Genomic DNA, 53150 nt, shown 5'->3' on the forward strand with positions numbered 1-53150 from the left:
AATGGATTTCTTTGGAAAGAACTACTGTGTATGAAGAATTCTACCCTCCTCACTAAGGGTGATTGAGGAGGAGAAGGGATATCCGCTCCTTACCTCAAACCAAAGGACAGGACTTTGAGGGAACCATCTGCGGAGCATAATGTGTGTCTCCTACAGTTGGAGGGACACAGGTCTGCTGACTGGATCACACTGGAGAAATCAAAATGTCGAGGGCTGAGGTGTGGGGAGGTAGCTACACTCCCAGAGTCTGTCTGGGTGAATGGTGTTTCCTATGGACCAAATGAGATCCCTGAGGGAAAGGGAATTGACATGGTTATGCTTAGACCCTGGTCGAAATGGCCTCCTGTGGGGATGAAAGCTGGAAATGAACTGCTGCTGGACGTGTAGATGCTGCAGAAGTGGGGAAAGGGAAGGTCTCTGAGGAACCCATGAAAAGTCCCTCAAGAGGGAAACTGGCTTCAAACATCTGCAAGGTCCAGAGAGCACCAGCTAGATCACTTCCACAGCATCGATCAACCAAGAATTCTATGAATCCACGAATTCCCCTCCCCAGGCTCCAGACCCTGAAAGGGCCAAAAACAAGTTTGTACGATGGGAGAAGAGAAGAAGGAGCATGAGAGGAGGAAAGAGAGAAGCCAAGAGTCCCTCTCCCCCCGATCTTCAAATTTCAGACTTCTAGCCTGCGGCCAGCTGAAGCTGGAGGAGAGGACACACTTCAACTGTAAATTGAAGTTACAACAATTCTCATCTCGGACTCCCATTTAAATGCCTGGTTGACATTTTGTGCCCTAAAAAGTGACAGCACTGTTATTACCTCTGAGGGACAACCTTTGTCTTTTCTAAATGTAAGAGAGAAATAGCCCCTCGGTGCAGACTTAAAAAGGTAGTGGGAGACAAAAATGAATTTGCTTTAAGATTCCATTCTACCAGTTGTGCTCGTCCCATGTAACCTTTATAGGTAAAAATTGAAGAAGGGGCCTCCAGCAAAGGAATAGAGGTGACTGGATCCAAGCTCTACTTGGAAAAGGAAACACAGATAAACATACCCATGCCCGGGATTCGGATGCAGGAGGGCGGCTGGGACTGTAGACAAGGGGCTGACAGGAAGGGCCTCCAGCACCAAGCTAAACAGTCATTTAAATACTGGATAAAATTTCAGGAGGTTTTGGTACTTATTTCACATATTAAGTACCCGAGATCAGGAAAACTAAGTATTTATTACATTTCAAATATAAAAATTCATGAGCATAAATGCAAATATACTGAAATATATTAACCATATCACTTTAATATAAAAATAAAATATTGCTTAAAGGAAATTCTACATAAAATAGTTTAATTAGGGTTTAAAATGAAGTAAAATTACAATTGTTTTTAAAGTGATATTAGTCTATCAACAATATCATCAAGCTGTGAAAAACTTTCCAGTTGGTAAAAAATTCTGAATGTATGCTGGTTAAGGGAACGATAAGGAGATAGTTATAAGACGTTCTTAAATATCAGTATTTTCTCTAGTTCCTTATCTTCAAACAACCCTATCTCTTGGTTAATAAGTTTGAGGAGATTTTTTTGGGGGGGGCAATATTTTCTTTCTTTGCAGGGACAATATTTGTTTGTAACAAGCTGTTTTTGTCTGTTTGCTTCAAAGAAAGTATTTCTCACTTGTCTTCATCTTCCTGTCTCATCTTACATAAATGGAGATTCTAATGTGGACACCATATTAATACCAATAGTGTTCTGTTCCTATTCCATTTGTTGGAAATCTTTGTGATAGATAAGAACTATTCTTGCATTAGAAGCTTTGCTTTGGTGGTTGTTATTTTCTTCTTTTGCTTAACGATTATGAAAGTATAGAAGATGGCTTTCTAAACAAGCGCACTTATATCTGATTCAAGATTTTAATGAAGCATGTCTCTGTGTATCAAGACATAAATGATTCAGACTTTTTAAACTCCAAAATAACCGTATCACACCAATAGAAATGCCAGTATTCCAGGACTTTAAAACAGCATGGAAGACCAGAGTGGTGGACCATCAAACACTGATATTGTAAATCATTCTTCCGTGGGCAATGTGGAGCCAATAGAGACATTTAAACAAGGAAATGATAAAGATGTATAGACACAGATGTGACCGGTAAGAGTTGTATAGAGTATTAAGCCCACCTTCTTCTGCCAAAAGGTCAGCAACTTCAGCTTGAGTCACTGACATCACATAGGAAGGTGATTAATGAGGGGAAAAAAGCTGGGAGAGAGGCATGCAAACATCTGTTGTTTCCCCCTCATCATCCAGTCACACTTTTCTGGTAAAAACAATTCCGAGTCTCCTTTGAAGAACTACCTGTACCCTTTTTGCTCATGTGGGTGGGTTTGACTTCCTCTTCAACTCCAGAGATGGTTGGAAATGATTTCTTATAACTTAAAAAACACGTCTCATCTTGCAAATGACCGAGGCCCAGGACTTGTTTATATGGGGGGAAATCTTTGTTTCTAGATATACTGAGTGGTAAAGAGATAGAACTGCTATAGCCATTGTGTGACCCAGGGAGGAGCTAGGAGGCACCAGATAAAGTTTCACGGAAAAGGCAAAAGAGTGAGAGATGGAGCTGGAGGCTTCAAAAGAACCAGAAACCATTATTATCTGAGCTTCTACCCAGCTAAGCCTTCTGACGTTTTCAATTACATGGGCTAATTAATTCTTTTTCTTTTTTCATATTAAGCCAGCTTGAGTCAGTTTTCTGCCATTTGCAACAAAGTTCTAAATGATATTCAGGAAAAAAAAAAGCCATCAATCAGGACTGAGGTGATGGTAGGAAGAAAGACTTACGGGTGAGAAGTCATGAAGGAAAAACAGTTTCAATCTCCCATGCTACCATGTTGCATGGTATCATCCATGCAAAATGTCACACAAATTACTACCCTTCCCCAATGAGTTGAGCAGTATAATATCTGTGGCTCATAGTGTAGGCTCAGATGTCAGACAGGCATGGGTCCACATTCAGACTACCTAGACTCTGCCCTTAAGATCTGTGCATTCTTGGACAAGTTACTTAACTTCTGTTCTCTAACCTCAGTTTCTTTCTCTATGAAATGGTGATAGGACCTTCCACTTAAGTTACTAGAAGGATTAAATGACACACTGCATGAGAAAGATTTAGCATAATGCTAGGTATAATGTTATTGATAGTTTCTCTTTTCCAAGCTTGCTGGAGATTATCACTTATAATGTTATTGATAGTTTCTCTTTTCCAAGCTTGCTGGAGATTATCACCAGGGAAAAATTTTGTTGGAAGTGAAACTACCAATGTTACCTGCCTCCATGTTTATCTTACCTCCTTTCCCATCTTAATGGAAAGAGGTGACCCTTAATGAAAGAGGATTTCAGGCTCTCTCTGCCTAAGGCTGATCTTAGTTGGAGAGGTGACACATCTCCTGTCCAAGACTGATCCTTCCTCCTTTCTTCTTTATCACAACTCCCATTTCTTTAGCGATTTTGTCCCATCAATGATACCTTTTTGTGTTAATTGTCCCCCCCGCCCTCGCAGCTGGCAATTTTCTCCCATTTTGTAAAAAACTCTCCCAGAATAAAATAATCCCCTCCTATCAGTAGTTCTCGAAGTGTGATCTGAAGAACTCCTATATCAGAATCACCTGGGGACCAGCTAAGCCTCTGGTTACCTCGCCATCACCCTCTCTCCCACGTATGCTGTGGCTATTTCACTTTCCCATGTTCCTCAAATCTTCAAGAAGTACCAAACCTAACCCCCCACCCCACTGATTCTGCAGAAAAAAAGAAACTATCCCCCCGCAAACCCCTCTAATTCCCACACTATAAATGTAACTCCACTTATGCCTGTTCTTTCTTCTTTCCCACCTGTCAACATTGACAATATGTACCTTCTCCTTCTGAGGCTAATGACTTTTACATTTATTTCTTATCTTTTCCTACCCTCTTGAGCACTTCACTCGATTATCCTGTCTCTTGTATTTTCAGCCTCTCCCTATCTATAGCCTTCTTTCTATCAACATTTAAACATACATAGAAACTTATCCCATCTTCAAAAGACAGTTCTCCCTTAACTTCCTGAATCAAACACCTCCCGATACTGTATTTGTTCACCTCCTCTTCTCAGCTAAACTTCTTGAAGATGTCTACACTTACTTCCCACTCACCACCTACTTCTATTTAATTTTCACCCCACTATTTCATTGAAACCGCTCTCACTTTAGTGACCAAAGAATATTTTGTCAAATCCAGGAGACACTTGGTCCGTCCATCACTTGACTTCTCAGTTCCATTTGACACTGCTGTCCATTCCCTTCTTCTTCGAACCTTTCTTCCCTTGGCTTCCTTGATACCTAAGTCTTTTCTATCTCTGCCACTCCTTATCATTCTCCTTCTCAGGTCTCTCTTTCTCTGCCCTTCCCTTAAATGGTGGTGTCCCTACATTACTGAGCAAGGGCTCGCTGCCTGATGTGCACAGAAGCCAGTACTATGGCACTGATTTTTGAGAAAAGAAAGAGCTTTATCACGAGGTCGACTGACAAAGAGACAGGAGGCAAGGTTTTCAAACCCGTCTCCTCAAGCCGGAGTCTGGGGTGAAATTTAAGGGGTTAGTGGAATTTGAAACCTGGATGGTGATTGGTTTGTTTTGAATTAGTCCATATGAGCTACTCATGCTGCTGGAAGTCAGCTTTTCCTTATTGAAGGACTTCTCACTTTGTAAAGGGCTCTGGTGGCAAGATTTCTATTCTTTGAGTTCTGTAGACTGAAGATTCTTGGTTCCAAGGTCATCCTGGAGACACAGGTTCCTGTCTTGCACAGGCACAGTGCTATCTCTGTAAAATAACTCCAGCTTTGATTAATCAACAACCTGTTTTAAGGAAGTTAAACCAGTTTAAGCCGGTGCGATTTCAGTTTGATTAATCAACAACCTATTTAAAGAGACAAAAACAGTTGAAGCTGGTCGCTGTTTTACGTACTATTTAAATTCCCCCCTTTTTCTTTGTACATTCCTCAGTCTTTTTTTTTTTTGGTACACGGGCCTCTCACTGTTGTGGCCTCTCCCGTAGTGGAGCACAGGCTCCAGACGCACAGGCTCAGCGGCCATGGCTCACGGGCCCAGCCGCTCCGCAGCATGTGGGATCTTCCCGGACCGGGGCACGAACCTGTGTCCCCTGCATCGGCAGGCGGACTCTCAACCACTGTGCCACCAGGGAAGCCCCATTCCTCAGTCCTGAGGCAAACAGAGCAATGACCATTCTAGCTGTTCCTGCTGATTGGAGGGTGTGAAATTTTTATAACAGGAAGGAAATTCTTTTGCATTTAATTATAAATATTTGCAAATTCTAGCTTGAACTCTTGTCTTCAGCAATCATCATGTGAGTGGGGGAGGCCTTTTTAAATATACATGATAGACAGTAAGTACAAAATCTGATGAGTGAAAGGATTAACCCTAAGATACACAGAACTATGACTCCTAACTTTAACAGTCCTTCAAAAACAGACCTTACTCCTTTGGGAATCCATGTTATGGTACCTAATTCTTCTACAATATGAGCTACTCATGCTACATGATCATTTTCAAAACTGCAATAATACTTTGTCTTAAGGAAGGGTTTCCCACATAACATTTCATAACGGCTCATTTGGAGCTTCCCTCTAGGGGTTACTTTTACCCTAAGCAGGGCAGCTGGTAAGACCTTATCCCAAGTTAAGTTGGTTTCTTGACATATTTTGGTGATTGTCTCTTTTAAGGTAGGATTCCTCTTTTCAGTCTTTCCCGTAGACTGAGATCTCCATGAAGCATGTAACTTTCACTATATTCCGAGGGTCTGAGACACCCCTTGAGTTATCTTGGCTATGAAATCTCCTCCACTGCCACTTTGAATAGAAAGAGGCAACCCAAAAGGAGGGATGATTTCTCTTAGTAGGCCTCTGTTACCTCAGAAGCTTTCTCTGTTCAGCATAGAAATGCTTCAACCCATCCTGTGAAGGTGTCCACAAATACGAGCAGGTGTCTATTATTTCCCATGGTTCTTGGCGTAACCGTAACGTCTACTTACCAATCATCTCCTACTTTTGTCCCTCAGGTTTGCACCCCTTTCATTATCGGGCGTGGCCTGGTTTTAGGATTGTTTCTGATGCAGATCAGGCAATCTTTTATTACTTTTTGGATGGTCCTTTGAATTTGCGAACCAACAATAAACCTTTGTAGCCAATGATAGGTTGCATCCCTCCCATAATGGGCTCCTTGATGTAGATGAGTAATAATTCTTTCCATTAAATGCTCAGGTGTAAGCACTAGTCCCTATTCATTATAAATCCAGCCTTATTTGGTTGTTTGGTACCGAATACCATCTAAGTCTTCCGAGAGTCATCGTGAAATCCCCATTAGTCTGCTCTCTCTAGATCCATTTCCATTTCTGACTGCCTGTTTTAGAGCCCGATCAGCCAAATTATTTCCTTTAGCTATATAACTATCAGTCTTTTGGTGGCCCGGGCAATGTGCTATGGCTACTTCTTTCAGCATTATAACAGAGTCTAATATGGCCAGTATCTCCTCTCCGTGTTTCTTTTCTTCCTGATATTAGTAGACCTCTCTTTCCATATGGCCCCATGGGCATGCACTACAGAGGAGGCATACTTAGAATCAGTATAAATGGTAACCTGGGGGACTTCCCTTATGTTCCAATGGTTAAGACTCTGTGCTTCCACTGCAGGGGGCATGGGTTCAATCCCTGGTCAGGGAACTAAGATCCCACATGCAACATGGCATGGCCAAAAAAAAAAAAAAAAAAGCAAAAACACTATTAAAAATAAATAAATAAATGGTTACCTTTTCCTTAGCTCCAAGGTGCAGGGCTCTCATGAGGGCTATGAGCTCTGCCTTTTGGGCAGATGTACCTGGAGGAGGGCTTCTGCTTCTAGGACTTCCTGATGAGTTACTATTGCATACCCAGCCTTTCGAAGTCCCCAGTCCATGAAGTTGCTCCCATCCATAAACATTTCCACGTCTGGCTTTTCTAAAGGCTGATCAGTCAGTTCAGGTCTGCTAGAATAGACTTCTTCAATTTTTTTATGGTATGGAATACCTTATGGCATTCCGGAGTGCAGCCTAATGGTTCATCGTCATTTCCTCTAAGTGCCTCATATAGGAGTTTGGCCATGTGTCCAAAGTTAGGAATCCAAATATGACAAAACCCAGCCATTCCTAAGAATCCTTGCAATTGCCTTCCGGTGGTGGGTACAACCACCCTAGCTAATGCTTCCCTTCGATCCGGCAGTCAGTTTCTTTGTCCTTTTGATAACTCAAATCCTAGATATTTTACAGTTGGTTAAGAAATTTGCACTTTTCCCTTGGACTTTATATCCCTGGTCTGCCAAAAATTTTAAGTGAGGATTGTATTTTGGTCTGAAGCTTCCTTAGTTTTACTAGCATCCACATATTGAAGGAACATTCCCTCATTTAATTGGAGGTCCCTTAAATCCTTGGCTAAGGTGGGAGCGTTCTTAAATCCTTGCGGGAGTGCCATCCAACAATATTGTTGTCTTCTATTAGTCTCTGGATCATCCCATGCAGAGGCAAACAGTTCCTGGGACTCGGGACTTAGGGATATGCAATAAAAGGCATCTTTTACATCCAGAATTGTAAACCAGCAAAGGTCTCCAGATAAAGCTGCCTAAGGATTTGGCACACTGAATGTATCCTCTACAATTTGGTTAATGGCTCCCAAATCCTGCACAAAATGATAATCTTTTGTCCCGGGTTTTCATACCGGCAGGATTGAAGTGTTATATGGGGAATGACAAGGTCAGATTAATTGGGATTTAAGACAGGTGGTTAGCAGAGGCTTTATACCTCCTTTCGCATACCTCTTTAAAGGACACTGCTTTAAATTTAGAGCCTTGGTGTCTCGACAGAGTTCTGCTACTATTGGGTCAGCCCAAATGTATGCTCTTACCTTTTGTAGAATTTCTTCAGGGACTTCTGGTTGAGGCTCAGTCTCCCAGTTGTAATAGTGCAGCTTGGAGGGCGCAGGCTTGCTTTTTCTGCTGAGAAAGTCATTTAATTTTGTTAGTAGACCTTGCCTCAACAAGGGAGTAGGGCATTCAGGCACATATGGAAAGCTGTGCTTTAAATATGCTTTTTTCCAATTATACAGATCAGAGATAGAAAAGGAGGAGGGCACATATACAGATCCCCTGGGTTGACCTTGGTCATTTAGACCTGTGGGAACTTGTCTCCGTGGATATTGCCCTGCCTGAAGCAGAGTACCCCCTGGGTCAAACTGAGTACCCTCGCGGGTATGGGGAGGGGAGACCCTGTTGACTATCTGGTAAGGAAGGGTTGGGGCCAGACCTGGGGCTCTAGGAGGATTGCTGGGGCCAGACCTGGGGCTCTAGGAGGATTGCTGATGGAAGCCTTGGCACCACTCGGAGGGATTTCCCCCTTCATAAGGCGGGGGAATGGCGGGAGGCACCAAAGGAGACAAATGTAGTTAAGTTGAGATCATCACTGGCTCTGACTCAGGGAAAACAGGTTTTTTCTGAGGGCCTTCCTCTGAACCATAACTTTACATATCTTCTGCAAATTCTTATTCTGATATAGAGACTCAGGTTTCCCTGCTGAGAACTGTTCAGCAGTTTTAACTGCTGAACAAAATAACTTAGAAAAAGCAGTCGAGGTCAAACGTCGTGAGCCCACTACCTGTGCTTGCCTACTCCTGAAGAAAGTTGATAACCACAGTGCAAGGCAAAACTGATGGTAGGACAGCCAAGGGTTCTCCATCTGGGAGTTCCTTCTCTGAAGAAAAACAAGCCCTTCATGAAGTCTGAGTTTTGTAGCTGGCTGACCAGATTTCCTTCACTATATTGCTCAAAATAGTATGTGTGTGTGTGTGTGTGTGTGAGACACACACACACACACACACACACACACACACACTTAAAAGCAGTTCAATGCTAGCTCCTTGATAGCTTGGCTCATACAAAAGAGGGTTAAAATTCTCAATGAAGACAAACTAAAATGTGTCTAATTGTAAAAGACTCCTCCCTTGTAAGAAACAGGGATAAAGTTGATTTTGTCCCATTTCTCCTCTCTTTTGCAAACCAAGTCTAATTGTAAAATAGTCCTACAATTAGAAGACCCATTCTTGGGCCATTTTCCCCTGACCCCAGTTGATACTGGGCCAGGCAGTGGTACAAAAGAAAATCATATACAGTAGGAAGTCAAATAGAACACCAAGAACATAATACATTAAATACATAATACATAATACATTAAATACATTAAAAATTACAGAATAAAAGCACATCACTAAAAGAACCATATTGTTATCAGAAAGGACAGGTACAAACAGAACAAAGCACAAACTTACTGATAGAGATCTATACCCAGATGACTCTAGTTATTATCTGCATTAGAAACATTATCTCCATCTTCAAAATACTTCAATCTTCTCAGGCCATTCTCTAGATGTATTTAAGAGCTATTTTCTCAAAAATGTTCTTGTCAAGTTTTGCTTGTGTTTTGGAAGATTTTTTGCTTTATTTTACAGTTGGCTAAATGTAGGCCAAGTTTGACTACTGTATTTCTTATTTAAACTGCAAGTAATTATATATTGTAAAATCACTGTTTGTCCTGTTACTACCTTAACAATCTCAACCTTCCTAAAATATCTATTTGTCTAATAATGTTGCCCCACCTGTTTTGTTTCTCTTTAATCTGTCTTTCGTCAAATCACTCTAAAGACACAAAGCTTTGCTTTTTAATCCATGCTGACCTCCCATTTGGAAATTGATGATTTCTCCTAGCTCCCATTTCACTGATTTTACTCCTTATATTTCCTAATTACTTTTACTGTGCTTACTCTATTCCTTAGACTGATTGATATTATCATGTTTTTTTTTTTTCTTTTTTCCCCCCTTCCTGTTAAATTAGCAGGGATACTGTTAACATTCCCCATTTTGGAAGTGTTTTCTCCTCAGGATAACCAGAGCAAAATGACAGGAAGCAGATTCAGCAAAGCTTTGCTGCAGTCATCCAATAGTTAACCCTATTGGCCAATTCCTCACAAATAAAACAGTCACGAACAAACACAGACAAGCAGAGAAATCCAAAGACCGCAGGCTCTAACCCAGGGTTTGGGACTCTAATCCTTTGAGTACGTCAGCAGCTGTAACCTTTTATATGGGCTCCCTTAGGGTGGGGCTTGAACCCACAAACCTGACTTGCCTCCGGAAATGTTGCCACCAGAGCCCTTTGCAAAGTGAGAAGTCCTTCAATAAGAAAAACCTGGCTTCCAGCAGCATGAGTAGCTCATATGGACTAATTCAAGACTAACCAATCACCATCCAGGTTTGAAATTTCTCTAACCCCTTAAACTTTGCCCCGACGATAGATCAAGGACACAGGTTTGAGAGCCTTGCCTCCCGCCTCTTTATCAGTCGACCTCAAGATAAAGCTCTTTTCTCAAAAGCCAGTGCCATAGTATTGGCCTCTATGCGCGTGGCACAGCGAGCCCTTGCTCTGTAACACTCAAGAGTCCTGTCCTAGCCCCCTGTTTCTCTCCTACTCGACTCACTCACCCTGGGCATCTTAACCGCTCCTAATGTTTCAATTAATAACTATGCGTGGAGGAGTTTCACCTATATATTCCTACTCCAGATTTAGCCTGAGTTCCAGATCCATAAAATCTAGAGGGCATTTGTATTTAAATGCCTCACAGGTAACCTTATAATGTACATATTCAAAATTAACTTGCTAATTTCTGCTCAACCTCCTTCCGGTAAAAGGCATCCTCTGCAAGTTGCCCGACCCAGGAACTAAGAAGTCATCCTTGACGCCTTCCTCCCTCTCACTCTCTATCGTTAACTCTGCCTCCTAAAGGTTTCACACCTGGAAGCCTGCAACAGCCTGACCTTTCTCCAGTTTTGCCCCCTTCCAATCCAGGGTGATATCCTGGAGGAAAAGATCACAGTTACACTAGCTATTAGGTTCTAAATATTTGCTGTGGTTAAGGTTAAAATTAAGCTCCAAGCTTCCTATCAGCCGAGGCAAAAATGAAGGAAAAGTAATCTTCATACGTTTTAATGTTTGTTCTAATGCTAACACTAAAACAAATTTCTCAAGGGAGCAATAAGTGATGTAATGAACAATGTCCTCAACAACATTCCTACGATATATTCTATAATTTCATTCCGCAAGTATTTACGGAGTACTTATGACTCAGGCACTGTGTTCACTACTGGAGATAAAACGGTGAATGTGGTTGTTTCTTATCTCATAATTCAAAACAAGTTTTGGCATAATATTAAAGCCAACCCTCTGAGGACAATTTGGTGGGAAGAGGGCTTATTTCCCAAGCCAAACCTGCCTGATGGTAAAGCCAAGGTCACAATATCAGTTGCTCAGTCCCCCACGGCCTACCACCCCCCACCCTTGCCACTCTGCAGCCCCAGAGCATGATTTCAGGATTTCTACCTTTTCTTTTAAATTGCAATTTACTAACACTACCAGCACCACCATACATAACACACCAAATATTTACAGGGCTTCCCAAGTGTTGTCTCCCATGTGCTGACAAACAGTGCCACATGGAATCTGTCATTTTCCAACCTCACTTGCTCTGGCTTCCTGCAGAGATCTGTTGCTAAGACAGTCACAGCACTGCTCCTCAACTACACACGGGCACCCCGGCAGCACAGGCTCATCCAGGTCAAAGGTGCTGCTCGTGATGCCTGACAAGTCTGTGCTGAGGCTGCCAGGGTAAGGGTGTGGACTAGGGTGGCCTGTCCATTATGCAGAAGGGAATGGCATCCAGAGGCCAACATTACATTGCCTTGAAGCTGCTCTGATGTGCTAGCACAACCAGGACTGCTGAAGCTGCTCAAACACCAGGGCCCTTCTGCTCTAAAGTTACACCATGTTTTCACTCAACTGCTGAGAACAGCTTTCCCCACTGAGGTTACATTTCATTACACAGGTTCCGAAGCTGAGTTGTCTGGTGCTCCTGATACCTTACTTCAGCTAGAGAAACAGCTTTCAGTTTTTAATAGCATCAGGACACACAGTAAGACTCTGAGAAGTAAGTCCATGGGCTAGGCCAGGGGGAAAACTGTGACAATGTGCAGTGTTCCAAACTGACCCTTCCCGACAGTAGGACATTCAGAATTTTCTAGGTTAGTGAACTAGTTTAGACTCAGGTCAGGAGCCATACTCCATAAGTATGTTGCCCTCACATCTTGCCCAGTTTGATTCAATGACAGAATCTAGAATGATAAAAGAATTGGTTGGATGGTGTTAAAAAGAAAACCACAGGCCCAAAGTGGCATCACTAGTGCTAAAGCCCATGATACCAAACCTAGATTTATTATCTAGGTTTAGTACCCATGTCTAATTGCAGTTTCTGCCTCCCCCAGAAATGTAATGTTAAGGGACCAGTATGGAATTTTCTGGTGAAGCACCAGTAAGGTAACCTGTCACGTGGTCCCGCTCCATCAACCCCCATTCCCACCCCCAGAAGAGGCAATCTGCATGATAAAACCCTTGCGGGGGGCGGGGGCCCTTCCCATAAAGGGAACCCATGTTTTCTTTTTTTAATACCTTCTTGCCCCACCCTCCTGCCTATTAAAAGCCTTCCATTTTGTACAACCACTCCCAGCATTCTTCTAGTTGCTAGATGGGATGCTGCCCAATTCATGAATAGTTGAATAAAGTCAATTAAATCTTCAAATTGACTGAATTTGTTTTTTTTTTAATGTAACATATTCAGACTCTCCTCACAACTTGACCTTTGCCTTGAGATAGGCACAGATGGTTTCATTGTGCCCTGTTGCAAAGATCTGGAATAGTGGTTTGGGCCGCTGTATATTCATGAGAAACCAGACCAGCACGTGGTTGAGGCTTAGCTAAGGTGCTTAGTCACTGGGACATCTGCACGCAGAGCCTGGATTTTTCCACAGGAAATATTCTGGATGTAAATAAACACATCAATGAGCTTGAAGTTCTATACGTTTGCAACGATTTAAGCCTCTAAACATAGAAGGGAGACAGCAAATGAAGATTAAATATAAAGCGCCTAGTGCCGCCCTTCGCAAACGGTACTTGGCTCTTAATTCAGGAACCCCAACTTCCAGGACTTCAAGGAAGTCTTCTATACTCAGTAGACTCAAAATAAATCGGCTCCACTACCCAATTCTATCTCCCCCTGCCTTCATGTCGCCTACCCAATCAGCTTGGCAAACTCGCGGACTCACTCCTACACACGCTGAACGCCAGCTCCTGGAGACTTCCAACCTGCGCCTGAGGGGCTAGGCCCACTGCCGGGGGCGGGGTAATACCTCCCGGGGAGGGCCAGCGGCGCGCAGCATTGTGGGAGTTGTAGTTCTCGCAACTCAGAACCTCCGGATAGGAGTCACCGCGGGACTCGTTTTCCCGTGCTCCTCTGCGCGGGTCCGCTTGGGGCAGGTCCCCGGGTGGGTGAGAAAGTGGGTGGGAGCTTGCTTATAAAAAAGTGGAGTCGAGTGATCTGTGTTAATGGAGTCACTGTCGCCCAGGAACTCTGGGCAGGTTCCTGTCCCGTCAAGAGTGCTGGAGGCCGAACTTGGAATCCAAGTTTAAGGTTCCCTAGAGGACGAAGGATAAGGAGCTGAGCTCCCCGCTCCCCCTCTCAGTCTGCGCCGGGAGAGGCCACCCCCGACCCTGGTTAAAACTCCCGGGCAGTCATCGCTGCTCCCACCTCTGCTTCTTCCCCCACGCTCCCACTCGGGGTCCCCTTCACAGCTGGGAGTCGCAGCGGTCGCAGCTTGGGCGGGTGGATGTGCTCGCCCACCGGTTCCCGGGAACTTGGGGGCGGCTGCTGAGCCCCGTCGATCGCGGAGGACTTGTATTCGCTTTCTGCACCGTCACCCCGGAGAGGAGCCGAGGGGTTTCCCCCATGATCTCCCGGATCTTCAGGGTGCGCATGTGGGCCCCTGTCGGCGTCCTGACCTCGCTGGCGTACTGCCTCCACGAGCGGCGGGGGGCTGACGACCAGAATTCCGTCGACCGAAGCCTGCTGGAGCTGAAAATGGTGCAAGTCGTGTTTCGACACGGGGCGCGGAGCCCTCTCAAGGCGCTTCCGCGGGAGGAACAGGTGAGAGTTCGGCGGGGCTGGTGGGGCGAGGACTGTGTGGCCAACCAGTGGCGGGCCGGGCTCTTCGCCCCAACACACACCACCTTTGGAATTTTACGCTCACGGAGCGGGGGTTCGGGCTGGGTCCAGACAAAGGGAAAACAGTTTGAGCAAAGGTGCTGGCCTGGTGCCCGCCCCTGACCCCCCAAGACCCCTCGGACTCTCGGATTGTAGGACAGCCTGGAAACTTCCAGTTACGCCCCCCGATGGCTGTGACGAAGCACAGCTAGAAGTAGTAGTGTGCTTCCCATGGTGCGTATAAATCTCCTAGGATCTTGTTAAAATGCAGATTATGATTCCGCCGACGTGGGGTAGGGCCTGAGATTCTGCATTTCTAATAAATATTTGTGGGAACTTGAGTACAAGGGTGTAGTGCATTTATGTGTGACCATTTTGGCGGTTGTCAAAGAGTTGCAGGGACCTTTGTGCCAGGAACCACCCTAACTGGGATCGCAGTGGATAACAGGTTAATACCTTTGGGAACAGAATTTACTGCAGCTTTCTCTCAGGGTTTGCTGGATACCATTTGAGATCCTGAAGATTTTTTTGGTAATAAGTGCTGTATCTTGGAGCTCTCCCTTTTTATTTTGGGTTCCTAAACCTATTGTGGAAGGAATCTGAGGTAGGAAAAATAATTTTTAATTGTTCAGTCTTGTGGCTTATGTCTTAAAATCTAGCTGGTTTTGGTCAGGATAATTATGATTAAAGTACAAGTAGTCAGTTTTGAAAATGATTACCCTTTCTGGATTTGATTCTTGGGGAGAGCCAGTAAAGATCTCTGGCCTTTCATAGCAGGCAGGCCTGTGATTAAAGAACTGTCTTCCTAGTGAAGATAAATAGGAAACCTGAAATCCCCAGGCATCCAGGTGTCAAACTTAACCTGTGGGGTGCTTTTGCACTGTTGGTTCTCCAGGTTGATGTTGGAGCAGGTTCAACAGGATGTCCAAATCTGATACTAGACATACTCATGGTGATAGCTGCTTTTAAGAAACCCTCAAGGTTGTACAACTCACATTGTACAACTGAAAACCCAGTTTTTAAAGCTGGCCACACATGAAATCAAACCTCTAAAGCACTTCCCACAGAAATGAATAAATTTTGTCAGGCATTTAATTCTATTATCAGATTTCTAGTTAGCCTTTCTATACGGCTATACCACATTCTATCTGGTGCCTGAATTCCATTCCTTTCCTTCTCTTTCTTTCTTTCCTTTTTTTGTATACTTTGACCTTTTTTTCAGTCTCTTACTTTGCCTTTTTATATTAGGTCACTAAATTTTCCTTATAGTTTTGTACATAGCCCATCTCTTGTGTACTCTCCTTTCTTCGCCATTTATTCTCGGTACAGAAAGGCTGTATGGAAAATAACATACAAGAATAGAAGACAAAGTTATCAGTGGTGGCAGTGAATAAAAGTCTGAATGTCTAGGCCTGGACCTCCTACAGACAGTATATGTGCTCCCTAAAGGACCCAGGAAAAGATTTAGATTCTCCTGAGCCAGTGGATGTGCGATGGGTATCTTCTGCCTTTATGCTGGAAGCGGCAGTTGTAGCTCAGGTAGACTGCCGGCTTCATTCAATTTCTGTCTTTGTAGCCACAAAATATAGAGAATCTGAGTCCTCGGTGTTATTTTGCAATTAGATAAGGCACATTACCTCTTTTGCCTGCTCACATTCTCTAGACTTTAGGCAGATGCACTGAACGTCTTTGGTTATCTTATATAAAGTCTTGTGCATAAAAGCGAGAGGTAGAACCAGCTCTTGTTCAACTTAGGCTATGAGCAAGTATCATCAACCTCCTGTAACTTGTTTCTGGATATTCTCTCTCAGGTTTTTTTTTTTTCAAGCTCCAATTTAATAGAGGTTGTTATTGGGATTTTCTAATCTTTGTGGTTCTGCTATTAATTATAGTCAGAAAGGACTTTGACAACATTCTAAAACTAAAATTGCCTTTGGTAGATATTTCCAGACTTCTGACTAGTTTATAGATAAACTTATGTGACAAGTCAATCCATTCAGTTATCTCACAAATCCTCAGAAAATATCATTGTTTAAAACTAGTTGTTTTATTGAGTTGTTTTCTTATGGCTTGAATGGCTGATGAATTAACCTATCTTCCTAAAAGTTGTATCTGTGCTCTGGAAATAAAACTCTGGAACTTGATTGTCCATTTCTTCTGGTTGTTAGATTAGATCCAGGTACGCTTTCAAAAGATAAATTTGGCCCTACTTTTGGATTTCCCTCAGCGCCTCTCTCTATGATGGCAAAATAGCCCCCAACCCAGGAAGATTCCTCAGTTTTTATAAAATAAAGTCCGACCCATTCCAGCTCCACCGTTCATGAAGACATTTGGGTCCATATTTATTTGATAGTGTAGATGAGCTAGGAAGGATAATGTCAGTATCAGTGTTGATTAATACTTATTCAAAACTCAACTAAGAGCAGCCGTTTTCAGGAAGCATTACACAAAGGATGTCCCAGTCAATCCATCCATTCCTGTGCAGTGGTGGTTCTTAACCTTGGTGGGACTTTGGACTGGGGAGCTTTAGAAAATACTGATGCCTAGGTCTGTCTCCCAGAGATTCTGATTTCATTGACCCAGAGCATCCAGATATGGTAAAAGGTCCTCTGGTGAAGCCTTAGAGTCATCTGGACTGGGTAGCATTTAAAAAACGGAGGCCCCATCCCCAGGAGATCTGGATGTCATTAGCCCAGGAGGGGGCTCAGGCATCAGTAACTTTAAAACAACTTCCCAGTGATACTACTGTGCAGTGTGCAAGGTTTCAAATCATTAGTTTATTCTAAAATCTACACCTGCAAGTTCTTGTTTACTTTTACGTAGATTGTTTTTCTTTTACCTGAATGTAGCATATCGATCCCAGTGTAGTACCGTCTTCACGGAAATGTGCTTTGGTGAGATGCTATCATTCTGTGTCGAGGGAACAATGAGAAGCAATCCCACAAAACTCATTGCTGCGACTACTGAAAAGATGTTCATTATATCCTCTTTATGAGGACCCTTGGGAGGAATTTGTCTGTTAGCATGAGAAATGATGTGCTTCTCCTGAACAGTTGCCTTGCTTTTATCTTTAAGCTTGTCTAGCTGATCAAGTTTCTCCTTGTACATAAAAGCCAGAAAGCTTAGTGCTGACTCTTTCGGCCCACCTACAGTAAGTATATGGATCTTCATGGCATGTATTTTTTTTGAGAAACTTTATTACTCTATCCATATTTTTGGGCCCTATATACTCATTTGCTTTTGTCTTTCTTGTCTACCTTGAATTGCTTATCTTACTATATTTTAGGTATTGCTACCACTTACTTTAAGTTAATTCTTGAAAATGGAGTGTAAATAAATAAAATTATAAAGTTAGTCTTTGCCACTAACTCCGAAGCTGAGAAGCAGGCACGAGAATGAGAGTGTGTATGTGGGATGGACGCCGTGTATGGAGCTCATGTACCATCCATCCGTGAAAATTTGAAAATGTGTACTCTAGGCTTGACATCACCTAGACCTCAGGAGTCATCTCCTAGGAAAGCCACAGATCCTCTCTTGGTGAATGCACCTAACAGGAGGAGGTTTCGTAGTGTGGCCGAACGGGCCCTGTGGACCTGGTACCAGGACCTGTGCTTCGACACTGGGCTTACAAGGATGAATAATTCAATCTCAGCTGTAAAAGAGAGAAGAGTTTACAATGGGATGAAGGAGAGAGACAAAACAGATTCCAATTATAGGACTATGCGGGGAGTGCTGGGAACTCAGAGGAGGTGTCTGAAACTTAAATCGTACAAACCTGAACTCAGTTTGTCAGCTGTTCTTCTGTCTTGGCCTTAGTTTTAGTCAAGGAGTTCCTCCATTACCCTTTACCACCTTAGGCACCCAGACTCAAAATCAAAGTCGTTTTCTCTTTATTCTTTCTTGTTTACCTACCAGTATAGCCTCCAAATAAAGCTTTTATCTACTCACTTGCCAGGTTTGACTCAAAAGTCTTGAATCCACCCCTTCTATTCCTGCTGCCTTAGATGAGGCCTTAGGCTCTCACCAGCTCTATGGCAGACGTCTTGAAATTGGCTTTTCTGCGTTGAGTCTTTCCATTTCAATTGTGATCTATACTGATGGCTTTCAAACTATTCTATGGAGCCTGCTGGCGAAGGGGATGCTGAGTGGCTAGGGTTCTGAGTTCCCACTCCCACTTAAACTAGAGGAACTCCAGTTTTTGCCTTTAAATATACAAATCTAACTCAACCTGATACTTGCTAATTTACAAGTTTGAAAACCACTCCCACGTTCAGGCAAACTAAGCCACTTCTTTCCTCTATATATTCTTCCCCATCTCTGCTTTGCTCAAGCTTCCTACCTATTCTTAGAATTCTGAATACCACGCTCTCTTCTTACCTACCTCTTACTCTCACGTCCTGGTCTCTGCTTGTCTAAATCCTATTCATTTCAAATACCATTCCTTCCATGAAACTTTTCCTGAATCCCCAGCCAGAAGAGAAGGTCTGTCTTGCCTTTGAACTACTATGGCCTTCCTCTGGTTTCTTGTAGCACATAGTTTCTATTTTAGTTCTGCTATCATTTACATACATAGCTTGCTGTCTCTACTAACTGGAAAATCCAAAAAAGGCAGGGTCATGTTATCTCAATCTTGGTATGTTCCACAGGATCTAGCAAATCATTGAAGCTATTTTCCCCCCCCTTGGCCGCGCAGCTTGTGGGATCTTAGTTCCCCGGGGATGGAACCTGTGCCCCCTGCAACGGAAGTGCAGAGTCCTAACCACTGGACTGCCAGGGAATTCCCTGTTGGAGCTGTTAATTATGCCTACTGTGTGCCAGGCCCTTTGTTGGACATCCAAAATGCAGAGGTCCATAGATGACACAGGCTCTGCTCTCAGGAGCTAAGTCTACTGAGCAGGACAGACTAGTAAAGGGACTTGTCTAATACAGTTTGGTAAAGGCTACCGAAAAGATCCACTGAGGCTGCTGTGAGAGCACAGGGCCAAGGTCACAGCTTCTGGGAACATTTAAGCTGTTTTGTGGAATGAACAGAAGTCTTTCCAGACGAAAGGGAAAAGAAAATTCCAGGTAGAAGGAACATGAGGTTGAAAGGCCAGGAGGTGTGGGGATGGTGTTCTAGGAAACAGAGTTGTGCGGCTAGAGAAGAAGTGTGTAGGGCAGGGAAGAATTGGTGAAGAGACAGAGGCAGGGGCCATCATGCAGCCACGAGCCCTTGAAGGGTTTTATGAAGGGAAGTTATAGTATTAGAACTTTGAAAGGAGGAGCAGTGATTAAAAGATTGTAGGAAGAAGGTCTCGGCTCTGAACACCCAGTCTTCTGATATCAGTTGCTGTAGCACCAGCAGGGGAAGAAGCTCAGGTGTTTGGAGACCGGGTGCAGGTGAGGCTGAGACAATGCCTTTTGGAAGAATGGACCTGGGACTCCCAGTAGCCGTCTCCTGGGATATTTCTGGGAGGCACCAAGATAAATACAATGCTGTGTGACATCGTAGGTTTTCAAAAGTTAGTCTTAAAACAAAATGAAGCAGTAAGAAATTGAGTTATATATTGTAAGTGCTGTAGGAATTCAGATAAGAAGACAACCACTGAAAGCTGACGCAGTCACAGCTGGGGAGGTAAGGCTTGAGCTGTCTTTGAACCTTGGAGAGAAGCTGGATGGACAGAGACGGACAGGAGTCCCTCCGGGCAAGGGAAGCAAAGCTGAAAGCAGATGTAGAGGAAGCAGTGGGTATGGTCTGGCCTGGGTAGGGGAAGAGAGAGGCGTAGTGGCAGTATAGCTGGGGACAGAGGCTGGGCCAAAAGTCCTGAAAGGCAGACGCTTCTCTCTTGGAACATTGGGAAAAAGCTATTGATATGATGAGAGTGGCCTAGCGAGATGAATCGGGTGGTTATGTATATATGGTTTGGGGGGTGGGAGGGAGAGAGCCTGTCACAGGACTTTGCCTGAGGCAATAAGGTTTTATACTCTAATAATAAGATAAAAGAAGGACCAGTGGGAGTAACATTTTTTCTAGCCAGTGATCCACGGGGTTTGGGGTGGGGATGGGGGAGCAGTGGGGTGAGTCAGAGGTTTGAGTCTTTTCACCTGGGAGGATTGGGGTAGCCTTGAGAATCATAGTCAGTTGGGAAGAGGGGCTGGTATATGGGATTAGAAGAAAAGACTTGTTTTTAAAATTGAAGGCATCACATCAGACTCAGTGCGTGTAAGAATTTTATGGACAGTTGGCAGTTGGAGCTGTGAGGCCTATGACTACTTGTTATGTTTCGAAAATCAGTACAGTTGGGGCAGGAGCCAGACTGCAAGGAAAAAAGGAAGATGGTGAAGAAGTGAAGGTTTCTTAGAGGGCAGCTACTTACTTGAGAAGTTGGATGAAAGGAAGGGAAATACGTAGTAGTTACAAGAGTCCTTAAGGAGGGGCCATAAAAGCCTGCAGGTTGATTTCTTAAAAATTCTTAAGTATACGGTCACTGAGATTATATCATATTCATTCACTTATTCCGTCATTAGTTCATTCATTCATTCGCCACGGCACTCTGGCTGCTTCTCCCCTTTACTTCAGTCTGGGCTTAGTGCCAGAGCAACACCTTAACAGTGAGTACTAGTGTAGCAAGAACAGGACTTGGGCTGAGGACACTTGGAATAATAAATCGCAGTCTTGTCTTCCCTTAATTGGAGCTGGAGTGAAAGTTTCTTTCCTTCCTTCCCATAGGAAGGTTGCTTGTCTAGTGTCAGTGTGATTCTAGCTATGTGCTGCTGGATATTAATGCTCTAAGTTTCAAGAAGCTTTTAAACAATGTGTTGTTTTTTGTGGTCACAACAGGTAGAGTGGAAACCCCAGCTACTAGAGGTCCCACCCCAAACTCGGTTTGATTACACAGTCACCAATCTAGCTGGTGGCCCGAAGCCACATTCTCCTTTCGACTCTCAGTACCACGAGACCACGCTGAAGGTGAGCGATGCTTCCCTGCTCTGGGAAGCCCCCTGCAGAGCTGTGATGGTTTGCTCTGGCCTGAGGTTAGCAGGCCACCAGATGTTTTCATTCTCCTCTCCTTCCTCCCCCACCTCAGGGGGGCATGTTTGCTGGACAGCTGACCAAGGTGGGCATGCAGCAGATGTTTGCCCTGGGAGAGAGGCTGAGGAAGAACTACGTGGAGGACATCCCCTTTCTTTCGCCAACCTTCAACCCACTGGAGGTCTTGTGAGTCACTTGAAAAAGGGATGTTGCACCCAGTGTAAGGTCCTGAGCATGATAAAATCTGCCCTGATGCCCCAGGTGGTTCCCACTCTCATCCAAGGTAGTCTGGGGGGCTGCGAGGGCAATCTGGCTGTGACATCTGTCATCCCATTGATCGCCAGGGTTTGATTCTGCTGATCTGGCTGGCTAGGCGGGTGTCCCCTTCCTCTCGCACCTCTCCATGTGTGTCCCTCCCGAAGCTGCACGCTCGGTCGAAGAGGACGACCTTCCCCAATAGAGGAGGACCATTCTCCGGTCAAGGGTATACGAGAAGCTGCTCTCCCCTGTTAGAACCTCCAAGGTAGTCTGGGAGGAGTTACCCTAGTACAGTAGGATTCAGTGAACAAGTGGTCACCGGAGGTCACATTCATTGGCCTTCAGGTCCCTTGGGCAGCCATCCCACAGAGAGATAAAGGATACTTCCCTGCCCTATAGCTCCCCTTATGTAGTCTTGAAAGCCTCCCAGCTGCTCTGTGGAATAAGGTGGAGTGTACATATGAATCTTCCTTTTATGAGTTAATCTACCTTTTTGGTTTTTTCCCCAGCATTCGTTCCACTAACATATATCGGAATCTGGAGTCTACCCGGTGTTTGCTGGCTGGGCTTTTCCAATGTCAGAAAGAAGGTTTGAGTTTGGGCTCTACGAGTCAGCCCCTGTCCCTGAGGAGCCTCTCCTTCTCACTTCCAAAGCCCCGCTCCCTCTTTCTTGGTATCTGTCCCCTTGGTCTCTCTCCTCCTGCTCAGGTAGCTTCCATGGTATACCTACTCCTCTGGCAGGCCCCTCCCCGTCTGGCCTGCTGCTGCCCTTGTCAGCCTGACCTGCACACCTGCAGCAATGCGTCAGCTGCTCTGATGCGCCTCTGGCTCCTGACTTCTCCTCTCAAGCGTCTACACAAGCTGCATGAGGCAGCCCCAGCCAGGTCTCGTGAACAGTCCTGGGGCCTTTTTGTTTAGTAGAGACGCTGCTGAAAAGAAAGGAGGGCAGGAGGGACCCTTTGCTGGGGCCTGGGTCTGCTGCTACTGCCCTGGTCTTGGTGGTAATCCACAGCGTGCCCCAGATGGTATTAACAGTACTCCGTACCGCCTTTCCTAGTTAAGAAAGTCTGTCGAGTTTGGGTTTTGACCTGTTCAGCCAGTGAATGAGCACAGCTAGTGATTCTCAACCTTTTCACCACCAAGAACTACATTTAGTATTTTCCTTTATGGATCTCATGTGTTGAGGCCCTTTGACTATCAAATGAAGCCATATCTTGTCATTTGTAATTGATTGAAATTTACATTGAACTGCTGGTCTGAGTTTCAGATCATCATGACCTCACCAATATTAAAATACTAAAACGATGCCATAAGGCAGAGGTTCTTGTTATTTTCTTTAGCTTCTGTAGCAGTATCTCAAATAGAGATAAAACTTCCATCAGGCTTTTAAAAAATTTGTAAAAATACAGAACCTCCAGGCCAAAGGAGGCTGGCCTTGCCCCCAGCTGGCTTGGGTACTGCTGCTAGTTCTGGCTGAAGTTGGCGGAACACAAACAGCGAGCCTAAGTAACATAAAGCAAATAGGATGGGCTGCTCCTTACCTCTTGGGAGCCCCTGAGTTTAGGAATAATCCATAGTGCCTGGCCTTCTGAAAGCTGTTCACTTGCTCAGCTTCTAAAAGGCAAATGTCCCCTCCTCAGAACCACCTAAAGTGTAACTGAGGTAGGAAAGGGGTTTCTTGGTGCAGGGAAGGAAGTGGTATCATCACCAGCCTCTGGTGTGGCTGCCTGGGTAGCCGCTCCCTGCACTGGACCCAGACATCCTCACAGTCCAGTTTGACTCCTGTCACAGCTACTTCCATGCCTTGGCCAGTATCAAGGGATTTGAATAGACCTAAGAACCCCACAAGGTGCTACCATTGGTGGAAGTGGTGCAACTTTGGGATATTGTTTCAAGAGTAAAATCCTAGAGAAGGCCCAGAGGGTTTTGAGGTAACTACAGAGAATCAGGCTGGTGGGGGGAAGCTGGAAGGTGTTGGTCTGCACCGTTTGGTCTTTCATTCATTCAATGCGTATCTGAGTGCCAACTCAAATGTGCCTTATTTATTATAAACTGTAGGTCCATTATCCAGACACTAATGTCAGGTACCAGGTAGGAATTAGCATGTGTTAATTAGAGGTTTAAATCATAGTTACTATTATTCTCACATTTAAAGGACTTACTATACATAAATATTGTTCTAAGAGCTTTGCGGATATTAACTTGTTTAATTCTTGTGATAACCCTGTGAGGCAGGTAACATTATCCCCATTTTACAGATAAGAGAACTAAGGCACAGAGAGGCTAAGTGACTCTCTGAGGAACACAAAGCTGGTAAATGGAGGAGCTGGGATTTAAACGCTGGCAGTCTGGCTTCACAATCCATACCCTTCCCTCTTGTGCTCTCCTGCTTCTCAGAAAACATGTGTATCTGGAGAGGGCCTCTGATCATTTGGTCTATTCTTTTTTACAACGTTTCCTGCGGAACCCCAGGATTCTTCAGAGGGGTCAGAAACTACAGAAAAGGAGGGGGTTGGGGCATGCAGGTAGACTATACTTTGGACCCCTACCTTGAAGCCATCAGCACCTTTTCTTTTATTACCTTATCTAATAGTGGGAGAAAGAAGCTTCCACTGCTTTAGAAACAATTGAAAATTGCTGATACTAGTCTCATCCCTTCGATTTACACATGAGCCCCAGAGAAGGGAAGTGACTTCCCAGGGCCATCCTACTGGTTAGTTATAGATTCAGGCCTAAACTCATGACTTTCAGTCTGATTTCCTTTTTCTGTCCAGACCAACATAGTGTGTCTGAATACTGGTATTCTACTCAAGTCACCATAGGCTACTGTTAAATACTGAGGTTTGGGCTATCAATAATTTGTTCGGAAATAATAGCTCTTTGGGGTTTAGATTCACCTAATCACTCCATGGATTGACCTCAGTGAATTCCAAAAAGCTTCTCTGCCATCAGAGAAGGTGAGGCTTGAGCTGGATAGAACAGGGCGCTACCACAGGCCATTGCCATCTCTGGCACAGAGCAAAGCATGGGAAGGTGCTAGAGCACTTTTCTTGGGCGTTGTTGGACGGGACAAGGGTACTCGTGAGCTCTGCACAGGAGCAGGCTGCTGCGAGGCCTGTAAGAAACACTGTAGTCTAGTCTTTGGTTCCTGGTAGTTCATCTGGAAGCCTGGGTTTTCTTTTGGGCGAGGCCATGGGGTCTGAGAGAATTTGTGACCCTGTGGCCACCCTTCTCAGATTGTCATGTCAGTCACCATATTGGCCCATAGGATCGGACTTTGGGAAGCAAGAATGTCACCTAGTTCTGATAAAGTGAGGGAGGACGCATTCTTTATTAGAATCCCCAGGTACTGGTGGTACCTCGAGGCGACGTTTTTTCGACTGGGTCATGGACGTGCCAGTCTGATCGGCACCTGTACCTGCTCTCGGCTATAGGTGGCCCAGCAGGAGAGGTTGTGCTGGACAAAGCAAGGCTGCTACTGCTTTCTCCATTGCTCAGACCGCAGCAGAGCTCCTGTTGGCAAGGCCAGGGCATGTTGAAGGCATTCACTGTCCTTAAGGGGATGATCTGCCTCTGGGAGCAGCTCCGTCTGCATAGACAGAGAGAAGAAGAAGGGGGTGGAGCTGCTGGGAAGAACAAGCTGAAGCCTCTTCCCACCTGTGCTTCCCACATTCCTTCCAGGACCCATCATCATCCACACTGATGAAGCAAGCTCTGAAGTCTTGTACCCCAACTACCAAAACTGCCAGAGGCTCCGGGAAAGAACCAGGTAACTGCCCCTGATTCTTGCTCACCAGGGGTGAACCGGCAGCGTTTTACCACCTTAGCTGGCAGGCGCTCCGTGAACTGAGGGCCTGCCCAGGCTGGCCGTGCTGGTGGATAAGGAATGAAAGAGATTGCATTAAGCTCAGGTCTGCCATCAACTGTCCAGGAAGTGAGGCAGTTCTTACTCACAGTGACAGGCTAATAGTGAAGGTACAGGATGCCTGGGGAGAGCCACACGCTGGGCTGGAAAGATGGTGTATACAGCCGTGCGTGGGGCTTTGCCGTTTGCCAAGCATTATCCTCTCTTCAATCGTTCAATGCTCTCAGATGGGGCAGATGAAGAACCTTACAGAAAAGATGATTAAATAAAGATGAGTAAGTCAGTCATCAAACTGCAAATCCAGATGGACGAGCAGAAGAAGACACAGCTTCCGCTTTTCTCACCAGCGCTCTGCCGTGTAGGATAGACTGGTTTGGGCTGATGGCACTTGGCCGTTTTCAGGTATTTCTGGTCTGCACTGAAACTATGTAGTATGTGTTCCCCCAGAAGAAGGAGAATGCTGTTTTCAAGCAGACCTGGCCATGTTTGCATTGTTTTTGATAATGCTAGAGTGGGATTTGGAAAATCCAGGTTATTATTCTAGTCCTGGTACATACTAACTTCCTTTTACAAGTCATTTGACCTCATAGAGTCTTAGTTTATTCATCTATACCATGGCAATAATACTAGCTAACCCCAGTGAGTCGTCGTTGAAGGTTAAATGAGATCCCAAATGAAGAATGAGATACACTTTGTCAACTGTTAATCACTATACAGTATGATGAAATACAAGGAGTAACTTTTTATTTTTTGGCAGAGGCCGGAGGCAGGCTGCTTCTTTGCAGCCAGGGATCTCAGAGGATTTGAAGAAGGTGAAGGAAGGGATGGGCATTGCCAGTAGCGATGGAGTGGACTTCCTCATCCTCCTGGACAACATGGCTGCTGAGCAGGTGGGCTGGCTGTCCTCCTCGGGCCGTGGGGGTGGGGGACCCTGGGGGAGGCTTGGTGGGCTGCCTCCTGAGTTAGAACTGGGTGGAGAGCTCCTGGCTTGGAGGCACCTGTGATAGGACTTGCAGACAGAATGGACGTGGGAACTGAGGGATAGGGAACAATCACGGAGGACCCCTTACTGGGTTGGGAGCCCAGACATTTAACTCTCAACCAGAGTTTCTTAAAGCACATTCACCAGAATGCTCATGATGTGAGTGTGTATTACGTGGGCAGGCAGGGGTGGGGTGGGTGATGGTAGGGAGAGATTATTGTCTAAAAATTTTGGAATCCCTCTTTAATGTATCACTTTTTGGAGTGTCTGTACACACGTCAGCATATTAAAGAATCTGAGAAACCTGTAGTAAAGAAAGTTGGTTCATCCTTAAGTCTGTTTTTCTCAAACTTGTTTAGCCATAGAATCTTTTTTATCTAATAAATACTGAAGACCGCACAATAGGAAATGCTGTCCTAGATTCAAAAGTCGGAAACCCGGGCTTTCCTGGTGGTGCAGTGGTTGAGAGTCCGCCTGCCGATGCAGGGGACACAGGTTCGTGCCCCGGTCTGGGAAGATCCCACATGCCGCGGAGCGGCTGGGCCCGTGAGCCATGGCCTCTGAGCCTGTGCGTCCGGAGCCTGTGCTCTGCAACGGGAGAGGCCGCAGCAGTGAGAGGCCCGTGTACCGCAAAAAAAAAAAAGATCGGACACCCAAAGGCAGTATAGCCTGGATCTTCCTTCCTTCTCTTGTGCAGTTGATGGTGTGCCCTGAAGGCAGAAATGCACCTTGTGCTTATGTGTAAAATAGGTTTAAGTTTAATAAGCAAGAGTTTGCATATATAACATATTTATATGGCATACTTTTTAGAAATCATCTTGGGGAAAATGAAGGCCAAGTAGAAATTTATGAATTCCTTGCCTTGTATTCTATTCAATTTTTTGTTTTTTTTTTAGCTTAAGAAAATACAAATTTTTTTTACTTTGGGGTAGATGAGGAGTATCAGAAAAAGGAAAAACAATTTTTTTTCCTGGGCCTTTAGATCTCGAGGAATAGCTTCCGACAGGCCTTGGGGACATAGATTTTTGAGCTGTTAAGGCTCTCCCCGGGAGAAGACAGGCCCCTAGGGCTCCATGGAAGCTGATTGGCTGCCAGGCTCAGTGGAAGAGAAGCATTTCTTTCAAAAACTGTACCTTGGACCTTTCAGGTGCACAGCCTCCCGAGCTGCCCCACGCTGAAGAGGTTTGCATGGATGATTGAGCAGAGAGCAGTGGACACAGCCTTGTACATCCTGCAAAGGGAAGACAGGTAAGGAGCCTCTTCAGCTGCTGGCATAAAGTCACGCTTGGTCATACCTCCCAGTGTGTGGGGAAGGGGGCTCATCAGGCCTGCTCACACTTGTTAGCTGGCGTCTCTGTGTGCAGAGGCCGAGATCACCCCATTCTCCTGGCCTTCTGAATGGACTCGGCCCTAGGTCCTTACATTTCCAGAGCTGGGACTAGTGACCTAGTGCTTCCATTCACTGTTACACAGACCCGGGAGCCACCACTCGACTGGATTTCTCTTAATCACTGACTTTTTCCTTTGCTTTAAGTTTCAAAAGATTGGGGTGGCGGGGATGCTGAAGGAAGAATCATTATTGCTACTTTATTCATCACATTACAATTTACAAAGCACCTTCCTGTTCTCGCTGTGAGGTGGGTGTCATTATCCCTGACAAGTCCAAGTCCTCGCTTTAGAGATGGAGAAACTGGACCTGAGAGATGTGGGCTACCTTGCCCAGGCTCCGCTAGCAAGTGGCAGAGGTGGGACTTGAACCCAGATCTTCTGACCGCCAGTCCTGTGTTTTCTCTATTTTACTGGTACTTAGGGCTCTGTTTTTAGAAGACATATTTCCTGACTGCCAGAATGGGGAATGCCTCTCTTACCAAATCTCAAAAAACACCTTTCTGTGATTGGTTCAAAGCATTCAGCTTGTCCTCAGAATAGGTGACTTGGTAGAGAGGGGAGATGGGAAGTAGAGGAACAGTCCTGGGGAAGATGAGTGGGAGGAAAAAGCAGCTAACATTTCAAGAATTTGCTTGGTCTTGCATAAGCATAGGAGCCTCTGCCTGCTTTTCTCCCACGCAGAGTCAGTGTGTCCACTTTGCACTTGCCTCGGGCATCTGGAAGGCTCCAGTCGCGCCACTCAGCTTGCTGCCACTCCCAGTGACTTGTCTCCTTCCCTCATCTTTTCCTGAAGTGGCCCCACTGGACCTAAATTGTCACTCACTGCCTTCCGCTCCACCAACACATACACACATATTTAGTAAATATAGCTTTGCGGCCCGTGTATTGTCCATTGCATCCGCTCATCTCAGCCCGTGTAGCGTGAAAGCAGCCATAGATCATACGCAAACAAATGGGCACAACTGTGTTCCAATAAAACTCTCTTTACAAAAACAGGCAGGTGGGTTGGATTTGGCCCATGGCCATAGTTTGCTTTCTCCTGGTGTAAAGCGTTTCACACAAGACCTGATCCATTCTCCTTTCCGTTAGCCCTGGTTTCATAAAACTGATGTTTCTTCAAGGACAAATGGTTACAACTTCACAGTGCCATCCAACTTGGCTTGGCCTGCACACATTCTTCTGGAAAGCGTATCTGCATACTCCTCAGCTATTGCTTCGACTTTCCTTGATTTATAAAGGTGGCCATTTACCCAGTCACCATGAGTAAAGATTGGTCTAAGCCAATCATGGCAACCCCGTTTCCTTGTGTCAGTGATTGGGTTCTGGGAATTCTGGGAGAGGTTTTTTTTTCCTCTTTGATAAAAAGTGTGAGGCACCCAAACCAAGCCTTTTTGCTACTTACTAGCCCCCATCTTTCAGCTTTATTTGCTACTGTGAGAAGACATGCTTTTGAGTAGAGGTACCACCTTGTGATCATGAGGTTGACAGTCCTGAGAATGAAAGTGGTGGACCCACAGCGCCAAGCCTGGGAGCACTAGTGTTGAACTTCTTGTTAAATAAACAAGAAAAGTCCTTATGGTCTAAATTCCAAAGAAGCGTAGGAAGTGTAGTTTAGGCAGTTCCTTTGGATGACTTTTCTAAGGGCCTTCTGGAATTCCTGGAATTCATTACACCGTGTCCTTCCCAGTTTTGTTCTTTTGACCGTGAAGGCCTGGTTCTCCATGACTTATCCTGTCTCAGCTGTGTTCTTACCAGGTCTATATCCTGCTGCTGTTATTGTTGGCAGTCTTTGCGCACAGAGAGCCCTCAGACTTGTGGCAGCGCTGTTTTTCTCCTTACCGCCTGTCACTGTCCCTCATGCATCCCTTGTCTTTTCTCAGCTCTCTCTCATTGGGCTCATGAGGTGCAAGGGGGCAGAACTAGCCTGCATCCCTTGTGTGCCAGGTGCCCGCTAGGTACTTAAATATTGTTTACTCGCCATAGGGAAAGCCTTCAGATGGCAGTGGGCCAATTCCTCCACATTCTGGAAAGCAACCTGCTGAAAGTCGTGGACCCTGCCACCCCGCCCGGCAAGACCAGGTACCTGGCCCAGCAGCTCAGCTAGGTGTGGCTGGGGGCAGTGGGGGTGGAGGTGGGGACGGGGTGGCGTCTGGCTGCAGGGAGAGAACCCAGGTTCTGGGAGGGCAAGAACGAGGCTGTCAGTGACTGAAAGTAGATGTTTAAGAGGCCACGTGTCCCAGAGACATTCACAACATTTCTACCTTTCTTCCTGCCACACCTGTCCTACCATGTTCGGAAATTTTATTTCAGTAAAAAAGAACCCTAAATTTATTTTTCCCTTTTTTTTTTTAACTAATTGAACATGTGTCCAATGGAGTAGCTAATTAGGACATCACACTGATTTGATATTATAATAGCCCCAAACACTGATAATTGCTTAATAGATTGTTTGAACACCTTCATTGCGTATACAGGAAGGTAGGATTTCTACTGGGCATTTAAAAATGTTGGAAGTGGCTTGTGAACGTCCACTGCCACTTTTGGAGTGCCTGGAACCCCAGGTTAGGGACCATGGATTTGGAATGTTGTGTGTCCTGGGCACTTGCTAAGCAAAGTGTGGTCTGCAGATAAACAGCTTCACTGTCACCTGGGGTTGTTAGAGTTTCTGGCCCCAGCCTGACCCACTGAATCAGAATCTGCATTTTAACAAGACACCCAGGTGGTTTGTAAGCGCCCTAATATTGGAGAAGGACTGTTGTAGACTGCCTTCTTGAGGGAAAGAATTGTACGTAGTTAGAAATGCGCGATGAGTGTGGGAAAGGTAGGGGACAGTGAGTTGAAATAGGAACATTCAGGAACTTTGGGCCTAGATTTATAATAGCAAATCATGTGAATGACCTTCCCTGTCCTTCACAGACCTGCAATGACAATATATTTCTTACTGACCTTTGCCACCTTGCCCCGCCTCAGCCTTGTGTCTGTAGAGTACTGTAGGGTCCAATGCTAGCCTTCTAGGTTGAGGGTCAACAAATAAAATCCTCAGTGTTTCCCAAGAGACAGATACAGGGTTCAGGGAGATATAGATTAAAAGGCAACTTTATTACTGATTAAAGCCCATTTAGAGAATGTATTGAGGGCCAAACAGGCATATTAATGAAATGGACTTAATTCCCCCAAACTGCAAGCTTCCCCAACAAGGAGAGCTTGCTCTGCTAAACTCATCACACAGCTGAGAGTAGGAAGAACATTTGCTGTAGGCAGGCGGGTCCCGAAGAGAAGAGAGAGGTAGAGCTGTGCCACACATGCCCAGTTTCTTCTTCAAAACTCACCGGGGGAGGAGTAGGTGGTTGGTTGGGCCCGAGGAGGCCAGGAGAGCTACTCCAGTGGGGATCCCTCCTCATGAAAACAAGGGGCATGCGGATGAGGGTCCTCCCCACGATCTACTTCAAAGGAGCTTTTTAGTAGGCTCAGCTGATTCGTAGATGTCACCGGTGTCCTCACTCGCGAAGGCAGCAGCGTCCTGGCCTCCAGAGTCCTAAGGTAAAGAATTAATTGTGAAGAACTGTTTTCTTCTTGCAGAAAGCTGTACCTCTATGCAGCTCATGACGTGACCCTCATGCCTCTCTTAATGGCCCTGGGGATTTTTGACCACAAATGGCCCCCGTTTGCTGTGGACCTGACCATGGAACTCTATCAGCACCGGGAGTCTAAGGAGTGGTTTGTGCAGCTCTATTACCGCGGGGAGGTAAGAGCTCTGGGGTGGGGTTGGGAGGTGGCTGGGCGACCCCACCCGCCCGGTTTAGCACCAAGTCTCCCTCCTCGGGCCCAGGGAGTCTCCACTGGCACCTGAGCTCTCTGAATCCTCTCAAGGCTGTGGCCCAGGGTTAAGGCAGAACTGGGCATATAGTGGCAGGCTGGGACTTGGGCCTTATCCCTTATCTTCTAAGAATAGGGCCACCCTTCTCTTCTCCTGAGTGTCTCTGCCAGGATGTAACACCCTGACTGTGAGGCCTGCTTTGAACATTAATGATGGTGTCTCTGGGAGGCGATGTTTACGGTCAGTACGCTTGGTGCCTCGGCTGCTTCAGCAGGTTGCTGTCCAGGGCAGGGGCGAGAGCACTCCCCACGGCTTAGACCTTTAGCCTTCCCAGCTCAGGAGTAAACATGAGTGTGTTTTCCCAGTCAGTTCAACCAACCGTTCTCGAGGGACTTTCACAAGCAGGGCATAGTGCTCTTCATCTGGAAGTTGACCAGTTAATGGGACCTTCCTGGCTGTTATATGTGTGTATACACACACCATTGGGTCAAAGCCTTTCAGAACCCTGGGCACAGCTGAAAACAGCCAGGCAGGGTCCTCAGTGCCCCTGCTGAGTTCTGTCTCTTCCGCAGGAGCAGGTGCCGAAAGGTTGCCCTGACCGGCTGTGTCCGCTGGACAAGTTCTTGAACACCATGTCAATTTATACCTTGAGCCCAGAAAAATACCACACCCTCTGCTCTGAAGCCCAAGTGATGGGACTTGGAAATAGAGAGTGAGTGATTTGTACAAGTAGGATGTGTTGATTTTTTGAATAAAATGCCTTTATACAATGCCTCCAGCTGTTGTGTTTGGGAAAGGCAGGAACCAAGGGTTAAGGTACTTTAACATGAGGGAAGGGTATTTCCCTCCTGTAGGTGTATTAGGGTCTCTTCTTGAAAGGAAAAGGCATGTAATGTTGAGACCAGAATGATATATCCTATTTTGTGGCTTGATTTCCATGGCCAGAAGCAGCTGCCTGTGACATAGGCTGGGGACATCATGACCCTGTAGAATTGAGTGTGGGTTTGGACTTCAGTTCTTTTTTCTTATCTTCATTTCACAAACATATATTGAGCACCTACTAAGCAGTGATCATTATAAAGTGAAAGGTTACTGCCCTCAAGTTGTTTCAGTCCAGTAGGAGAGGCAGATAAGTAAATCAGTGATGACAATACAGTATATTTCATTCTGTGATAAGGTACATCAGGGTCTACTTGGGTACAGAGAAGACAGCCCCAGCCCCAGTTGGCAGGGGCTGGGGGGAGCAGTTAGACGCTTCTTGGGAAGTTCTGTCCTGATCTGAATAGAGAAAATGAGGGAGTAGGAGTTAACCAGGTAAGCAAGAAGGAAGTGGTGTTATGTAAAAGGCAGGCTTGAAGGTCAGGGCACGTTGCTGGGCAACGAGGTGCAGCCCTGCTGTGGGGACCTGGCAGGAAGGGCACTGGCTTCTGGTGGCTGGAGCTCCAGGAGCGTGGATGAGGGCTCGCTTGGCGGGTCGGGACCACTCTCAGCATAAGTCCTCCACCTTGACCTGGGTCCCCAAGGTTACCTGGTGATCCCCCTCTTTCCTTATCAATTTTCTCGTTCTTCCCCAGAATCTATTTCAAACTTCCTCTGATCTCAAGCCACCAACCCCTTTACTTCTCAGAGAAAATAGCAAGCACAAAAGCCCCTCTGCTTCCTATCTTTATGTTGTTGACTCCCAGATCTACTGCTCTAGTTCAAGTTTTTTCTCCCGAGCTTCAGACACTTATGTCCACTTGGATGTCCCACAGGCAAAAAATTTTCCCTCTCTCCTCCTAGATCTGCTCTTCCTACAGCCTTCCCTATTTGAATGGAAGACGCCTCCACCATCCACTCAAGTTACTAAACCAGAAATCTATCCTTGTCTCCTTCCTCTCACACTTTTCTATGTCTAATCAGTTAAGTTCTATCAGTCCTACCTGTTTATTTCTTGAATATACTCCTATCTTTTTTCCTCGATCTTCAATATCCCCTCACCCCACTAATTGCTCTATTTCTTATTTCACTAAGAAAGTAAAAGCAATCAGAAGAGAACTTCCATATCCATCACGCCACCCCCAACCTGCTAACCCAGCTGCATTGGTGCCTATAAGGCCCTCCTTCCTGTTACTAAGAATGAACCATCCCTACTCCTATCCAAGCCCAACCCTCCAGCTTTGCAGTAATTCCTACAATTATTTCACTATTGTTAATTTTCTCTTCCTACCAGTTATTCCCATTAGCTTACACATATGCTCTAAAATCTGTCTTAAAAAGTTTTCCCACATCTTTGAACTACTATGCTCTTTTCTTCTTCCCTTTGTAGCAAAACTGCTCAAAAGAGTTGTTCATACTTGCCGTCTCTGATGCTTCCCTTCCCCTTCTCTCTTGAACCAACTGTGATTTGGCATTCACCCCTCCCACTCCACGGAAACAGCTTTGGCAACATCATCAGTGACCTCTGGGTGCTAAATCCGTGGCCAGTTTTCAGTCTTCGTACTCAGCTTCTCATCGGCACTCTTGGAATATTTTCTTCATTTGGCTTCCTTGACAAATACTCTCTCGGTTTTCCTCATTTCTCAAATTCTCAGTTTTTGCTGAATCCACCTTCTAAAAATCTCTAAGCGTTGGAGTATCTCGAGGCTTAGTCCTTGGACCTTTTCTCCTGCACTTACCCCCCTAGGTGATCTCAAGCAGTTCCACAATTTAAAATATTATTTACATAATGTCTCCTAAATTCATACCTTCAACCTGGACCTCTCCCCTGAATTCTGGTTCCATTTCCAGCTGTCTACTCAACATCTCTGTGTGGATATTTAAGCTATTTAATATGTACTGAACTTCCCATTGTCCATGCTAAACTCTCAGTTCTCATGCCTCTTCGACTTCTCCCACACACTTCCCCATTGAGGTAAGTGGCATCACCATTAACCCAGCCGGTTGGGCCAAGAACTTTGGAGTTACCCTTAACTCCTCTCTTTTTCTCCTGTACTACATCTAATCCGTCAGTAAATCCTACTGCACCTCTCTTCAAACTTTATCCAGAATTGACCACTTCTCGAGACGTCCATTGCTACTATTTTCATCCCAGCATCACCTCTCACTTGGATTATTGCAAAGTCTCCTGTTTCTGCCCTTTCCCTCTCTGCTAATTTATCCTCAACACAGGTGTTGCTTTTAAAATATGAGTCAGATCATGTCACTCTTCTGCTCAAAATTCTCCCCGGGCTTCCCATCTCAAAGCGAGAGCCAGTCATAATGGTCGTCAAGGCTTTTATGTGACTTCTCTCCTACCTGTCTCTTCTTACTTTACGCTGGCTGCACTAGCCGCCTTACCGTTCTCGTCTGCCAAGGACCCCCAAGTCGTGTCCTCACCTCAAGCTCTTTGCACAAGCTCTTCCCCTCTCTGCAGTGCTCTCCTAGACATGGGCATGGCTAGCGCCCTTTCTTCATTCAGATCTCAGCTCACTGTCATCTCAGGGAGGCCCTTCCCTGTTGTCCTACATAAGATATTTCAGATCCACCCCTCACTCTACCTCCGGCCTAGTTACACTCTATCACCTTGTGTTATGGGTGGAATTACGTCCCTTCAAAATTCACATTTTGGAGTCCTAGCCCCCAGTACCTCAAATGTGACTATATTTGGAATAGAGCCTTTAAAGAGGTAGTTAAGGTAAAAAGAGGTCATATGGGCTTCCCTGGTGGCACAGTGGTTAAGAATCTGCCTACCAATGCAGGGGACGTGGGTTCGAGCCCTGGTCCAGGAAGATCCCACGTGCCGTGAAGCAGCTTAGCCCATGCACCACAACTACTGAGCCTGCACTCTAGAGCCTGTGCAGCACAACTACTGAGCCCACGCATCACAACTACTGAAGCCCGTGCACCTAGAGCCCGTGCTCCGCAACAAGAGAAGCCACCGCAATGAGAAGCCCGTGTACCGCAACGAAGAGTAGCCCCCACTCACTGCAACTAGTGAAAGCCCACGCACAGCAGCAAAGACCCAACGCAGCCAAAAATAAATAAATAAAGTAATTAATTAATTAATTTTTAAAAACCATATTTCTCAACTTAAAAAGAAAAAAAGAGGTCATATGGGTGGGCCCTAATCCAATATGACTGGGTAAAGAAGAGAACATTAGGACTCTGACACAGAAGGAAGACCATGTGAAGACACAGGGAGAAGATGGGCATCTGTAAGCCAAGGAGAGAGGCCTTAGCAGAAACCAACCCTGCTGACACCGTGATCTTGGACTTCCAGCCTCCAGAACTGTGAGGAAATATTTCTGTTGTTTAAGCTACCTGATCTGTAATATTCTGTTACAGTAGCCCAAGCAAATCCAGGATCCACCTTGTCCTGTCTGTTTTCCCCTGTGGTATTTCTCAGTGCTTGATATGACACATCTGTGTATTTATTTATCTCCCTCATGAGAATGTAAACTCCATGAAGGCAGACTTTACCTTGTTCACCGATGTGTCCCCAGCACTGAGAATAATGCCTGGCCTGCACTAGTGCTCACACATTTGTTGAGTGAGCGAGCACCTCTGACACTGCTCTCCTGGGCCCATAATCATCCTCCCAGGTTACTCAGTGCCTTCCTAACAGGTCACTCCCTTTTTTGTGCTCCGTTACCCTTTGAGACGTGGCCCCTGCTTATATCTCCAGCCTCGTCCCTCACGCCCCCTCATGCATCGCCCCCCGGCCAGACTGAACTCTTTCAAGAAAAGTTAGTCCCGCTCCTCTGGCTCTTGTGACACACTGTTTCCTACCCTGGCCCCCAACACACCCTCCCTTTGCCCATGTATCCCTCTCATCTTTTTTTTTTTTTTTTTTTTTTAATTAAGCAATTTTTTTTTGAGGAGAGAGAGAGACATTTATTTTAAGAAGTTGGCTCACACAATCCTGGAGACCAGCAAGTCTTTAGGAAGTAGGCTCAGGTAAGAGATGGTGTTGCCATCTTGAGTCTGATGGTCTGTCTTGAGAATTCCTTCTTCTTCTTTTTCTTTTTTTGGCCGTGCCTTGTGGCATGTGGGATCTTAGTTCCCTGATCAGGGATCAAACCCTTACCCCCTGCATTGGAAGTGTGGAGTCTTAACCACAGGACCACCAGGGAAGTCCCTATCCCTCTCATCTTGATGCCTCCCGTGTTTCTGTTTGTCCCTCAGTAGGGGGCTGCCTGTCTTGTCCATTATTGTGTTCCTAGAGCCAAGTACAAGACATGGCACAAAGTGGACTTCAGCCAAGATTTACTGAATGGATTCTGACCTCTCCGTCTCCTTGTTTCCGCTTTGCACAAAAGGGCTTCTATGTACTCTTCCCCACTCACCACCAGGGGGAAGCATGGAGTAAAGAAAACACGCGGCTTCTACTGGGTTCAAATTCTGAAGCTAGTATTTGTGACCCTTGGACAGGTGTCTCTGAGCCTGTTTTTCCTCTCATGTAAAACAGAGATAATTATACCTACTAATTAGGTTTGTTGTGAGAATTGAGTAAATATAAGGGCGTTCAAACTTTCCTTTTTGCCCTTTGGCTATTTCTTCCCCACTAGATTCTTAGCTGTAACAGGTTTCCTCAACTAGTAGGAAACTGGGATTGTTCTTTCCAGCCACCCTCTCCGCAGGCAGTGTCTGCCCTTACGGAGAAGAGTGAGCCTGTGTGTGCGGGAGAACTCTGGCCCCTCGCCCACCAGTTGTGCAGCTGTGGGCAAGTCATTTAACTTCTCTGAGCTTATGCTTTCCCAACTATAAAACAGTGACGTTGCTATTTGCCTCCCTGACGATTTGTTCTGAGGATGGATGTGCAAAGCACTTCATAAACTCCTAACCAGCCCTTGCCCTTGACTCCTTTCTCTTAATGCTTTTGAAAATGAGTGTTGTTAAGGTTAAAATAATTTCCAGAGGGGATCTCATCCTTGGATGGCAAAGTAAAGGGCCTCCCAGGATAGAGGAGAGCGGTCACTCCTCTTCCCCCACATAACCGGGCTTGCTCGGGTAGGCTGATTTCATGGGGAACTCACCTGCCAAACCCTCCTGAGGGCCTCATGGCTTATCTTACTCAAGAGCTCTTGGTCTGGTACGCAGTGGGATGAAATAGCTGTTAGTAGACAGGGCCAGGCATTGCTATGTGCCGGCACCCCTTTAATAGTTGCATGTAGACAGTTTAAAAGAACAGCAAGGACATCAAAACTCTGAAAGTTCCACCTGGAGAGAGGGAGGAAGAAAGAGTTCCCACCCCACCCCACCCCCAGACCTCAGAGCACTGGGTCTTGGCATGGGGACCTGTTTGTATTTATTATAAGAAACTTGGGTCTTTGTAAGTGATACCTGGCCCCCCTTTTCCTTAGCTGGACTCCTCTAGGGCACTGCCCGTGTACCTGCGAAGGAGGCTGGGAGGGGCTAAGAGCAACTACTTTGTTTACTATATGCCAGGGACGTATCATTCTTCAGCTTTGGGGCCAAGAGCTGTGGTTTGCTGTGTACCCTGGGTCTGCTAGGGCGAGTGTGAGTCCCTTTGGCTGGCTGGAGAATTGTCTGGGGAGAGGCTTTGTGCTCTGTTCAGACCCTGCCTTCTAGTGGCCAAGGGGACCAGCCATGCAGTCCTGACCCTCTCAGTCCACCCCGCCAGCCTCTAGGAACCTGGTCCCTGTCCAAGGGTGAGTGGAGAGAGGGGAGAAACACTTTCCCCAATAAAAAGCTGGTCTTCCCTGAGCTCCTTTCTCTCCACCTGGCTTTTGAAATGTACACTTCCCTGAAGGTGGGACGTGGTGGAAGAGGGCTGGTGGCATGGAATCTCCATTTCTGAAGCAAAAATCCAAACTAATGTGTAAGGACTTGAGAGAGAACTGGTCTTGGAGTCACGAGCTGTGAGTTCAAGTCCTACCTCTGTATGTACTTTCTGTGTGACTTTGGACATTCTGTTAACTTTCCATTAACAAGCCTGCGTAGCCTCATTTGTATGGTGGGACTCAAATATAGCGCCTCCCTCACAGAACTATCCCAGGGGTCACATATGTAAAGCACTTCATAATGTAAAAAGTGTTATAAAAACGTGAGGCATTGCTCAAATTATTGCCAGAAAAGCCTCTTTGTGGCTCCTTCTGAGTGTTCCTCAGGCAGCCGTGTCAGTGGGCGCCCCATCCTAGATGGCCTGCCACGGGGGGTTAAGATCCTGGTGACTGTTTCAGAGGCACTTAAGCCACTTGTGGGATGGCAAGAGAGCACCCACCTTGGAGTAAAGAACCAGGGACTTGAATTCCAGCTTTACCACTTTCCTGGGCTCTGTGACCACGTGCCACTCACTTAACATGGCCAAGTCTCTCTTCATCTGTATATTGAGGATGATGATACTCTCTGCACGTTGGAGAGGGAAAGGGGTGGAGAGTGTAAAGCAAAATCACTATATAAAAGGGTCTGGGACATGGTAGCTTCTTAAGTACAAACTTTGAATCTGCATCTTCATGTACTTGGGGCTTAAAGAAACTACAATTCAGCAGCTTGTTACATGCCCTGAAGTTTTGAGTTGCTCCTTGTGGTGTAGGGATGTTTAGAGAGTGCAAGCATGTGCTTTGAAATCAAAAGTAGGGCCTAGGTAAACCAGTAAAGGAAGTGTGCTGCGGGGTAGGTCTGTTTATATTGGTTGGAAAGCAGGGCATTTTTCCCTGAGGCAGGTTTTCCATGGAGGAAAATCTGGATTCAAGAGAGATTAAAAGTCTCAAAGGTAAAGGAAAGATGTAAGAAAATGGCCTGTACTGAATCACTGCAAAGGACAGTATTCATCAGAGAATTAATTTGGAAGGAAATAGAGTGTGAAGTAGCAGCAAGGCTTTCAACTCTGGCCTTAGAAACCCAGTCAGTGCTTCAGAGGCTCGCCAAGGCCCAGCCTGGGAGCTACCTCCAGAAAAGCAGCCGGGGGATGCCCAGAGACCACAAATTGCTGAGCTCGGGAGGAACTGATTGAGTGTGTAATTAAGGGGAGGGTTGTATAACACTTGGGTAAGTAGAACTTGATGGGGTCAAACCAGCAGGGCTTCTGGGAGATGAGAGAGCAGTCCCTGGAGCTGCTAGTAATGGAAGCCAGATGCATCATGTTAGACACAGCTTACCTGGGCCTGTGGGGAGAAGGATGGAAGAGATCAGGAAGGAGAAAGGTTGAAAGAGTGATTGCTCCCTAGATCAAAGTGTCCCCAGATGCTTAACACCCTCGTGGTTCAGTTCTAGGTGTAAGGTGGCATTCTGGAGCAATGGGCAAAATCCCCGGAAACTGAAGATCAGAGAGGCTGTGACTTGGCCAAGATCCCATAGCACGATGCAGATGCAATGGATGCTGAATCTTGACTGTGGGTCCAGAGTGTGTCTTGGTATACACCAGTGATGGTGACAGCTAGCAGGGAACTGTCAGAATGCAAAGGGGGCATCTTTGATCATGTGCAGGGATTAGGAATGGAAATCATTCACGTTATATTTGTGGAAAAAATGGTCATGTGGAGGCTGAATACTGAACGCTTGAATTCCTATAGCTGTATCCCTAGCATTCCCCTAGTACAAGAGGCCCCTCATGATAGGCCCTCTGCCCACCTCTCCTACCTCTTGCTCTTCCCTCAGTTCTTGAGACGTTGGCTCCCTCTCGTCATTCAGACCTCAGCTTAAATGCGACTTTTTCGTATGAGAATATTTCCTTATGTGTTTATGTGTATGTTTAATTTAGTGTTTATTTTTTCAGAGACACAATAGAAACTCAGTGGTTAAACAGACAGGCTCTGGAGCCAGACAGCCTAGGCTGATGCTCCATCCGTTAGGATCTGTGTGATCTCGAGCACGTGTCTTAACTCCTCTGTGCCTCAGAACACTTAATCTATAAAATGGGAATAATGATAGTACTGTATTTACTTCATAAGAGTTCATGAAGAATAAACATATAAAGTGTTTAGAAAAATACCTGGCCCATAGGAAATGCTCGATAAATGTTAGCTATTAGTAGTAGTAGTATTAGCATTATCCTGTCTCTCCCTCTATAATCAGCAGGAACCTTGTCTGGTTTGTTCACTGCTGTGTGTTTCTCCAGCACATAGATCATGACCTGGCGCGTGCAGCCTCAACACATATTAATTGAGTGAATTTTCTGAATTAATAAAGTAACTAAATCAGTGGTCAGTCATTCTTCAGGGAGATGTTTCATGTTGTACGGTAGGCCTCTGCCCTTTTGGACATGTTTTTCAACGGTTTGCGTAAAAATATAACTGAATAAACATAGAGTGCAGGCTAGTCACATTTACTAAGTGCATAAAACTGGGAGGAACAGGTTATTGAATGAATGAATAAGAGTGAATAAATGATAAGTATGTTAGATATGTCCAGATATGTCCATGTTGATATCTTTCTTTTGTTCCTGGGCCAAATATTACAAGATGTAACTTACTGGGGATAAATACAGAGTTCTTGATCTCACAGTCAGTTGCCCACAACAGTATAGGGGTTGTAGTGAGCAATTTGTTCAGTGTGAATCAATAATATGATATGTTCCTCAAAATTCTAAGTGTGCTGTGTCTGCACTGGTCCCTGAAATGAAGGAGGTGATGGCCCTGTTTTGTCCTGTGCAGCCCGGAGCACACCCAGAGGGCTGTGCTCAGATCTGAGAGCCAGACTTGGTAGCAGAGACAGACAAACATGTCAACTGGAAAAGGACCATCAAGGGGGAGGAATGGAGGCACTGAGGGAACATCGAAGATTTTTTTATGTGGATCCCAGGGACCACACTCAGACCAGTATGTAAGCTATAGGGACATGTAGACTTTAGATCCATATAAGGATAGTCGATGAAATAATCAGAGCTGCCATGCATGAACTGGGCTGTCACTGGAGGATTTTGAGCTTATGCTGGCATTTTGCCAGACTATGGAAAAGGGCCGCACACCAGCCAGGTGGTGGAATAAATGGCCTTCAAGTCTCCACCCACCCTGAGAATCTGTGCTCCTATGATTCCACAGCATCCTTCATTCCCTGTGAACAGTCTGAGTCAGAGGCAGGCCTCGTTTTGTTTTTCATGTGGTCAAGGATGGGGTTTGGTCCTCTAATTTGATGATTCTGAACTTTAAAGAAGAGGGAAGTGCTTGAGAATCTGGTGACCTCAGTATAACCCTGTTAAAAGTGTTGCTACCATCACCTTGGGCCGGTTGGGCTTTGAGACTCCAGGGAATAGTGGCCCTTGAAATAGTACCTTCTTGCTACTGCTCAGAATTTACACTCTGGTGCTTCTTTCTCTAAGGCTTTTCTGTGCTGCCTTTCAGTGCCCAGGAGAGCAGCAAGAGGGCTCCCTGGGTCTCTCTTCTGAAAGAAGAAACACAATTTCCAGCTCCAGCTAGAACCTTCCTACTGCCCAGCCAGCACACATCTTGTGAACTTTTGAATTTACTCACTAGCGCCGCCATTTCAGATCTTCTCTTTTTGCATTGTGAGCCCCGGGATGAATCTCAAAAATGCTTTGATAACTCAGCTTGTACAAGGCATATGCATGTATGTTACCTGATATCAGTCTCATAAAAACTCTGTGACATCCAAACGTAAAGCTGCTGGCTCCGAGGGAACAAAGCTCTGAGGGATCAAAGTCAGTGTTCCAGGGAGAGGCAGAGGCAGGACTCAGAGTCCCACCTTGCACCTTGAGGTCAGCTTGGTTTTCTCCCCATATCCCCATACCTGTCCTCTGGGATGTGGCTTTCCTTTTGCTTTGCCTCCTTCACCACATGTGGTACCTTCTTCTTTTCACTTTCCAGTATCTTCCTTTCTCCAAAGCTTACATCCACCTGTGCTCTGGTTCCTTTTCTGCTTCTTGTGATCTTCCTGCCAAGGATGGTAGGAGTACTCTTGCATCCTCAGTCCCTCCCACTCAATTGGTTCCTTCCTTTCTGTCTTAAAATAGTAATATTTCCATTATCTTAAACTTTATTTCTCCTTTCCTTCTAGCTATCATCTTATTTCTCTTGCCTAGTACTGCCAAACCTACCGAGTGTATTATAACTCACTATCTGTCTCCTTGTCTCTTTCACACTCAAACCCTTTTCCCTGATACTTACCCTTGCAATCTGGCTTCCTTTTTTTTTTTTTTTTTTTGCTTTATCAAAACTGTACTCTGGAAGACCAAAGCATCATTTAATCAGTTTTGAGGCCCATCCTTAGTGCCCTCTCATTCTTCAATTCCTCTGTACCATTTGGCCCTGTGGACCATCTCCTATTTCTTGAAAACCACTTTTCCACCCTCTCAGGACGTATACAACTCTATACATTTGTAGCTATTCCACTGACTGATTCTTTTTTTATCTGGACAACCATTTCCTCATCAGTTACACGAGAGAGGTGGGCTAGATCATTTCTAAGCTTTCTTCTTATTCTATGAATTTCAGTTTCTTTGGTTGAAACTTCTCCCCGCTTCTGACTGTGCCAATCCTTCATGACTTAGTTCTTGACCTTCCATGCGACTCTCTTTTCTCCCACTTCCATGGACAGATAATCTATACTCATCTCCATGTGGAAAAATTCACATCTCCATAACCAATCCAAACCTCTCATCCCCCTGCCTTTACTTCCAGCTGTGCACACATAGATGCCACGTCATCACTCACTTCATACTCAGCACTTCCTCAACCCCCAACAAGCACTTCTCCCCAACTCCCCCAATTTTTATCCGTGACACCCGAGGCTTGGGTAAGGTGGGGTGAGGAGGGGAAGCTAACTGCTTTTAAACTATATTCTGAGAATATAATGAAAAAGTAAAATATAGGCCCAAGTATCTGGGGGAAAAGATTTAATAAAAGAGAGAGACAAAATGAAATCACTTAACTCCAAATCTCTTTGCTATAAAGGGAACCAATCTTCAAGCCAAAAATGGCCAAACAAACATGGTTAGGAGGGATCAAAACCTTAAAGAGGTGAGCACGTAACACCGGGTTGCTTTTAATGACTTCAGATCTTCATATCCAGTGAATAATACCCTGAGGTAGATAAAGAAGTTATAAATGTTACTTCAGAGAATTATCTATGAGAAATTAAGATATTTTCAGATTTTGAGTCTCAGAGAGCCAAAAATACAGAGGCAAATGTGGTCCTAGTTTTTTAAAACCCGTGAAATGTTAGATTCCAGAATCTGAAGACCAAGAGCTCCTTGGCCCCCGGTAGAGCCTAGAGTGGACTCTGAAACTAATAAAAGTCTGTGAGCACTTAGAGAAGAAAGCAATAATTACCATTCGGAGTCAGTAGTTAGCTAAAGTATTTTTTTTTGTTTGGGTTAATAGACCAATAAGTCAAAGATTCCCAAGAAATTGATAAAATCTTTTTGGTTAGTTTACGTTTCTCAGTCTTACATGTTGGCAGTTTCCTTTTCTTTCATGTCATACCTGTGCTTGTAATCACCTGTTCAGTGTCTGGCTTCTTCAATCAATAGGCTATGAGCTTGGTGAGGGCAGGGTGGGACCATTCCTGACCACTTCACTGCTGTATCCATAATTCTTAGCTTTGTAGGTACTGATTAAAAGAATAGATAAAAGGATTAATTCTTAATGGGTAGGTGGAAAATGTGAACTGGATGATAATAGATTTATAAGTGATTGCAAAAGTATACTTAAAATATTAATGAATTACTGAATTAATGCCAATCTAAAGATTAGCTCTAACTATAAAACTCTTGGAAGAAAACAGGAGGAAAGCTTCATGACATTGGATTTGGCAATGATTTCTTGGATATGACACCAAAAGCACATGAAAGAAAAAAAGTGGATAAGTTGGACATCATCAAAATTTTTAAAGTTTGTGCTTCAAAGGACACTATCAACAGTGAAAAGGTAGCCCATGGAATGGGAGATACAAATCATGTATCTGATAAGGAATTGATACCCAGAATATATAAAGAACTCCTACAACTCAACAGACACAAACAACCCAAGTCAAAAAAGGGCAAAGGTGGGCTTCCCCGGTGGTGCAGTGGTTGAGAGTCCGCCTGCCGATGCAGGGGACACGGGTTCGTGCCCTGGTCCGGGAGGATCCCACATGCCGCGGAGCGGCTGGTGAGCCATGGCTGCTGAGCCTGTGCGTCCGGAGCCTGTGCTCCGCAATGGGAGAGGCCACAACAGTGAGAGGCCCGCGTACCGCAAAAAAAAAAAAAAAGGGCAAAGGTGACCATATGTGTGTGTGTTTATCTCTTAGCTTTCTATCCTGTTCCATTGATCTATATTTTTGTTTTTGTGTCAGTACCATACTCTCTTGATTACTGTAGCTTTGTAGTATAGTCTGAAATCAGGGAGCCTGATTTCTCCAGCTCCATTTTTCTTTCTCAAGATTGCTTTGGCTATTCAGGGTCTTTTTTGTTTCCATACAAATTGTGAAATTTTTTGTTCTAGTTCTGTGAAAAATGCCATTGGTAATTTGATAGGGATTGCATTGAATCTGTAGATTGTTTTGGGTAGTATAGTCATTTTCACAATGTTGATTCTTCCAATCCGAGAACGTGGTATATCTCTCCATCTGTTTGTATCATCTTTAATTTCTTTCATCAGTGTCTTACAGTTTTCTGTATATAGGTCTTTTGCCTCCTTAGGTAGGTTATTCCTAGGTATTTTATTCTTTTTGTTGCAGTGGTAAATCGGAGTGTTTCCTTAATTTCTCTTTCAGATTTTTCATCATTAATGTATAGGAATGCAAGAGATTTCTGTGCATTAATTTTGTATCCTGCTACTTTACCAAATTCATTGATTAGCTCTGGAGTCATGTACCACAATGTCCATTGCAGCTCTGTTTACAATAGCCAGGATATGGAAGCATCCTAAGTGTCCATCGACAGATGAATGGATAAAGAAGATGTGGCACATATATACAATGGAATATTACTCAGCCATAAAAAGAAATGCAATTGAGTTATTTGTAGTGAGGTGGATGGACCTAGAGACTGTCATACAAAGTGAAATAAGTCAGAAAGAGAAAAATAAATACCGTATGCCAGCACATATATATGGAATCTAAAAAAAAAAAAAAAAAAGGTTCTGAAGAACCTAGGGGCAGGACAGGAATAAAGACGCAGACATAGAGAATGGACTTGGGGACACAGGGAGGGAGAAGGGTAAGCTGGGATGAAGTGAGAGAGTGGCATGGACTTATATATACTACCAAATGTAGAATAGCTAGCTAGTGGGAAGCAGCCGCTTAGCACAGGGAGATCAGCTTGGAGCTTTGTGACCACCTAGAGGGGTGGGATAGGAAGGGTGGTAGGGAGATGCAAGAGGGAGGAGATATGGGGATATATGTATATATATAGCTGATTTACTTTGTTATAAAGCAGAATCTAACACACCATTGTAAAGCAATTATACTCCAATAAAGATGTTAAAAGAAAAAAAAAGGGCAAAGGACTTGAATAGACATTTCTGTAAAGAAGATATACAGATGGCCCATAAGCACGTGAAACAATGTTCAGCATTACTAGTCATCAGGACAATGTAAACCCAAACCACTTCACACCCATTAGGATGGCTATTATTAAACAAACAAACAGAAAATAACAAGTGTTGGCAAGGATGCAGAGAAATTGGAAGCCTTGTACATTCCTGGTGGGAATGCAAAATGGTATAGCCACTGTGGAAAACTGGCAATTCCTCAAAAAAATCAAGCTTAGAATTACCATATGATCCAGCAATTCTACTTCTGTAAGTTAATGAAGTTGACTTACATTAAAGATTAATTAAAGGGCTTCCCTGGTGGCGCAGTGGTTGAGAGTCCGCCTGCCGATGCAGGAAACACGGGTTCGTGCCCCGGTCCGGGAAGATCCCACATGCCGTGGAGCGGCTGGGCCCGTGAGCCATGGCCGCTGAGCCTGCGTGTCCAGAGCCTGTGCTCTGCAACGGGAGAAGCCACAACAGTGAGAGGCCCGCGTACCGCAAAAAAAAAAAAAAAAAAAAAAAAAAGGATTACTTAAAAAAAGTTAAAGCAGAGACTCAAATAGATATTTGTATACCCACGTTTATAGCAGCATTATTCACAATAGCCAAAAGATGGAAGTAACCCAAGTGTCCATTTCCAGAGGAATGGATTAAAAAAAATGGGATATATACACACAATGGATTTACTCAGTGCTAAAAAGGAGGGAAATTCTCATACATGCTATAACACGGATGAACCTTGAAGAAATTATGCTAAGTGAAATAAGCCAGTCACAAAAGGACAAATACTATATGATAATTCCATTTATTCAAGGTACCTCGAGCAGTCAGATTCATAGAGACAGAGAGTAGAATGGTGGGTGCCAGGAGCTGGAGGGAGGAGGAAACAGGGAGTTATTGTTAATGGGCACAGAGTTTCAGTTTTGCAAGATGAAGAGTCCTGGAGAGGGATGGTGGTGGTGGTTGAACTACGATGATATACTTACTACCACGGAATTGTACACTTAAAAATGGTTAAAATGGGGGCTTCCCTGGTGGCAGTGGTTGAGAATCTGCCTGCTAATGCAGGGGACACGGGTTCGAGCCCTGGTCTGGGAGGATCCCACATGCCGCGGAGCAACTAGGCCCGTGAGCCACAACTACTGAGCCTGCGCGTCTGGAGCCTGTGCACCGCAGCAGGAGAGGCCACGACAGTGAGAGGCCCGCGCACCGCGATGAAGGGTGGCCCCCGCTTGCCGCAACTAGAGAAAGCCCTCGCACAGAAACGAAGATGCAACACAGCAAAAATAAATAAATTAATTAATAAACTCCTACCCACAACATCTTTAAAAAATAAAAATGGTTAAAATGGTAAATTTTATGTTAGTTCTTTTTTAGCACAATAAAAAGAAATAGGTGAAAAAAAAAAGAGTAACTCTAATTGTGAACTTCAGGACTTTATTCTGGGCCCTTTCATCACTTGGAGAGAACCAAAACAAACAATGTTAGAACAATTTTCTAAGGACTTTAAGATTCTGGAATAATGGATTAAAATTAATATTGAAGTTAAGGAGGAATAACTGTAAAATTCTGAATGCAGAATATAAATAAGCAAAATTTATATAGGATTAGGGAAATGACTTATTTTACATGAAAAAGATCTTGGCGTTTTCATTTCCTAAAATTCCAAAGTAACCCCACAGCAGAAATATATATTTTTTAAAGATAACTTTCCCCTATTCGTAGAACCGTGTTCAGGTAAAAGGAAGTAACAGTCTCACTGTGCTCAGTGCTGATCAGACAAGACTGGGGCACCGCTCTCTTCAGTTCTCGGTATTGTACTTTCAAGGAGTTTATAAGCTGTAATAAAGCAGGATAAAACTGTGAGAACTGTTAGGGAACTCAAAACCAGATCTCACGGTTTTTGGTTGATGAATAAGGGGATTTAACCTGGGGAAAAGAAAATTAAGAGGGACAGAATAATTGTTTTCAACTATCTGAAAGGCTGGCCTGTGAAATAAGGACTGTCTTTATTCTGTATTTACTCTTAAGAGCAGAATTGGGATAGACAGAAAGCTAAAAGAAGGCTGATTCTTCGTGTGGCAGAATTTTCTAAATATTAGAACTGATGACATTCAGTAGAATGGCCTCCCCGGTACTGGGTGGCCACCTGTCAGGAACGCTGTAGGGCAGTAGGTGGGTCCTTTCCGACACCATGATTCTAGCTTCCTTTCATTTTCTCAGTCTTGGCATTGTTTGACTCCTCCTTCTTTCCCTCAGTATCTAATGACATTTTCAGGGCTCTTCCTTCACAGCCCTCTTGGCTTTACCCTTTACTCTTCACCGCCATTGCCAGCAGCCTGACTTCCTCATCCCTGGATGACTTGTGCGTGCTGCCAGTCAGCTCTTCCAGCTTTAGGGCTGCTTGCTTCAATCCATTCTGCATGCTCCTGCCAGACTCATTTTATAAAATATTTACCATGTAATTCCCCTGATCAAGACCAAAGAGTGGTTTCCCAGTGCCTCCCACGTCAAAATGAAATTTCTTTTCTTGCCTTTTGGGGCCATTCTTCTTTCCCTGTCTTTTCCACCTCACATTCTATTACTCAAATGATCTATTTTGGTTAAGCTGTTCGCTTCAATGTCAACTAGCCTGATTGTCTTCACCGGTTCATTCCCACGCCATTCCCTCATGTGTGCTGTCCTTCTGTGTATCCCCCCCCCCCCCGCTTTATTATAGAGACCACCTCATGTACCACAACCATACAAAATCTTTCCTGGCCACCCAAACTCACGCTGATCCTTCCTTTCTTTCATTCACCGAATAAATATTTACTGATTGCTGTTAGAATGCAGGTACTATGCTAGATGCTCGTGAACAAGTGATGAGCAAGAAAAATTCGGTTCCTGACTTCATGGAGTGGGTGAGATAGAATAAACAATTGCTGTAGAGGACACAAATAGGATGTTGTGCTACAAAATGATGATGTGCATGTGTGTGTGTGTGCGTGCGCGCGCTGAGGATGGGTGGATGTTTTGATGGGGTAATCAGAAAAGGCCTTTCTGAGGAGGTAACAATTAAGCTGAGACCTGAAGGATGTGAAGGTGTCAGTTCTATTTTACAGCCATTGCTAGTATATATCTCTTCAATTAGATGTAGGCTCCTTGTAGGCAGCTGTTATACTTTCCTTTTACTCTGCTGTGCCCAGCACAGTGCAGGATCTAAGATAAATGCCCAATGTTTCTTATAAGGCCCTTGCTGAAACCATGGATTCTGTTATATAATGCTAAAGACCATTTCTTTCCTGGGCCAAGTGACGCCTAGTTCATACTTTGTATGGATGTGATCCTTGTATTTCCTTATTGGTATTATTACACTTTTAAATAATAATGATTATATTTTAAAGGCCTTGCAGACACTAAGTATAATAGGAATGAAGAGGATTGTAGGAATTCTCTAGCTTCATTGACAAGGAAAAGACAAACTAATCTTTATGACAGTATATTGACATTTCAAAACTAGCATTTAATTATTTACATACTGTAGTATATTAAAAGTACATATACATTTGTATAAATAAATCTGTGTGTGTGTATAAAATTTTTTAATAGCTCAACTACTGACAGCTGTAACAGAGAACTTCACCAAAGCCTTGGAAGAACTTTTGCAGTTTGGAGAACAAAATAAATCACAGTAATCCATGATTCCCTGTAACCAAATACACTTTGAATGAAGGCAATGGTGATGACTCAGTGTCTAGCAAGGTGCTGGGCCCGGCTGGACTGCATTTGATGCTGGGAACTGAGCCGCCAGAGGCCAGAGCTCCAGAGATTTTAAAGCCCAGCCGAAAGCACATGCTTAGATCAGACTGATTCATGGGGAAGGGCGAGAGTTTCCAGGAAAAGAAACTCTCGGCGGAGCTGTGGGGTTTCTATGTGGGAAGCGGGGAAAATGAAAGCTCCTGAAAGCTTGGCAAAGACTGAGAAATAAATACAGGCTCCCAGGAGTCTTCAACGGAAGAAACTTAGGCTGTGACCAAAAAAAAAAAAAAAAAAAATTTTTTTTTGAAAAGTTAAATCCACCCTCAACACTAATTAACTGGACACTGAATACCACTGAGATTTCTAAGTCCTTTTTGCCTTTGACCCTAGCTCCAGCCACAGGAGAAAGAAAGAGGGAGTCTAGCACAGAGCTGTGGGCAGGTTGTACAGTATGAAGAACCAAACTTCCTGGAGTCACACATCAAACCAGTCCAGTCCTGTCCCCCTCTCCCCACCATGGGGAAGACCTGCACTTTCCTAAGGCTGGGCTTTTTTTTTTTTTTTTTTTAACCTGTTCTTTGGAACCCTGGGGTCTCTCATAATTGCTTCAGGCTCTGAGGGGGGATTTTGCAAGGGAAGCCTGAGTTCTTGTATGTTTGGTGAAATAACTGAATTTTTCCATGCTTTAAATACGTGTGAGGGACTCATTTCTGAACCTTCTCTTTATCTTCTTTCTGTGATCATATACTCACCTTCTTCCTCTGGCAGTATTTGTTGCCAAGCACAACTAAGCACTGAGCCAGAAAGTTAACAGTTGAAGTGTGGTTACCTATAGGCAGAAAACAGATCGGGTCTGTTACAGTAACCCAGATAAGGAGCCATGTGAGGGGGAGAGAGAGAGAGAGAGAGAGGCTTTTTTAATTTACACAATCCTCATAGCATACCTTCTTTTTAATCTAGTTTATGATTTAACTCCCTCCAGTATAAAATATTGGGCCACAAACTGGCTTCTGGGCTCTATAAACTGTTTGCTTTAAATGTGTCATTAAAATTTTACCACCAAATTAAGATTCCTTGACTTTTCTTAAATATAAGTGTTTGTGATTTTGAAAAACATGACTGGTCTGGGTTAGAGAAAAGAAAGTGACAGTAGGCTCAACTTATTTAAGCAGCAGAAGAAATATGATGCAATTTGATGTTTTTTAAAGCAAAAGAGATGAGTCTGTGAGTTTAAAGATTTCGTAGAATAAGCAAGTTTTTGCATGTGATCTTCCTGTGGTTCTCTCACCCCTCCCCCAGCCTATCCTCCACACCCCAGGGCAGTAATCTTTCTGCAGAGCCAATCTCATCACCAGATTCCCGTGCTTAAAACTTGGAAGTTCAAACTCCTCAGCGGGCCACCCCAGGTTCTCCTGTGGCCTGTTCTCTTTCTGAGCTAATTTCTTCTCTCCACCCCCTTTGAAGAGCCCAGCTGGCTGCAACAAGCAGGCCTTTGCTGCCCCCACTTCCTGTTTAAAAGCCTACCACCACCCTCCACCAGGAAGTACTCCCTCCTTCAAGAGTAAACTCAAAACCACCTTTCGTGGAGTCTTCACCGTACCTTCTTCTCTGGCCTGTGGCACTCTGTCCGCACCTTCACTATGGCAATGCACGGAATGGTCAATTCACACACGCACTTCCCGGTCCCAGCCTTAGCACAGTTCTTGACACACACTAGGCACTCTCTAAATGGTTGCTGGTTGCTGAATAAATGAGTCTTTGGGTTAAATACAGCTTTCCTCTCCTCTCAGCACTTTAAAAGTAGTCAGAAAAGGAAAAGGAAGTGACTAAAGTGTAGACAGTTTAAACGGAACACAGTACCCACCCTGTCTAGGGTACTCCCGGCCACTGGGAAGGAGAAAGCAAGAATAAAGATAGAGACCAGGATCCCAGCTCTGCTTGGAGCTGCTGGAATTTCTCACAACAGCCAGGACCGGCTACTTCATCTGTGGGGCTCGGTACAAAATGGACATGTGGAGCCCCTGGTCAAAGATTATTAAGAATTTCAACATGTGGCAGCAGAGCATTAAACCAAGCCGGGCCTTGTGCAGCTGCACAGGTCGCATGGCCAGGAAGCTGCCCTGATGACAGAAGTTGCATCACGATCACAATATCAAGAAGTACAGGAGAGCAGGGAAGCTGGGAGAAATTTTGGATCAATTTTTTGGATCATAGCTTTAAAATATGTAAAATTGTTTTAAAACTTATTTTCTCTTGCCCCAACCCCTCATAAGGCCCCTTCAGTTATGTTTGCTTGTTTTCATTTATAAGTGCAGATCCTTTAAAAAAGTAATTTTATTTCACATTGTTTTAGGGAAAATACCACATACGCTTCATTAGTCCTTAAGAAATAATGCTATGATCCACACCTCACGACTTACCCCAGAAATGAAGTTACACATCATTACTGTATCTCCTTCATTTAATCCCAAAATTTTGGCAGGGGCAGGAGTGGGAGAGACTGCCTTGGCTTTCACGGGATTATGTTAACGTGAAACATCTTTATCACCCCTTCGCTGTTTTAAAAAATCTTGCACCATTAGTTCTCCATGCAAAAGCATCCAACCTCTCAAATGTGATTTTATTTCATAGCAAGAGTGGCAAATTAGAAATTGTTACATTTAAACCCCAAATGAACTTGGTTTATCAGATGTCATCATGATGAAATGTATAAGCTGATAATGTAAATGAATGAAGATTTATTGAAGGGGTCTTTTCAAAACCCAGCTCCTTTGAAACGGGTAAGTTGGTCTGCACTGCTGCAAGTTCTCCAGCAGGGGGCAGCGCGGAGTGCCACATCACCAGCCTCTCCCAGCAAGGGTCCACAAGACTCCTGTCTGCCTTTGGCTCCCTCCTTGGGACAGACGCAAAGGGACCACACAGCATTAGTGACCACAGCACTATGAGATGCAGCAGGAAGTGGGGATGCCCACGAAACCGGACCAGTGGACAAACGCCAGGTCCCAGCCTTCCTTTCAGGGCTCTCATCTCACGCTCCCCATGCCTAGCTGTTTCCCTGTTCTCTTCTATTACTTCAAAGCCAGAGAACCTAGGAACAGGGCTAAATTCATGAAACAAAATGCTCGTTGTACTCTTCTAATTTCTCCACAAGGTAAAATTTTCACCGCCCAGGACCCTCTGTAAAGATCTGATTGTGTCAGAATTCTTAAACCAGTGAGCCCAGTTTTCTCAACTGCAAATGAGATGATTACGACCTACTTCCTAGGGCCCCTCAAGAATTTGCAAGGGAACGCAAGTAGAGTGGACGTGACTGGTAGAGGAGGTGCTCAAATTATATCTCACTTTTGTGGTCTGGGGCTCTTGTGTTACTGAGAAGATAGTGCTGCTGAAGGTGGAAGAGAAAATGACTCTCAGAACACTCTCGGGGAGAGAGAGAAACATTCACAGGTAAAACTCAGACTGTGGAACACCAGCAGAGCCCCATCTGTACAAGCCTGT

At 44.8% G+C, this 53150-nt stretch overlaps 1 protein-coding gene and 1 long non-coding RNA gene across 2 annotated transcripts; one reads left to right on the forward strand and one right to left on the reverse strand.

The window, feature by feature from the left end:
• Positions 1–13568: 13568 nt before the first annotated feature.
• Positions 13569–32290, forward strand: ACP6 (acid phosphatase 6, lysophosphatidic). Its single transcript, XM_004317377.4, has 10 exons — positions 13569–14138; positions 21016–21144; positions 21263–21393; positions 21975–22054; positions 25147–25234; positions 26088–26220; positions 27460–27560; positions 29685–29780; positions 31281–31446; positions 32091–32290. Exons 1-10 carry the CDS (start codon positions 13941–13943, stop codon positions 32232–32234), a joined length of 1266 nt encoding a protein of 421 aa, XP_004317425.1. The 5' UTR covers positions 13569–13940; the 3' UTR covers positions 32235–32290.
• Positions 32291–43285: 10995 nt separating this feature from the next.
• On the reverse strand, positions 43286–51375 carry LOC109547431 (uncharacterized). The gene is made up of 5 exons (XR_012333483.1): positions 51253–51375; positions 50405–50481; positions 46202–46367; positions 43881–44007; positions 43286–43478 (listed from the first exon to the last, which is right to left on the reverse strand). It is a non-coding gene; the product is annotated as an uncharacterized lncRNA (long non-coding RNA).
• Between the last annotated feature and the right edge of the window lie 1775 nt (positions 51376–53150).

Source organism: Tursiops truncatus, chromosome 1 (assembly GCF_011762595.2).
Source record: "Tursiops truncatus isolate mTurTru1 chromosome 1, mTurTru1.mat.Y, whole genome shotgun sequence".
Classification (NCBI taxonomy): Eukaryota; Metazoa; Chordata; class Mammalia; order Artiodactyla; family Delphinidae; genus Tursiops; species Tursiops truncatus.

What these genes read in the sequence shown, in the direction of transcription:
- ACP6 (XM_004317377.4), top strand. Translation starts at nt 13,941, where the DNA reads ATGATCTCCCGGATCTTCAGGGTGCGCATGTGGGCCCCTGTCGGCGTC. An exon ending in ACCACGAGACCACGCTGAAG is followed by an intron (nt 21,145 to 21,262) that starts GTGAGCGATGCT and finishes CCCCCACCTCAG; the next exon opens with GGGGGCATGTTTGCTGGACA. An exon ending in ATCCTGCAAAGGGAAGACAG is followed by an intron (nt 27,561 to 29,684) that starts GTAAGGAGCCTC and finishes TACTCGCCATAG; the next exon opens with GGAAAGCCTTCAGATGGCAG.